Source organism: Castor canadensis, chromosome 4, assembly GCF_047511655.1.
Source record: "Castor canadensis chromosome 4, mCasCan1.hap1v2, whole genome shotgun sequence".
Classification (NCBI taxonomy): domain Eukaryota; kingdom Metazoa; phylum Chordata; class Mammalia; order Rodentia; family Castoridae; genus Castor; species Castor canadensis.
The window spans coordinates 174,641,236-174,713,324 of NC_133389.1; the positions used below are offsets into that span (position 1 = coordinate 174,641,236).

Here is a 72,089-nt window from a genome sequence, read left to right on the forward strand (position 1 = left end):
ACATGGTAGGATCATAAGTTCAAGATCAGCCTGGGCTACATAGTGAGACCCTGTCTCAAAATAAAGATTTTTATAAAGGGGGCTGGTTATATAGTTCAGTGGTAGACCACTTGTCTAGCATGTGCAAGACCCTGGATTTAATCTCTAGTACCATAAAAAGTATGTTAATGAATTCATATAGATAAAATAAATAACAGCACACAATTTGACTATGTTTGAGTGTATTTTTTTATTTATACAGTTTATCAATTTGCACATCTGTATTTAGTGCAGTGTGAAATGAACTGACAATATCCTACTTCTTCCTGGATTTCATTCTTATCAGTTTATTGTTGAAAATCTGTTCTCACATGCATATGTGGACAGAAATAGAAACAACTTTCTTAAGGCTATTTTACTCAGTCTAAAACACTGGATAAAGATAAAGAAGGGACCCTATGGCTTCCATCGTTTCTCCTGCATTTTCTCATTTCCAGTGAGGAAGAAGCTACTATGAATGGTAATATGCCCAATGGAAAGGAAAAGAGTCAGGAGCCCAGAGATCCTTCTTTTTCCTAGAGCTGCTTCCACCCAGGACTGACCCCTGGCAAGTTTAGGGGTGAGCACTTGGCTGCAGATAAGAGAAGTCTGCCTAGGGAAACCTCACCCTGAACAGATACCATGTCACCAACTTCTGTTTGAGTGACAATTATTTTACATCATGTTTGAAAATGTGATGAGAATTTGTTAGCCAGTGTTTCTCCAGAGCACACCAGAGTCACCTGTGTACTTATGGAAACATGAGGTCATTCAGTTCCACTTCAGACCTATGTGGTCAGAGTACCTGAGGGTCTGCAGATTGGTTCTTCCTTAACCACTCCTATGGTCAGATGCCCAGCTTTGTTAAGAACCCTGCTTCACTGGTTCTTACCTCCTGCTACCCATTTCAGTTTTCTGGGGAGCAGTGCCCAGGTGCTACCCAAAGATGCTCAATCTGAATATCTGGTGGGGGAGCCTTGGCATTAGAAGTTCTAAAGGTTTCCCAGATGATTCTAGTGTACAACCAGACTAGAGAATTTTAGGCAAAACTTGCTTTTGTCTATGTAATTTTGCATACCATTCCAGAATCCCAATATTAGGGAATCCTAATTGGCACATGAAGCTCTGGAGCCAATGGTCAGGCACTCTTACTATAAAAATCAGGGACTCCCTTAGGAGCAGAGCCAGGGTAAGCATTGTAATGGTAACTAATGCTTCCCGTCCCTTTCCTGAGTCCCTGGTCCTATCCTAGGGGTATACACCTATTGCCATATCTCTCAAGGATTCAAGGGTGACAGCACTGTCGTTACCCTAATTTTATAGGATAGGGAATGGAGGTTAAAGCTATTAACCTAGATCCATGAGCTGAGTAAGATGTCGCTTGTCTTAGAATTTGCCTCTTAACCAGACTGCTGGGCAGGAGGAAGAAGAGTCTGGGTGGGAAAGGGTTTGGAAGGGGATTGTGAAAGAGGGAAGTTAATGTAGAGGTGTGTAGCATGCTGACAAATAAGGGTGAGTCTGGGAAAAGCCATGCTAAATGCAGAAGCTGAAGGTAAAGAATGTTAGGGATTATCACGAGTGGGAAGGAGAGTTGATGCATGGAATTTGTTTAAGCAAAGGTAAACTTCCCAGAGAAGGGGACAGAAAGTGGTTTTCAGTGTGAGGCAGTGTGAAGTGTTCTTCGGGGTGGATATTTTCTTATTACCATGTGGCTGTATTCCCACCCCCTTCATTTGCAGGGAAGGTATTGTATTAGGCTTACAGTTTCTAGAATGAAGGACACAATGGCCCACACCAACAGAATGAGCCATGCTTTAAAAAAAAAAGAAGGAAAAGCAAATACTTTCAGAGGATGGGGTCACGAGGAAATGTGTGAGGAACAAGTGGGGTTTCTAGGTGATATTGAGGGATATGTCCAGTGGGCTTCTGTTGAAGAATCATTCTGTAAGAGATATTTGACTTGCTGGGTATAGTGCCAAGGACTAAACTGGTGGTAGATAGAGGCAGGAGGACGTAACCTGTTAGGGAAATGATATCTCCAAGTGCTTTGCAAAGTGTATTTTTTATTGTCAAAAAGAACCAATATAGGTGAACAATAACTATAAAGAAGGTCTACCTCTCAAGGTCTTTGTATCTGATATTCTGTGGTTCTGTGATCATTGCTCAAACCTACTCAGTAATTGAACAAGTGTTTATTGGTCTTGTGCTAACCTTAAACAATATTGTGATGGGTACACAGACTTGGCAAGTAGAGCGGACAAAGAAAAAAATCAATGACCTTCCTACACTTTTTCCAGTACCTTGAGATCAGATTATTAGCACTGTGTATCCTGTTTATAATTCTCTCTCTACTTTGTTTATCATTTTCTTGTCCTCTTTCTCTACTTCTAATTACTCTTTTTATTCCTATTTAGCCATTTCTCTTTTAGTTTTCTTTTTTATTTTTTTACTCCTATTCTTCCATTTATTTCCTTTTATGGGTAGAATAAAAATTTTTATTGAATAATATCTCAGTACTATACATGTAGAAATATTACCTAAATATCTGTTCATTGATTCTTTATCCCTGTTTATAATAGAAAAAAGTCAAATGAATAAATTCTGTAAAGTGTTTAAGTATCACATATAACTTTAATCAGACTCATGACATTGAAAATAGGTTCCTTCTTTCCTCTAAACTAATTCTCAAAAGGGGAACTTCCTTCTTCCACATAGGCATGAGAAGTACTGAGAAGTTTAAAGCAGAAAATATCTCATGCATTGTGTATTTTGTTACTGGATAATGAATAGCTTTCTTGTCCTGGCTAGGGTTATCAAGTGACAAACATTTCGTCACAGCAGGACAGCCAACCCTAAGAACTAACTTCACTTCATTGTTTAAAAGCGGTGGTTTCCACTGTGAAAAAGTTGTTTAAATTTTTATTTTTTTCATGCCTGGAGGTAAAAATCATGGGTGACTTTTAAGAACAAGCATTTCAAATAGTTGTGCTTTAATACAAAATTAGAGTACACATAACCACATCTTTCAGAAATTTTAACTTGGAAAGTATTAAAAAAGCAATCATAGGCAAGTATCATGTATTAAATAGCACTTTCTGCTCCAAGAGAGAAATAAACCAAGATAAGAGAGGAAGTAGAGGGCTGCAGATGAACATGATTCCATCCCCGATCCCCAGCAAACTACAGGCAGACCCTCCACTTGGCTCCTTTGTATTGAAGCAGTGCTGTAGTTCAGAAATGTTATTGTTGACCCTGCATTATACAGGAAGACTTTTCTCAGTCAGCTTCATTTCCAAAAGGAATTGGACCCCAGTTGGGGTAAGATTTCCCCTGGCTTCATGCCCTGTTAGATAACATCATAAATTCTTTTCTTATAATTCCTGTAACATCACACAGTTTTTACTCATGTCCTTGTAAAAGATATGACCAGTTGTCTGACTGCCAAATTGATCTGTCAATTGTTAAGGGAGATAGAGAACCAACTTTTCATCATTTGTGCCAGGTGCTGTACTGGGTGGTTTATGCTTATTTTTGTGATAGTTCTTCTAGGTATGGGTAATCATTTTTCACATGGAATCTTGAAGCTCAAAGCTCTGAGAAAGTTAGTTACCAACTTTCTCATAGGACTCAGTCACAGAGTAGGAATTCAAATTATTTTTCTGACCTGAACAATCTATTAGAGCTAAGGATATAGCACAAATCTAGGGTTGAACGTTCTTCTCCCAGTCTTTTGCATGGCTCATAGTAGGTTTGAATGGCAAGGTCACATGGGAAACTGAACTAGAAGAAAACCTGGGAAAGTTGGTTTTCCAACCACCAGCTTGTAGTAAGACCAGGTACAAGGGAGTTTGCATGGACTTGGTGGAGAGCCAACGTCCACTTCTTGCCATAGACCACATTTTTGCCTACTAGACATTTATGCTCATCTTTCTTCCCACACTTAAAATTTCAAACCACAGAAATAGCAATAAAAATATTGTTATGGTTCCAATGAAACTATTCCCCATGCAAATGAGAACACTTTTAACTTCTCCTCCAAAGCAGAGATCCCAAATGTCATCATAGCAGCATTCATCTCTAGTTGCTGATCTTTCCTCCTTTAATCAGTCACTTTCCAAATATCTTAACCTGTGATACTGGTACCCATTGTCTTCTTGTTGGCTTTACCACTTGACAAAGCACAATAATGGGCAATCCCATAGAATTTCTGGGTTTGAAGAATATTCTCCTTTTGACTATATAATATCAGCAAATCCATTTTTCCTTGATAATCTAATCTCCCCAATCAATGTAGTAAGCCCTCTTCCCCTTTTTGCTTGTTTATTCAGGGATACAAGGAACATGAAATGGCCAAAGGGCAGTTATTGGCTATGAGGACATAGCTAAGAATGTTTAATGGTCACATAGTTTTGTTTTTGGTATCTCAGAGTTCCAAACCAGCAGAACCACAGTTGAAAAGAGGATAATCAAACTTTTTTTCATTGAATTATTAGGGTGGAATGTTAAGAGATGCTACACCATTTTCATCCTTTGGATCCCAGAACAGCATGTTCTGACTGTAGGAGAACCCCACAGTTAGCACCCCATATGGTTGCTGGTCAGAGCAAATAACCACATTAGAGTAATACATCCCAATCTAACAAAATGTTGCTTTCCATGAGGCCCTGGAACTAAATGCTTTGTAAGCTAGTAACTTCTAGTTCATGTGATACATGTTAAGTGCAGGAAATCCTTCATTCTTGTGCCTGGAAGTGAATTCCTTTTTAAGAAGCAATATTATTTAGGTACAAAGATGATGTACAGAGGGGATTATGTTTCCATAGGAGCCTGGGAGGAAGAGAAAGAAAGTCCTTATGTAGTAATGTCATTTCCACTGAAGGCAATCCTCTGTCCTCTTAATGGCAAATCATTTTCTTCTGAGCTGTGTCAACTTGGTCCTCCAATATATGGTACAAGATTGGCTTGCATGGTTGGTTGCTGCTAAAGGCAATCTGGACAGCTCACAGTGCAATAGACACTCCAGCTCAGTAACAATAGACACTGTCAGCATTGCTGAGAAGAAATCATCTTTGGACTGTGCCTTACCTTCATCCTTGCTTCTAAATTCAATCTGTTCATGAGTCCATTGAACAAAAAGTGAATTTGGTGAGGAGGAGGCTGACTGACAGGTCCAGATGTTTTTTTTTTTTTCTATTGATTATTGATAATCTCCACAGGGCTGGGGATGTAGCTCAGTATTAGAGCACTTGCTTAGCATGTGTGAGACTATGGGTTCAATCTCTAGCTTTGAGAACTAACCAACCAACCAATAAACAAACAAAAATAAAACAAACAAAAAACTCCCAAAACATTGCCAATAACTAGACTTCAGTGGAGGCCTGTGTTGGGCATTCATATGTGACATAAATGGTCTTACAATCTGGCTCCCTTTAGAGACATCTTTGCAACTTCCTCTTCTCAAGACTTCCTTGTCACGAAATTCCAGTTTTTCATTCTGAGTCCTTTAACATTTGTCCAAACTATAGCAATTGCCCATGTATCAGGTTGTGATGGTTAATTTTGATCTTCAACTTGATTGGATTGAGAAAAACCTAAGAGATTAGAAAAGCACACTTCTATGTGTTTGTAATGACATTTCCAGAGAGGATTAGATCATGAGCACTCTGATTTAATGGATGGATTAATCCCTTGATGGATTCAAAATATGATGGAATTATTGGGAGAGGAGAAAGGTAGGAATGGCACCTAGTTAGAGGCAGTAGGTCAGTGGGAGCTCATCCTGGGGAGTGGGGGTGGCTATACTTTGCCTTGACCTATTCCTGTATTCCTTTATCTGTTTCCTGACCATTTTGATGTGAACTGCTCTGTCTCCTCATGTTCTCCCTGCCATGATGGACTAACACCTTGAATTTGTGAGCCCAAATAAATAATTCTTCCCTTTAAGATATTCTCAGGTATTTTGATCACAACAATGAGAAAAGTAACTAATACACTGTCCATCTTCTCAATTCCAAGCAAAGTGGACTTTGAGATGGGTTGTACCAAGTTCAGTCCCAATCATAGTTTTCCATTCTCCACTGTCCTTCAGCATCACCTCTGGCTTATACTGTAACTTTTCAGCAGTCCATCTCCTAATTGAAGACATGTTTAAATTATGTTTGATATTTTTCCTGCTTTAGTCAATTGGTAGGAGTTCTCCATGAGACCACAGATGTGGGCAGAGGGAAAAATGTTGGTGTAACAATGCACTGAGGGGGTTAAGCTTTATTCATTCAGCTCACTTGAGTTTCCAGATATTCTCTAACCAGGTTCTTTAAATGCTGCTGCCACTTAGCATACTGCTGATTTTGCCTGAATTATGGTTGAAAAGCCAAGCAACACCCAGTTCAAAATAAGCACTTCTGATTGTACTTCTGATCTCCTTTGGTCAGGTGTTTTAGCCCTTACTAGGTTCCTATAGTGAGTCAGGAACTACTTTCCAGAAAAAGGGCTACTAATAATGAAACCCACAAAAAACTGTTAAAAAGGAGGGGGAAGGAAGGAGGGTGTGAATTTGATCAAAGTACATTATATTCATGTTATAAGTATCATGATAAAACCCCTTTGTATAATTAATTTGTGCTAATAAAATTACAAAAAGAAGATCTACTTAAAGAAGAGATGGTTCACTTTGAGCCCTATTGTGTGAGTTCTGATTCTTCCATCAAGGCTTGTCAGAGTCTCTCATAGCATTCTGAGCAGATAGAGACCCTTTGACTTACAAGGGCAAGAGGCTGAGCTGGCTGCATTGCAGCCAGACTCAGGGAAAGCCCTCCTTCTATTTAGCTCCATTCAAGTGAATTGTGTTAGAGGTTTACTCAGTAAATGTGTTGAGCCTGGAAACTCAAAGTGTCTAACATTTTCACCAAGTATTTTGCCTTTTGATTGGATGGAATTGGATGCAGAATGCATCATTAAGCCCAAGAACACTGGTTTCTTAGAAACATCTGTGAGATATCAGCCCTTGAATTTAATGGAATTTATCCTTGAACTACTGGCATCCATGGGTCATACTAGGGCATCTTACTGCTTCTTGCTCATGCCGTCTTAGCAGCATGATATCAACACCTAGAGAACCAGCATGATGCTCTTTGGGCTACTGAGATGATTTGAGTCACTGAATGCAGTGGATTCCTTGTAGTTGTGATGGTCACTAACCCACACATGTCAGAGAGCCACTCCCAGACTCCCATCTTTAAGAGTTTGTTACCTCTAATCACATCTCTTGACAGAGACTCAGTAGAACTCAGTGGTAGTTTGAACTAAAATGGTTACAACAGGGTACCAGAAAATTTTAAATCATTGAAGGGCTCAAAGAATAGTCTCTGATCAGAACTTCCAAGTGGATCTATAAAAGCAGCACTGCAGAACTGGTCAGCCAGGTATGTGGCCAGCTCTGTTGTGACTAGGAACCAGGAAGACAGGATGTCAGCACACAGCTCATGGCTGTGGGACCACAATATGGCTGACATTCTGATAGCCTTCACTCTGCTTTTCATACCCATGAAGCCAGAAACCAGATACAAAGGACTCTAAAACTGCAGCAGAAAAACCACAATGCTTCCACTGAGACTACCAGATATACCATAGAATGTGCCTCACCATATTGCTTTTGCTTCCAGATGGCACAGGAGTCATGTGGGTATCACCTGCTTGATGGGAGTCAGGGCACACATGGAATCTGGGTTGTGAGGACTGTGTAGCCTTTCGCAGGCACTAGATGAGAGCTGAGTGAGCCAACAGGCCAGGTCAGCCAAAGTGCCCACGGAAACATTTAGGAAATAAAATGATCCATAAGCTAATTAAATATAAGGAGAAAAGAAAAGGGAAGTCCAGGAAGTTGCTGAAGAGGACTTGGCTTGGGAAAAGGAACTGTTAAATAGGTAGCACTGGAGACAGAAATGTGAGAGTAATAGTTGAAAGAAAGAGGAGTTGGGGGGAGGGAGGAAAGGGAGAGAGAGAGAGAGAGAGGGAGAGAGGCAGGAGAGGGACAGGGAAAGGAGAGGAGAGATCAGTAAGGTAGGAAGAAAGAAGAAGCCATATCAGAGAATGAGAGAGGAGGAAGAAAAGACTTGGAATCTCACTTTTGACACAGTAGCCAAGATATGCTTAGCTGTATTTTTCCATAATTATCCATAATTATTTTGAGATGCTGAGAAATCCATGGGATTTAAGTCCTGGGAAAAAGGATGGGTAACAGCAGCAGCAACAATAGCAACAGAACCACAACTCTTAAAAAACTTTTATTTCTGGAAATATTTTTGCATATGCTCCCATGAAAAACAAAAAGAAATGAGGGCAAGCTGACTTTTCCTTCTTGGCTTGAAAATACTACTTTTGGACAAAGTTAAAATCTTCATTGACAGCTGCCCATGTTATTAATGGCATTTGTTACACATTTTAGTGAGTCCTTCAGGATCTGTGTGGTGCTGAGTGTGGCACAGACACCTAGAAAAGTAGTATTATAAACAGTTTTTCATTTACAGTGAAAAAGTTACATTCTTCAAAAGAAATATAGAAGAAAATAGAATTTCAGGTTTTCTTAAATCAAAAATCTAGACTAAAAGGCAAGCAAAAATGGCTAACCAAAAAAACTATGAAAAATAAACACAGGAAGGTGAAAGCATAGGCTTTTAAATTCTTTTAGAGCTCAGTTTCTAAGCTGTAAAATGGAGATGATACTTATTTCCTAGAGATTTGTAAGATTAAATCATGTAATAATTTGTATAGTACACTTAATCCAATGTCAGAAATAGAGTAGGACTAAATAAATGTTAATTATCATCATTGTTACTATTACTAGCATATTTTGTGTATCATAAATAGGGCTTTGAATCACACATTTAAATTTTCATAGCTATGTCAACCACACCTCTCACTATATAGTTATATATTCAAAACCTGGATCTATTTTTTGCCTCTCTCATATGTATTAAGTTATGGCTAATAGTAATAGCATACATGCAAGGTAAATGCAGTAGTAAATGACAAGTAAATGTAGGTTGGCAAATTTAAAAAATTTTATTTTTATATATTTTTATTTTTAACTGATAGTAACTGTAAATATTTAGGACATACAGTGTGATATTTCAATACACCTGTGCAATGTAGTTTACCATGTTTGAATATTCTTTCAAAGCAAAGAGAAGGACACTTTCATATTATAATAATTTTAACAAATAAATATAAAATTATAAAAAGAAAAATGCCCGAACAAGAATCTGTCTTTATTCTGTTTTGGTATACCCAGCGAATTACCTTCAAGGATAAGTTTTAGGAAGCTAAAAGGAAGCAGTTTGCTCTGCTCAGTACTTAATACTCTTTGGTCTGAAGTAGGCTATGGTCTTCCAAAGAAAAGTACTACTGCTCATATATAATGTATGGACACTGCTGCCCCCTACTGCTAATGAGCAGAAACATAGCCATCCCTAGATTGCAAAAATCCCTGAAAGAGATTTTTTTTCAGTAGATGGTTAGACATAGTATGCATGTCAGTATGTATTTCTGAGTTTAAAAAGAAAGTTATAGAGGTAGACAATTGAAGTGTGATAATTTTTCAAGAAAAAATGTTCTAAATGTCTAGATATTGGGTATAATGCAGTATTTCTATCATTTACTCTATAGCAGCCCCAGAAGGCAGAAAGTATTATTATCTTCATTTTAAATTGAGGAAACTGATCTTCTAAAAGTGACTCTGTTAGAAAGTGGAAGAATTGGCATTCAAACATCAAACTCCACTGATTCATATTGGTGTCAAGACCATGACACCTCCCTAAAGAGGCACAGACAACGTCAGAAGTTTGATCCTTTGTAGTTATAACCTAATCATGCATTATACCATCTTTCCCTACCATTTCTTCATTGAAAATCAACTTGAAAGTAAATATAGATGGTTCTTGACTTACAGTATCCAATAAACTCATCTGAGTTGAAAATGAAGCCCTGGGAGCCATAGCTTAGCAACACAGGTCACTGTACGGTCAGTTGTTTCTCTGTTGTCATTTCTGTCTGATGGGGAGCTGTGTCTCTCTGCTGCTGCTCAGAGTTCTGAGAGGGTATCATACAGCAATTACCAGCCTGAATAAAAATCAAAACTCAAAATTCAAAGTATCTACTGAGTGTGTATTGCTTCCACACCATCTTGGAGTAAAAAAAAAAAAAAAAAAGAAAACTTGTTAGGTCAAACAATCCTAAGTGGGAAACTGTTATACACTAGAGTGGCGTATAAACCAAATAAGGAAGTGTGTGGGTGTGGAAGGGGAGGCTTCTGTGTGAGCAGTCTTAGTCTAGCAAAGGCCTGTAAGCACTGCAGCTCCCCCTGGGCACTTGTGGGTGGGGAGCTGCTGTGGCCACTAGGCAGTCTGGTCAGCTCACAAGGCACTGCCCTGAAGGATGAGTGGGGTGAAGGCTTGCTCAGCTTGAGTTTCCAGCTGTGGGAATGTCCACTTTTGGACTGGCTGTGGTGGTCCTGGAAACGTGAAGGGACACCCTCTCACTCGAAGGTGACACCTTTTCATAATTTGACCTAAAGCGTGGCCTGTGCTTGCAGGTGCACCGTATAGAGCATTGCAGGATGTATTCAGTATATAATTCACAAGCCTTCTTCTCAGGCAAGGCAGAGGGCACCGGAAAACTGATTTCAATCTTAGCAGTGCTAACACGAGCGGCAGTGGATTTAGAAAAGGACCCATTTAGCTGGGTAGAGGGCAGAAAGAGAGAGACAATTTGTTACAGATTTAGGAAAGCAGGAGAGAACTTTGGAACTTTGGGACCCAATAAGAAAGAAAATTAGCAGCAAGCATCCCTGAAGTGATACTAGGGTCCAAAGAGCCTCACAAAGGGGCTTTCATGCATTGTAAAAATGGATGGAAATTCAAAAGTAATGGTGGCTTGCTGCAAGTTGGAAAGAGCTCCCTAGATTATCATGCTAAACTGGCAACTTTCGGTATTTGAAAGACCATTGGAGCCAAGAGTGGAGCAGCTCTTTAGGCTCCTATGGCTAAGAGGAGATGGCAGGCTGGGGACAGAAGCAGGGCAGTTAGATCTCAGAATACATCTGCATCAAGGTGGAAGGGGGACCAAGCCTCACAAGCCAAGAGAAGAGTTTTAACTGAAAAAAAAAAAAGAGTTTTAACTGTAAATTGGTGCCTAGGACTAAGGCTACCCAAGACTGAGAATCTAAAAGTTTTTTCCATCCATCCATAGTAAATGTCTATTGAATAAGATCCTTCTGGAGTTTAGAATAAGCCCTTCTGGGAAGTTCTCAGTTTGCAGTCTATTTTTGGTGATGGCCCAGATATCAGAAAGATTTCAGGGAGCATAGACCTAGCAGCTGCCTCTGACCATTGTACAAGTGTCCTCTTATGAAACCAGAATCATATTCAATGCTGCACAATCTAAAGGGTGACTTTCAGGAGTTCCTGTAGTTGTCTGGCGAGGATGTTGGTAGATTTGGTAAGATTATTCCAACTCCTGGTTATTTCAAGCAGAACGTGAAAAATGTGGGAGTGCTGGTAAGGACCTTGAGTGGCGGACACAGTGGTGCTCCAGGCAAACGTTGCTCGCACATGATCTGCTCAAAGAGGCAAGTCTTCAATTTACCCTAATCTTCCAGCCTATTGTTTTAGGGTTTCTGGATCCTGATGAGAAAGAAAGGTCAGAGCTTCTTTCTCTGGGGGCTGGGATTCTGTGCCTATGTTGGTATCTGTAATATGTTTGTATAGACTTTTTAGATCCTCTAGTGCCTTGAAAACTTAAATCAGAGAGAGTAGAGTAATTGAGAAAAGAAAGAGGACAGTGTAGTTGAAGATTTGATATGGGCTAATCAGATTAGCTAAACGACAGGATCCAGTCCAACTAGCAGGAAAAGAGCAGGAATCCTGACTACCACAAAAAACAAATGAGAGGGAGAGAGAGAAAGAGAGATGAACCTTTTTGAGAAAGAAAAAATAAAACAATTCTGAATATAGTGGAGTTTTCAATATGCATTGACTAGAATATGGAGTCATGTGAGTATACCTGAAAGTGGCCAGAAGTGGACCTCTACACGGAGACTTGACACAGAATGGCATGGTGGGGACATTCTGGAGTATGTGATGTGAAATCCACATCCACCACACACTGTGGTATGATTGAGCATGTGGACAAGATGATTCTAGCCTGGTAAGGCTTTAAACAGCTGAAGTGGGAGGATTATCAGGTGGGAGGAATGATAAGAATAAAAACCCAGAGCAGGAAGGAGCAAATTGTGGTATGTGAGAGTGGAATGGAATGAGAGAAAATCATTTGTAGTTGAGTAACTAAGGGTTAGAAGGGTAAATGATTTGCTTAAAGGTCATGGGTGAGAAGGCTACAGTTGGAATTTCAGTCTTCCAACTAGCAACCCACTGTTTTATTTATTTATTTATTTATTTAACCTCTGCGTGTTTATTCTCTTGTGAAAAAATGGATACCAGAGAGCACAAAATCATGGCATTACAGAATCTCGAGGGAAAGTTTATCTTATCCTCTTTCTCAGCTAATTTGGTACTGTGTTTTATAACAATCCTGGCAGCTGGTCACACTATCTCAGCTAGAATGGAAGGCAGACTGCAGGAAGTCCATGTATTCCCAAAAGGTGAATTAGCCAGGGAAACACTTCTTCCCAAGAAACATCTGTTCTTGCCAAAGAGACACCTCCACCCTTGGGCAATAAAAAAAAAGCTGAAATGTTATAGGAAACTTGAACAGACACAGGACTCTGAGGCCAGGAAGCAACACTTTATTCTGCTGGCACAGACTCAGTGGACTCGTGTCCAAAGGCTGAGCCCTGAGAACAAAGGAGTCTCGCCTTATATACCCTTGTAAGCAGGCTACAGAGGCAATAAAATTTAAAAAAACAAGGTTCAACCCATATATGGTTACATGCAATTCTACAGGCTACTTCACCCTAGTGCTAAGTGCCCTTCTACCTCTAGTTCTAGGTGACCTTCTTTATGTTTGGATTCTTTAGGTTTTATCTCCCTGCTATACCATCCCTTCCCTCCTGCTACTTTATCAGGCCTGTCTATTCCTCTTATGGTTCTTCTCCCTGCTACAATAAAACCTGATTTCTAACCTGACTCAGGGGACCACCAGTTTCCAGGTTTTTGGGTTTCCTACCTTTCCCTATTCTCATGTATGTGTTCTTCCCTTAGTGTGTGACCCATGTCCAATAATATTACTGCATTTGTTTTAGGTCTAAAGTCTGCATATGAGGGAGAACATATGATTTTTGGCCTTCTGAGTCTGTCTAACTTCGCTTAAGATGTTGTTCTCCTGTTCCATCCATTTACTTGTGAATGACAAGATTTCATCCTTCTTCATGGCTGAGTAAAATTCTATTGTGTATAAATACCATATTTTCTTAATCCATTCATCAGTAGTGGGGCATCTTGGCTGTTTCCATAACTTGGCTATTGTGAATAGCGCTGCAATAAACATGGGTGTACAGGTGCCTATGGAGTAACCTAAGTCGCATTCCTTTGGGTATATCCCCAGGAGTGGGATTGCTGGATCATATGGCAGATCTATGTTTAGTTTTTTAAGAAGCCTCCATATTGTTTTCCAGAGTGGTTGCACTAGCTTGCATTCCTACCAGCAGTGTATGAGGGTTTCTTTTTCCCCATATCCTCACCAACATTTGTTATTGGTGGTGTTTTTGATGGTAGCTATTCTAACAAGGGTGAGGTGGAATCTTAGTATGTTTTTGATTTGTATTTCTTTTATGGCCAGAGATGGTGAGCATTTTTTCATGTATTTTTTGGCCATTTGGATTTCTTCCTTTGAAAAAGTTCTGTTTAATTCAGTTGCCCATTTCTTTATTGGTTCATTGATTTTGGGAGAGTTTAGTTTTTTAAGTTACCTATATATTCTAGTTATCAGTCCTTTGTCTAGCTAGCAAATATTTTCTCCCACTCTGTGGGTGGTCTCTTCAGTTTAGAGAGCATTTCTTTTGTTGTGCAGAAGCTTTTTAACTTCATGCAGTCCCATTTGTCCATCCTTTCCCAGAGACCTTCATATCACTCTCTCTGCCTGCATTCCTTGACCTCTCTCAGTGCATTGGGACATCTGAAGCACAACTATGCAGGGAATTCCAGTTTCTTTGCACATAGTTTTTGAGTCTCATTCATATTGGAGGATGTGAGGATATGGTTCCTGACAATCAGAGAAGACTGTCCAGAATATAGTACACAAAATGCCTGAGTGTGGGAAGCAGGGCCCAATTTCACTCACTCAGTTCTGGCTAAGCCAGTGTAACCTATTAAACTAATTCTGTGGTTTTCAAATTTTGTCTTTCCTTATAATCACCAGGAAATCATGCTGAAAGATGGATTGTTGGACCTCATCACTAGAAGTTCTGATTCAGCAGGTCTGAGGTAGGCAGGAGGCAAGAGTGCACATTTTGTACAAGTTCCCAGGTGATTCTGTTGCTGCTGTTTCAGGGGCCACACTTTGAGACTTCACTCCACTAGACTGGATTGGTTTGGGGAAGTAAAATTAATCCTACTAATTATTTAGTTTCTGGTTGTTCAAGGATGATCCCAGTGAGAATATCTTAGTTAAAGCTGCTTTACCATAGACTGGGTGGCTCATAAACAACAGAAATCTATTTCTCATGGTTCAGGAGTCTGGAAACCCAAGATCAGGGTGCCACCATGGTCAGGTTTGGTGAGGGCCCTCTTCTGGCAATGAGACTGCCCATGTGTCATTGCACCCTCACATGGCAGAAAGTGGGCTGGAGAGCACTCTGGTTTCCCTTTTATAAAAGTCCTGCCCTTGTGACTCAATAATCTCCTGAAGACCCCATTTTCTTTACTCTTACTTTTGGGGTAAGAATTTTAATATATGAAGTTTGACAGCAGGTACAGACATTCAGTCTGTTGCAGGAGAGAAACCCATGGTCAAAAATTTTATCTGTATGTAGAAATCCCTATGAATGTCAATTGTTAATCTTGTGAGTCAAGGTCAAAACTATATGGATGCCATTATTTGATTAAAAGTGTTGTAAAGGAGCCTTGTGAGGATCCATATCAAGGTCAGCCAAATGCTGGGATGAATACTACCACCTGGGCAATGTAGGAGTTTTGTATCTGTGGATTTCTATACATCATCCATAAGTAATGGCTCTGAACTGGAGGTGATTTAGAGTGGAACAATCCATTACTCAGGTTGACAGAATTGTGCAGCAGATTCTGGCAGTGAGTAAGTGATAAGACAACGAAGCACAGCTTTAAACCTAAATCTATGCCAACACCAAGAGAGATTTCTTTCACTCAAGAACATCTCTTGCTCTTCTTTTGATCATTTCATTTGTACTAACTCTATTGTCTTTCAGGAAAGGGGGATAGGAAAGCTTAAATTGAAACTTTGATAAGGATTCTGTGTTTTCAAATTAGGACCTTAGGAACCTTATTTGTATAGGTACTTGGAAGAAACTATTAGGGCTTTGGAAACTGAATGGAGGTCAGTATGTTTGGACATCCCTGACAAATCATTCTCAAGCAAAGACTAAGGCAAGGCCTGTTGATCTCTGGTGGGCATTGGCAGTGGGAAGAATGGTCCTCACCTCCAAGGATCTGTGCTCCAGAACTAATAAAGATGGTGTTGTGATTTGCATCTGAAATGTCCTCCCAAACTCTCATGTGTTGAAGACTTGGGCCCCAGTGTAGTATTGTTTAGAAGTGAGACCTTTTGGAGATGATTAGATCATGAAGGTTTCAATCTCAATGGTTTAATCCATTGATGGATCCATAGGTTAATGGACTATTGGGAACTGGTAGAAACTTTAGGAAAAGGGGCCTAGTTGGGGAAGTGGTCACTGGGTACATGCCCTTTAAGAGTTTGATTTTCCCTGCATGCCCTCTTTCTGGCTGCCATAAAAGAGCAGTCTTCTCCACCTCACACTCCCATCACTATGATGTTTTGTCTCACCATAGGCCCCAACTGAAACTTCTGAAACCATGAACCAAAACAAACCTTTCATCCTTTAAGTTCTTGCAGGTATTTGTCACAGTGATGGAAAGCTGACTAACACAGGAAGAAGACTCTGGATACAAGGGCCACCCTTCAGGAAGCTCTCTAACCATTTATGTGGGGAAACTTATCATGAACTCCTTGAACCATGAAAGCAGATGTCAAAAGTAGAGCTGGGATTCACTTTAAGCAGCAAAAGGATAACCTTTGTTCAGTAAACTATGGAAAATTCTCTACCGTAATAGGAAGCAAAGAGTCAACTACATAGGACAGGAACCCTGGAACCAGAGGGGATGAACAGTAGACAACAATGAGGGAGTCTTTTGTCCCATAGCAAGAGGAGGATGGGGTTGAGGTTAGAAGTGAAGAAAAGAGTAAAACTGAGGCTTTCATTAAAAAAAAAAACAAACAAAGCCAAATACTTCTGTATTTCTGTCTATATCCTGGAATATTCAGAAGCCTGCAGGAAACAATTTTTATTTTCTAGTAAGTTCAAACTTAATGAGAAGTTGCAAGAATCACACATGGAACTCTCCAAAAGGAATGTGTGACCTAAATTCAACATTTTGCTCTTTGGATTTATCATTTCTTATTGATCTATCTATTGAAATACACACACATATGTATGCCTATATATAATTTAAAAAACCTTCAGAGAGTTGATTATAGATATCATGCCCCCTTCATCTCAAATTGGTGTGCCTTTCCTAATAACAGTGAAATTCTCTTGTATAATCACAGTATAGTGATCAAAATCAAGAAACTTCACATTGATATAGTATTACTATCTACAACCACAATCCCTATTCAGATTTCATTCATTGTCCCAATTAATTCCTTCATAAGTAATTTTTTCCCAGGTCCAGGATACAAGATCATACATTTAGTTATTCTGTGTATTTAATTTTAATCTAGAATAGTTCTTTAGTCTTTTTCTTGACTTTGAAAGTTATTTTGTAAAATTTCTTCAATTTGGTTTACTCTGGAATTCCTCATGGTTAGAGCCAAGTAATTCATTTTGGACAGGACTTTTGAGAATTGCTGTGACCTCTTCAGTGTATTTTAAAAGCAGGCATAGGATGTCAATTTGTCCCAATATTGGAGATGTTAGCTTTGATCACATGGCTTAGATGACATCCACCAGATTTCTGCACTGTAAGTTGTTTTTCCAAAACCACGTTTTTAAATGATGCAAACCTAAATAACGTGGGTGAAAAAAACTGTGCCAAAGATTACCTCATATCTATAAAACTAACTCTTTTTCCCTCCTCACTAACAGGAGAAATTTGAACCTGGGGGAAGTCTTTGATTCCATGTGTCCCTGTTTCCCCGGTGTGGGAGGCTTATAGCTGGTGGGGTATGATTTTCACGTGCTGAACGCTTCTGTTAGGTTTAATGGCATCGCTTAGTAACGAAGGCTTTCTGGCTCAATGACCTTTCCTTGCCGAGCACAAGCGGAAAGACTCAGTTGAGCGCTACCCTGCCTTGAAAATCTCAGATAGTTTCTATTGTTTTCTCCCCATTTTTTTTTGTAGCAAAGAAAAGGAAAGGTTCAGTTTTGGCAGGCAACAGTATAGTAATTTACTAGCTTTTTAAAAAATTGCATATATTTTTGCCTGCTCTTTATTGAAAATTATATGAAATTTTCATTGATCACTGTAACAAGATGTTTCTTTGAAATAACAACTTAAAAATAAACGTAAAATAAGTGATTCAATTTAGAGAACTTTTAAGAACTTTAAAAACTCTTACTATCCCCGGGAGAAACCGTGAACTCCTTCCTGCCTGCAGAGCGGGCTGAAAGCGCACAGCCAGGGCAAACCGTGGAACGCACAGAAACGCCTGCGCATGCGCGTCCCGACCCGTGGCTGTTTGGCCGTTTCCATGGCTACGAAGCCCATTGGCGTGGGATGTGAGAGTGAGAAAATGAAGCTCAAGAGCCTCTTGCTCCGATATTACCCGCCAGGTACCGGTCCCCACACGTAGGCCCCGGACCCCCAAACTGGGAGGGTCTGGGTTGGAGGAGGGTACAGCGACCCCCGGGTGGGGGGCGTCAGGGTCCCAAGTGAGTGGCACAGGTGGGACCTGAAGCCGGGCTTTCCAACCTGAGCCCACACTCGTTCAGATGCTGGACTCTGCTCCTCAAAACCTGTTAAGTGACTCTTTGGAAGTTTTCAAACTTTTAAATGTAATGCTTCCTGGTCACTCAGGAGTGAGGGCGATGGGGCCTCAGAGGCAATGATTGGTGATGGGTATTGGTTTCTGGAAGGGAAGACAACAGAAGGACCTTATTATTTTTTATTTTAAACGCGCCAAGTTTAAAATGATCAAGTCATGGTGTGTGGAGTTTGAACAAACAAACAAAGCTTATTATGTTAGTGACTATATTCCATCCTGTGCATATCAATAAAACAATATATTTGAGAGTTTACTACTTGTAGACTCTGTGCGTCTTGCCATGTGATTTTAAAGAGGGTCATAGCCTTTAATACCAGTGAATTAAGTGATTATGAAATAAATCCACAAAATGCTATTGGTTTGGAGTAGGATATACTTTTCTGGTCCTCTTATTCTATAGGTGAGGACAGGGTCACTTCCAGAGAGTAAGTGAGTCTTACCAGTTACCCAGCTTTTTAAAGACAAAACAGGAGTAGAATGCTTGGCTTCTGACTCAGAGCTCATATTGAAAAAGAAGAAGAATATAAAGTGTACAAAATTTGTCACAGAGCAAAAGATGACCAAAATATACTTGCCCAATATGAAAAGTTTGGATGAAGAAATGGCATGAAGATAGGAAAGAAGAGTAAGGCCACATTGGACCAGTTTGATCTAAGATGGCGTTATGAGGGCAGGGCTTGTCTCACTTTCCCCAGAAATGCGCCAAAAGTTTAGCTAACATCTCTACAGAAATGTCTAATATTCACAGATATTTCATTGCTGTCACAGACTATATCTTGTCAGTAGATGACATCACTACCCATCCAGTTTTTCTGTCAAAAACCTGGTGGTCATCCTTTATTTCTCTCTCTCATAACCCCTCACTGCCCTGTCTGCACTCTCTTGTCCATTCTATCACCAGATTCTGTTCTCTCTACTTCCAAAATATACTGTGACTCTTTAGATTGACCTTTTCCCATTGTACAGTTTTCTTTATTCAGCATCTCTTCTAGCTACCAATTTAGTTCAGTGCTTCACTCCAGCAGCCATCACCACTTGCTGGGCTACTTCCATGGCTGGTCAACTGGATGCTTGGTTGTTATCCTCTTCCCCTACAGTCTGTCTCCCACTAACAGACGGTGGAATCTGGGGGTCTCCTGTTGTGCTTAGAATAAAATCTGCCATCTGTAAGATTTGGCTCAGCCTGCTCTGTGGACTTCTCGAACCTCACTCTTCTACACTCTGTTCTTTCAAGATTTAAATGAGGGCTTTTCACTCATTGTTGTTGTTCTGGACTCAGTTTTCTTTGTAGTATGGAATGCTGGTCTCTTTTCCTCATTTAGTTTTAATTAATGCCACTGACCTGGAGAAACCCTTCTTTACCATCTATTCAACGTAACCCTCACTGATTTTATCCTATACAATTTTGGTTGTTTATTAAATTTATCATTATATGAGTATTATTTATTATTTTAAAATGTTTATCTCTTTTTTTTTTATTTTTGGTGGTACTAGGGTTTGAACTCAGGACCCCGCACCTGCTAGGCAGACACTCTAGAAATGTTCATCTTTTTCTCATGGAATATAAACCTTACAGGAATTAAGACTTTGCCTATTTTGTTCTTTTAGCTCTTAGAAAAGATCCAGGGTCATAGGGACCCCTCAATGCTTGTTAAGAGAATGCATGAAAGTGGATTATGAACAAGGTCCATCCAAGCATGGAAATTATTGTGAATAAATATTTAAAATGTCAAGGGATGCTGTTCTGCCTCTGAAAGACTGATTCTAGATGGCAACTTTCTCTAATACAAAATTAACATTTGTAGAAAAGATACTTCCTGTTCCAATTCCAATTGAAATAAGAAGAAAAGGATATAATAGGAAGGGAAGAATATAGGAAATTTCAATTTAAGATTAATAGCCTGCTCTCTTTAAGTGCTTATAATTTCCCTTTGGCAATGCTAGCTCATAAGCCAGTGCTGGTCCCTGTAAATAAATGACTGTCCTGCCTTCATCCTATTGTTGCAGAGTATAGGTTAGGAATGGGGGCTCTGAGATCAGAAAAACTGATTCTCACTATATACAATTTTTCCCTTGAACAGCTTGTTTTGATCTGTCAAGCTGTCAGCCAGATGGTGAAAGTAGTACTCCTTTACGGTTCTGCTGGCCCCTTCCACCTGCTAACCCATTTGTCTCTTTCCCTTCAGAGTAAATCTCCTTGAAAGAATGCATCCCCCTGTATCTCTCCTCTTTTCTGTCTTAAGCTCATTCCTATCATCTTTTCACTCTTACTGTGCCCTGGGAACTGCCCTTTTCAAGGTCCCCTGTGACCTTCCTGTTGCTGTCCACTGGCTATGTCTCACACCTCGCATTTCTTGTTTGACAGAAGCATTCAACCCATCTGACCACTCTGCCCTTCTTTGACATGTAGGGCACCTACTCTGTTTTCACTCTGGCTCACTTTAGCTCTTTCTTGGGCCATCTTATTGGTTCCTTTTTTTCTTTCTAATCTTTCAAGGTTGGAATGAGCCAGATCTTGGATGTTGGACTTCTGTTTTCTATCTGCATTGATTTTTCTGGGCAATCTCATTTGTTCTCAAGGCTGAAAAAAACATCTTAAATAGTCCAGAGTACTAACTGTCTCCCTCACATGGCAGACATGCGGACACTCCTACGGTCTCCCTCATCCCAGTTAACTGCCGCCTCCACTGCACTTCTGTTGCAAAAATTTGGACATATCTTTGTGTCTACTCTTTCATAATTACACACCCGGTAATGACAATCCTATCAGTTTTTTTCAAATATATATATATATAAAATATTATTTATTATTTTAAATATATATTTCAAGTATATATTTATATATCACATAGTGTCTCCCTGATTTGACTACTCCAAATATTTTTTATTGCTAAAGCTTCTACCTTTGCCCCACTGCAATCTGTTCTCAGAACAGCAGTGATCTTGAAGACCATACAGGACCTGTTCCTTTTTGCCTACTTTGCTTAGTGTGACTTGGACCAGCCAGGCATGTTTCCAGTAGGGTCCCTATAGATGCTATCTCTTGTCTGGATAACATTCCCCTAGACATTTGCATAACTAATGCTCTCCACAGGTTATACCTCTTTCCTCAGATGTGAATAAAGTAGAGTCTTAGATGATCTCCCTTTCTAAAGTTCTACTTTCTCAAGATATTTCACAACCCTCTTCACTTTTCATGATTATCTTAATCTGACACACCACAATTTTTTACTCATTTTTCTTGTTTAGTCTTTCGCACTAGACTAACAGCTCTTCGAGGGCAGAGACTGCCTATCTTGTTTGTTTTGTATGTCCAGCATCTACAGCAGAGGTTGGGATATGAAATAGGCAATCATTCATTTGTTGAATAAATGAATTTGATAAGATGACCTGTGTAGAGTGCCTAGAACTCCTGAACTGTGAGTAGGTCAGGTAAGGGGTCTTTTCTACTCCAGCTCTAAAAATCAGTGGTTCTACCAGTAGTATTAGATGCAAATGAGGCTTTAGGTTCAGGTTTGCAATGACTACCTTATAATGAGATCACATTACTTAGCATGCTTAGATATTTAATTTCTAAATTCCAGTCATTGGTGTGCCATATTAGATGCAAATTTCCAAGATACTGCTGAATAGTAGGTGGGTGTTTCAATATCATTTCTTACCCCTGAGTCATGCCCAGGCCCCTTTATCACTTCTGCATATACAGCAAGTTCGTTTGCCTTCTAGTTCTCCATTTTCAGTCCTCCCACTTTCTTTTGAATGACTTACAATTGTGGAACATTCTGCTTTTAGTATCCCCTGAATTTACCCTCTCTCTACCTAAATTCCTGGTGACTAAATGTTCAGCTAAGTGAACATGGATCATTCTTTTCTATTTTGATTGCATTTGTTAATCCATAAACTCTTGACTTTGTGAAGAGTAGATGCTGCTATGTGCTCTTCAACTGACTCAGTTACGACAACCTTTGTCTTTTTTTGTATGCAATCCTAGTTCTTTGCCTAGGAGAAGGAGTTAAATAAACAATAATTAAATGGTTAATACGAATTCTTTAAAGTTTTTTGTTGGGCTGGTAAAGAATACTAATCTCTTTTAAAGCATAGCTTTAATATATTGTAAAATTTTGAAGGTAGGGTTCTTACCAAAGTGTTTTGAGGATTATATTTATTGACCAGGAGAGATCAAGAACATTAAGATGTCATAGAGAACAGTCACGGAGGAAAGACGTGTGCATTTGTTAACATCTTTGTTTCCTGTTTATATTCTTCACACAGATGACACTGCCTTCTGCTCCTGTCAGAGCTCAGAAACTATGGGAAGGACGAACAACTGCCTTGACATTTGGTCACAGTTGAAGCAGTCAAATGTACATATTTCAGAGTTTGCACTTTATTTTCTAGATCCATTTGTTCCACACTACCTCCAATTTTTAGTAGCCAGACCAACTGTTTTGAACATTATTCATTTTGCTAGAAATAAGATAGTAGTTACTAGAGAAAGCAGACTTTTGTTAATTTGATTGCTAATTTTTTATTCATTTCCTCAGGATATTAACTTATGCTGTTTGGGCTGTCAATGCTAATTTGTTTTCTTCTCTTTCTGTCTGTTGATACTGAGAATTGAATTTAGCTTGCTAGGCAGGTGCTATACCACTTGAGCCGACACTCCAGCCCTCTTGTGTTGGTTATTTTTGACATAGGGTCTTGCTTTATGTCTGGGTTGGCCTGGACTGTGATCCTCCTATTTGTGCTTCCCTGAGTAGCTGGAGATGAATGACAGGCATAAGCTACCACACCCAGCCATTGATTGAGATGGGGGTCTTGAATTGCAGTCCTCCCAGTCTCCACTAATCACGGTCTGGGATTATAGGCTTGAGCCACTGTGCCTGGCCAAGGGACAATGCCTTGAACGTATGACTTTATACCTTTCAAAGTATTGCATCGTATTTGATCAGGTAACCTGTGAAGGTTTTGATCCTTTAAAGTTTATATTCTAATAATGTTGACCCCTGTCATTTTCCTTCTTTTTTCTCCATTTTCTTACACTCTGTTTTTAATCAAAGGGAATATTTGCTATGACAAAATCTTGCAAAACATAAAGGAATATCTAAAAGCACTCTCTTAGGTGTGATAGCGCTTTGCGGGGGAAATAAACACATAACCTGCCCATCTTCTGTCATGAGAACAGCTGTTTCTTCTAGTTTGCTAATGTTGAGTACTAGCAGTCTTTGTAATTTTGGATAATATGATGGATAAATTTTTTTCTTATCAACGAAGTTGAGTCTTTTATTTTGGTGTATTTATTGATCATTGTCTGCTTTTGTTGCAAATGGACCATTCATGCCTTTTGTTCATTTTTCTTTTTTTTAAATTGGGTTTGTAGTTTTTCACCTGAAGTTCTCTAAGCTTTGTGTGTATAGTTGAAATGTCTTTGCTGATCATTTGTCTTTAACTTTGTGGTATCTTTGACTGTATAGAAACTTAAAATTTATTAGAGAAAAATGTGTCATTTGTAAAAGTTTTAGTTGTTGAGTTTCACATCATGCTTAAAACACAATTACAGGCAGTAAAATGTAAATGTGCTCAATTACTCAAACTATTTTATATTTTATTTTTAATATTCACTGGAATACGTTTTTGTACATTGTGTATGGTAGAAATCTATTTGATCAATTAAAAAAAAATCCAACCAACTATATAATTACTTATTCAACATTCCATTCTTTTTCCATGCTACCTTCACCCTGTTTTAAAATTAAACTTACCTAAATTATTCTTTTATATTGGACCAATTTGACATCAGCACCATATTTATTATTTTATAGTTTATTATGTTAACTGGTAGAGTAAAATTTCAAGTTCTGAAAAATAACTACATTAATTGTGTAGATGAATTTTATATCTCTATAGTCTTGAATTTTCCCATTCTGCAGTACATCTTCCCATTCATCACAATTTTGTTTTACATTCAGAAGTTCAGGAGGTCTCATGCATTTCTTATGAATTTTATATTTAGGTATTCGCTGGTTTCTTTCGCAGTTGTAAATGTGATCTTTCCATTAATTATATCTCTGTTTGTTAATATATTTATTTCTACTTAGAGACAATCATGGCTTTTTGTATTCTATTGTTCTTGTAAGTAATCAATTATTTCTAGAACACATGGCATATTACAGGTTTTTAAAAAATTTTTAGATGTTGTAATATCCATGTTTTGCTGAAAAGCTCAATTGGCACAAGCTATCTTTTCTGCTCTAAGGAAATCAAAATTTTTGATGGTAGACTCTTCACAGAACCTTTCCTTTTTTCTTTCTAAGTTTGTTTCACACTAGCGAAATAGAGTTTGACTTCAGGTCTTAAATATAAACGACTTCTGTATGTGTGTGGGAAGGAAGTGCAAAACAAACCTATACCAGACTAATGTCTTTGCTCCAGTTGTTTGGTGCTGTGCTGTGGTGTTCTGGGCAGTTTCCTGAGTCATAAAAAACATTTTGAATGATTATCCTGTTCTAAATAGCAAACTTCATTACACAACAGCTGCCTGGGTTACCCGTGTAGTTTTTGCCAAATCAGTGCAGTTAGACCGTGTTGACATGAATTCCTTCTAAGACTGTAGCTGTGCAACTGAGTGGGTGGAGAGGTGTGACACTGAGAAAGGGACTCTGTCTCCTCCCGAGTTGAAGGACTGAAGGGGGAAGATCCGGAACTTGTTTGAGGTGAAGGAAAGTCATGCACGTGTCTAAAACTCCAAAAAGGTCTAGACTGGGGAGTTATAAGTAGTAGTTTGTGTATCAATGGAAATTAAAGCCACGGACATGGATAAATATGAATAGGGAAAGAATGTAAAGTGAGAAGAAAAGAATCATTGGAACTGAACCATAAAGAGTACCAGTATTTACCATAAAGGGAAATGAAAATTAACATAAAATAAATGTTAACATAAAAATAAATGAAAATTCACATGGTCATTGGAGAAAAAGAAAGGAGAGTTCATAACAGCCTGGAGAGGATGTATGTGAGGAAGGTTGTTGGTCACAGTCTCGATTATTTTTGAAAGGCCCTGTAGTATGAAGACAGGGAATGCAATTGAATTAAGCAACTTGAGGACATACACCCAGTCATGTGCTAGTAGTCCATGGATTTTGAAAGGACTGTTGGCATAGTTGGAAAAATCCTGAAGATAATGAGGGGCTGGCACTATCTAGGGAGAAATGGAAGCCAGAGATGGAAAGGTATAATTTTCATCTGTTTGACAGTGTTACTTACACATGACCCTGGCCAAATCATGTGCCTGCTGTGCATTCATCATCAGGATTTGTTTGGAGGAAATAAAAGGAAGCACATTATACGTTCCTCCCGGATCAGGAAGAGATGGCATACATTTAATTTAAGTGATGCGGTGACCGTGTAGGATACGTCACAGGCAGGATCTGATTAATAATATGGCAATAAACACTGGCCATTTAGACTTTTTATATGCCAAGTATTTTATATGTATCCTATTTAGTTTCATTTTTCAACAGTGGGTATTATGCACAGAAGAGAAAACTAAGCTGCAAAGAGATTACTTTGTTAGTATCATGACAATGGTACAGGTTTGAACTGAAACTCAAACTTGGATCTCTCTGATACCAAGTACATGCCTTTTCAACTCTGCTACATTCTAGTTCAACGATTCAGTGCTTTTGGAAAGTAAATACAGGGATTTGATAGTATTTGCTATCGTCCTTTGATCTGGAATGTAGCTGGAATAGTACCTGTCATATCAAATATGGTCTACAGCGATGATTCTCAAGTGTGGAGGATCCATGAGGCCTTTGAACATTTTCAGTGATGCCTCAAGGGAAAATCTATACTCATAATAACAATAAGGTGTTATTTGAGTTTTTTGCTGTATTGACATTTACTGTATTGCACTGCTGGTGCAAAAGCAGTAAGAGGTGACAGTGCTTGGGCTCTATTATAAGTCAAGGCAGCCACACAAGATTCTGAGTGTTAGCATTTGCCACATTTGCGCAAGAGGAAAAGAAAAAACGATTCACTTAAGAATTTCCTAGATGAAGCTGCAGAGTTTATGAGTGCAGTGAAATGTTGGTATGTGAGTGTGTCCTGTGAGTATAATGGACTTCAAATGGGAAGCACTTGCCATGTATATACCATAGCTATCCCGAGGAAAATGCCTGTGATTTTTTTTTTCATAGAAGACCGTTTTTACTTGAAAGCCAGTTAGTTAGATAGTTGTTAGCTTTTTTTGTTTTTTGTTTTTTGTCTGTACTAGGGTTTGAACTCAGGGTCTCACACTTGCTAGGCAGCCGCTCTACCATTTGAGTCACTCCACCACCCCTTGAAAGAAAGATAAATAGGGTTTTTTGGATTCAGATATTTGGAAGAGATTTTCTTGAAAATGAACATAGTGAGCCTGAAAGTTTCCAGTAAAACTGTCAGCATTTTTGCCAGTGATAAAAATTGAGCTTCCAAGTAAAAAGTAGAATTCCAGAAAACCTGTATCCCCATCAAGAGCTTGACAGTTTGCCAGCAGTAAAAGAAGTTTCCAGATGATAGAGATTGGGAGTGTTAATAACAAACGAGATTGTTTGATGTTGTATGATGAAATAAATCATACGCATACTCAGTGAGACAATTCTTCAATCAAGCCTTGATAAAAGATCCATGGAAAGATTATGACAGACTGATTTTAATGCAGTGGAGGAGTTCAGTGATGTGGTTTTAGATTCTACATTGCAACCAATTTGCAGAAACTACCTTTTGTTGGGTTCAGTGTAGCACAAAAGAAGAACCATATTCTGAAAAGGCTGTTAACAAATTCCTTCATTTTCCTTCTATATGTCTGTGTATAACCAGCGTTTTTCCTTCGATTTCATCCAAGACAACATATGGCAGCCTGAATGCTGAATCAGAAATGAAAATGCAGCTGGCCTTAACTAAGCCAGATATTAAAGATATTTGCAAAAATGGAATACACTGCTACTGTTTTGTTTTGTTTGTTTGTTTTAGAAGACATGGCTATTTTTATAAAATATGCTATTTTTGTTAACATACTATGCTATTTAATAAATGTTAATAATATCTAGTAAATATTTTAAAGTCTCAATTTTAACATGGAAAATATTGAAAATAAAATTTCTTTTGGTATACTCAATAACTTTTAAAAGCATAAGGTGGTCTTGAGACCAACACTTGAGTTTAGAGGTAGTGGTACAACATCCATAGAGGGAATATGATAAGGCAGCAGAGGAGCTCTGTTCACTTTTCTCGCTCAGGGATTTCCCAGTGGTTTTCCCCAGTGTTTTCTCTCAGGTGTTTAGATTGCATGAATTCTGTTCTTAGTCATTAGCTAGGTTATTAATAATGTTTAAGCCATCTCTATTCTATTATTGAGTCTTCTTAGCAAGTTTTTAAAATGTAAGTTATTGTACTTTTTAGTTTTATAATTCCTATTGGATTAATATAAAAAGCTCCATTTAGTTCCTGAGATTTTTCCATTGGTTTTAGGTGAATTTGTGATTCTTGAAGCATTTGTGTGATATCTCATTTAAATTCCTTATCAGATAATCCCAAAATCTTGTTCATCTCAGTATTGCTGTTTGTTGATAGTCTTTTCCTTGTTTTAGTATGATGGAAGATTTTAAAATTGTGTTCTGGATATTTTGGTTATCATGTTAGCAGACTCTTGGTGCTCTCTAAAATATTATTTTAGATTGAGCATGAGGTTCTGGTCTATTCTCGTGGGCTTCAGTTTCAAGGACAGTTAAGTTTTCTGAGTCCTTGCAACTTTGTTCTGCTTTGCCTTGTTTCTCTGGTGCTCCTATAGCTCCTGCTTAATTCTGGCTGGTACTATCTGTGGGAAGCAGAAGGTACTTTCCTGCTGTCCCTGATGACCTTTAGGGTCACCCCTGGACTGGTGGTGCTGTGGCTGAAAAGCAAGGAGACACAGGCTTTGCTGACACTGCTTTGTGTCTGGTTGTAAAGTGGGACCTGGGACATCCTGAGCTTCACTGCTTCTCTTGCAAGTGGGTGGGATGGTCCCCCAATGATCCAGTTGTGGAGGAGACTGAGAGGTCCTAGAATTTTGCCAGTGTTGCTACAGGTAGATCAGATCACAATGGGGATCCCAGTGTGGAGCAGGGACTGAGAAACTCTGGAGTTTTGCTGTGGCCATTGCTGCCCAGTGTGTGCAGTGAGGCTTGGACAGCCCAGAGCTTCACTGGGGAACCAGTTGTCTGTGAGGGCCTTAGGCTTTAGGGCTCCTTTCAAGTCCCTGGCTTTCCTCTTCCTGGTCTTTTTGTCATAGGGAGCAAGCTTTCTTTCTTCTTCCTTTTGTTTTGAACTCAGTCAGTGCCTTTTGGTGATTCCTGGCTCCACGTCCCTTGGTGCCCCCAGTTTGGGGGCATTTGGAGATAAAAGACAAACCTGGGAACTCACCATGTTGTCATTCCTCAAGCCAAGCCTCTAACCATTGCATCTTCTTCTAGCCAACTGCCAATTACATCTTATCATAGTCTGTTGAATATTTCAAGATTATTTATAGGAAAAGACCACGACCTACATAGCCTTGGTTCAGAATCAGATATCCCTGCAAAGTTTTCAATGTTGAAAAATTAAAAATCTGAAAAAAAGGTGAACAAAGTCAAAATGTATTAAATTTTGTCATTGTTAAGTGTTCAATATTATGTTTATTTATAGGAATTATGCTGGAATATGAAAAAAGTGGAGAATTAAAGACCAAATCCATAGATTTGCTTGAGCTCAGTCCTAGGTAAGTTTTCTGCATAATATAGCATTATTTAGAGTCAAAAATTTTTACTGGAGGCTGGGTGTTGTGGTACCTCTGTAATTCCAGCACATGGGAGGCTGGGGCAGGAAGATGGTGAGTTTGAGGCTAGAACACATGTTTCAAATTTTTTTAAACTGAAAAACCCTGATATTGGGTGCTGTGTGGATGAGTTGCATATACAGACAGTACACTGTTTTAAAAGTTGTTCTTCTGTGGTACATTACTTCCTATTTGTTTGAGGGTTGTACACGGGGGCCTTGCTGAGTGAGGAGGTAGAAGTGAAAAAAGGGTCGGTCTGCCCTTCTATTCTAAGAAGGCCTATTTTAAAAAATTAAGATTTTGGTCTGCTATAGCATTAGAAAAGTTGTTAAGTCAGAGTTACCGCATACCTCCCAGAAATTTTCCCCTACTGTGAACAATGTAGATTACCCTGGTATATTTGTAAATATAATATATCAATACCAACGCATTACTATTAGCTACAGTCCTTATTCTACCCAGGCTACCCCAGGTTTCTCTCTAATTCCCCCTTTTGCTGCCTTGCAAAAGATCCTTGCCTGAATCTAGGATTCTGTCGGCTGCAGCCATTTCTCACGTCTTTCTTGTTTTTGATGACCTTCACATTTTTGAGGAGTACTGGATGTTAACTTTTTAAAATATTATTAGGCCTGTTGTTTTCTCAGTACATGAGTATTTCATTGGGCTGATTGCATATGTTCTTCCTCATTACTTGTCATGGGAGACTTCCTGTCTCTCTGAAGCTTGATATGAGCCTGGAGAAAATCTCCTGCCAGGCCAGAATACCCAGATTCACTCCCTTTACGAAATCTCATGCAAATCTCCACTTCAAAGGTAGTGGTTATACCTGTGTGAGTCTGAACCCAGATAAGGTGAAGATATTCTCAATGGGGGAAATAAAAAAATACTGTGTTTTAGAGCTGTGTCCTGAGACTGCCAGCTAAGGGATTGCCCACACAATATGGGCTGCCACATAGTTTTAAAATGAGCCCCACAAACCCCAAAGCATTACAGGTGGTGAGAGGTAGCTCTCTTAATCCTGGGACTGCCACCTCTTGGAAGGTTGGGCTTTTAAGGGGGACACTTAGCCTAAGGTCAAGGCATGACTCAGAGGAAGTTGCTCTAGAGAGGGTCCAAGTATTAGTCTAGGTACCTGGGACAGAGCGCGTACCCAAAGAATGAGCAGTAACAGAGACAGTGTCACTGAATTTCATTCACAAAATCTTTGTTTAATCTATTTTCAGGGAAGAGGAGATGTAAGATCAAACATAATTTGCTAATTTTGTGAATGGGATATGCTACTGATCTGTGTGGCTATGCTAGGAAGCAGAAAGTTTGTTAGACATTCTTTTGGTTGGTGATTATGTATTTTCACCTTCAATATGCGAAGGTCAAGATCAGATTCTAAAGAACCTATAAAAAGATTCTAATGATAATTAATTCTAATGATTCTAATTTCTAATGGACAATGGGCTCATTGTCCATTTAGAAATAAATTATACAAAAAAGGGCCTTATTCTAGTGGTTCAGGTAGACTTCTATATGAGAGAGTAACTTCCAGATAGGGATTCAGGAAAAGCACAGAGTTTATATTTAAAAAGAAAAACCATAGCTGCTTAGGTCATTTCAGAATGGTTTGTGGGGTTGTGAGTCCAGGAGCTCCCAGTGTTTTGCCATTCTTCATAGGATGCTATAGTCACTCAACAGTGCTCTGCTTTCCTGAGATGTGAGACATAGCCGCCCATAATCATGAATTCATTCATAATAACTTATAATGGTAATTAGGGAATGTGAGTAAACATCTGGATCTTATTTGTCATTCTGCCCAATGATCTGGAAGTATTGTACTTATAAAAATACTTGCATTTTATAGATGACATAATGGAGTTACTGTATAAGAACATAGCAGTTTAAGCCTAATATAAACATCATATACAGCAATAACTTCCCTCTTTTGTAGTTTGCACGAGATTCATAAAAGACTGTATTTCTGTTACTATTTAAACAAAGGGATTGAATTTAGTCTGTGCGGTGAGCAAGAGTTCACATGCGTTCTTTTATTCTTCTGGATTTTGTTGTGCACCACTTAAAACATTTTGTATGTTTCTTCTTATCTGTGTATGCAGTATGTTCTTGAATAATGTTCATTTGTCAGGAGAACTGTGAGAAATAAACTATGTGTATACTGTCTTTATATTTTTTTAAAAAAAGAACATAGCAGTTTAAATACTGCAGAGTATGCAGACTAAGTATTGATTAATTTGAATCTTGCTAGGAAAACTGTTTTGATTCATACTGGTTGCTGAAAACCTTTCCAAGATACATTATTATCCTTTTAAATCTTATAGAAGTATAACTCTTGTGATAACTGAGTATTTCAGAGTCTATTCACGTAATGGGTATAAATGGTCTCTGATTAATTTCTGTTCAAAACATTCGCTCCTATTCTAATGCGATATATTTTTTGAGACTGGGATCATATCGTTTACACTCCAGGGGCCTGTGCTGTCATAGGTATTCAATTAATGCCAAGCGAATGAACAGACTCCCAGCTCAGTGCCTGGTACAAAACTGGATCTCAGGGAATCTTTATATAAGAAGAGAGGATGGGGTCATATTTTGGGGAAGCAGATGCTGAAACAGACGTCAGTGAGCAAAAGGTTTTTTGTTCAGTTAAATCTGACAGATGAGCACATGCAGCAGGATTGAGTTGGGGCAGCCCCATCTGTCCGTCGTGATGCAAGACTGGACAACAGAGGGTCTGCCAGCCACAGGGGAAGGCCCCAAGTAAACCACGCAGCTGGAGGGGTCCCTCAAGAGGGCAGAAGTAGCCAGGCTCTTGCAGTGCCCCCTTGTTCAGCCATGGACTGGGGATCACCCAAGAGGCTCTTGTGCTGAAGTGAGCCCTGAGGAGTTGCAGCTGGGGCTGGTCAGCCAGCTGGACTTCCTTGCAGCTGGTCTTCAGCTCTTTTTGAAGGGAGATCCACACTGCATTTTTAAAACATGTTCATGACATGACTTGAAAAATAAGTTTATTTTGGATGTTTTGTGCTATAAAAACCTTAATACATTTTTTGGACTAGCAAAATGTACTTGAGTGTCTATGGATTATTCAAATACTGGGGAAATCTTGAATCTGCACATTTTTTCAGGAAAATATCATGGTTCATAAGAAATGATAATTATTATTATAATTCTTTAAGTGTTTGTTTATGGTTGGGCATTTCATGTTTCCCTAAAAATATTTCAAGCCTAACGTTTCTGAACATCAGTTTCCTTACCTCTAAAATAGTTATGCTGGGCGCCAGTGGCTCATGCCTGTAATTCTAGCAACTCAGGAGCAAAGATCAGGAGGATCATGGTTTGAAGACAGCCTGGGCAGACTTTTGAGACCTTATCTTGAAAAAAAAAAAAAAACTTGTGGTAAGAGCATTTCATGGGCAGGTTGTTACAGGACTGAATAAAACATATGTAAAGAGGAAGTGTATTCAATATGCATCCAATTAAAAGAAACCAGAAGCTGAAGAGTCCATCGGGCTCAGGACTAGTGTGTCCTCAGGGGTCATCTGCTTTGTGCTATCACACAATACCTGAGGTTGGGTGATTTACAAAGGACAGAAACTTATAGCTCACATTTCTGGAAGCTGGACAGTCCAAATTCAAGGTGCTGGTGGGCTTGGGTGTCTCATGAGGGCCTTCTGCTTTCCATGATGGTTCTTTTTACTCAGTTGTGTGATAATTTTTCCCCCAGAAATTTCTTGGAAAAGAGGGTGATATTTTAAACCTTTTAAAAATCTTTATAAACAATGTAATTCTGCATGTAATGAACATATGTGCAATGTCTCACATGAAAAACATCTTTTGGGGTGAACCTTCAGTACTGATGTCGGGGCGTTAGTGGAAGAGATCCAGAAAGCAGAGCCTCTAATCACAGCCTCGCGAACAGAGCAAGTGAAGCTTCTAGTGGAGAGACTGCAGGAGAAGCTTGGCCAGCACAGCAACCACACCTTCTACCTGTTCAAGGTAAGGCATGTTTCAAAAGCACTAGGTAGAGGAGTTTTGGGGAATAATCAATGTTTTATTGATTTTTATTTCCCTGAAGGTAGTGTTCTCTTTCCTTAAAAATATTTTTTCAAGAAAAATGTTTGTCTATGGTTTATTTCATGTCATATATACTTGCTAAGACTAAGTTTCATTAACTATTTGTCAAATGAATGAGTGAAATTAACAGGAGTGTAGAATAGGTGCATTGTGGGAGGTACTTGTGTGTGTGGGGTGAGTGGATGAAGGTGAGGCCATATGGTTGATGGGCTTCATATACATATATGAAATAGAACAATGAATCCTCTTCACTTGCTTTAAGTGGTACAGGGAGGAGGTTGGGGGGATGGTGGGGGCAATCTAACCAATGTACAATGTAAGCCTATTCAGAATGATCACAATGAATCCCCCTGTATAACAAATACACCCTAATGAAAATGAACAAAAAAGATTTGCAGTAGGTTTACCTCCCTTTTATTAATGAAAATATAAGCCAGTTTTAAGTTATTTAATTATTAAAATTATTTTCTAGTCAGAATAATTTTAAGAAGTTGTGTTTCATTGCATGTCAACATGTGTTCTGCTTTTATGTGAAATAAACTATACTTCAGTAAATTATTCAAATGATAAATCATTTTAATGTGATATAAATTATGCTTATTTTTCTTTGTAGTTTTTGGTGGCTATAAAAGTGCAATAAATGTAGGCCTTTGCTTCTTATGAATAACTTTTTTCTTTTTTCCAAGGCTGGCCTTGAACTCACAATCTTCCTCCCTCAGCTTCCCAAGTGTAACTAGTCATGTGCTACCACCCTGACACTGACACAGCTTTTTTCTTTCTTTTTTTATTGGCACTGGAATTTGAACTCTGGGCCTCACATTTGCTAGGCAGGCACTCTACCACTTGAGTCACTCGCCAGTCCTAGTTTTTTCTTTATTATTAAAGAAAAAATTGAAAATTATTTTTTAATTCATTTAAAAATAGGTTGGCATTCCACTGGTTTATTTTTAATGTTTTGGATATAATAACAAATATTCTTATTATTTATATTCTCATCTATTCTATCTGACATAAAATATCCAGGTGCTCTTTGGTAGTTATCCCATTGGATATCCCTTGTCATATCTTTTGTTCCAGTAGGTGGCACTGTTTAACTTCAAGTGTGAGCTCTGTGACTACAGTGACCTGGTAATTTACCATTGAAAGGAAGGGTTTTTGACAGTGAAAGGGGATGCTATTAATAGCTACGCTCCAGCAGCAGACATAACTGAGACTGCTGCAGTCTAGCAATATGAACAATGTTCAGTTTTGAATGTTCGTTAAGCATCCACGACATACAGATTGAAAGATAAATGAGATATATCTTGACTGGAAGGGAGTTTTAGGGTTCAAAAAACAATAAGACATTATAAAATATGTATTTGAAACATATTTAATGTGTTTCCTGTATGCCATGTTCATACCTATATACAATGTTCATACATATACACAAAACTAAATGCAATATGTAAGAGAAAATGTTCCAAGTCAACGAGTGCTATTTGGTATCTTACTTAATAGCCACAATTTATCTTAAAGGTAAATTGGTATTGACACAAAACTAATCATGTTTTATAATTACCTGCAACTACCAAATGTTTAGTTTGCTTTAATAATAGAAGGTGCATTTTTCCTCATTTGTTCATGTATTAGTTATTGCCCACTTATTACATATAATTAAGACAACATTGAACGTCTTTATTTGTTTGAAGTTAAAATCAATGAATTAAATTTAACTTGGTATGACTCCAAAATAAAAGGCGATTTCTTTCATCAAAGGTTCTCAGAGCACATATATTGCCGTTGACTAATGTTGCCCTTAACAAATCAGGCTCATGGTAAGTTTTTTTTTCCTTAGTTTTAGCAGCTAAGAGATAAAAATTTCTGAATGTTTACCAAATATTGTAGTTAGTTATATATCTGACATGTTCATTTCTCTGGTTTCTGTATCCTACTTGATATTGAGGAGAAATTTAAGCTCTGTCTCCAAACTAGCCTTAATTTCTATAATATTTGTGTCATTTGGGGTGGGAGAGACCCTAGGATTTCAGGAAGCATTATAACTGTGACTAACTTAACTCAGAAAAACAGCTGACTTGGGGGCAACCATCGTATTCTCCCTGGCAATGGGGGCAGGTTGTGCCGGTGGTGATCACTCAGTTCAGAGCAGGCATTTTCTTCTAGCTAGAGTTTTGGGTATGACTTGTAGAATCTTCAAGCCTATGTTGAGAGCATGTGCTTGATCAGCTTGTAATCTGAGGTGCGAGACAGGAAACAGAGGCAGAAGGCTGGAGGGAGGAAAGAGAGGGATCCAAGGTGGTGCCACATTTTTATGGTCTGAACAACTGGGGGAATAATGCAGTTTATAGACATGTGTGTAGATTTCTAAAATGCTACTGACTGATTATATACACTTTATTATATATGACTATGTACTGTAGGAATGTAACCTTTATAAGCAAAATTATCCTTCATTTTATTTGGCAATGTCTTGTTTTGGTTTGAGATAAGATCTTTCTAAGTCAAAGGAGTTAGATATTACCCTCAGTTTATTCTTTATACTTGTTTTTCATTGTTAAAAGAAAAAAAGACCAAATAAAGGAGTTATTATCTCATAGGCAAAAAATGAAGTCTTTCTTAACTCCCTGCCATCTTCACTCTGTGATGTGCTCACATTCCTTCTGCTAGCTTTATCACAGGAAGCTATGACCGGACATGCAAGCTGTGGGACACCACGTCCGGAGAGGAGCTGTACACCCTGGAGGGTCACAAGAACGTGGTTTATGCCATAGCCTTCAACAATCCTTACGGGTTTGTTCATTCATTCACTTACGCCTTCCTTCATTCTTGCATTCATCCCTCCATCTATCAGGATGACAACAGGAGGAAGACAAGATTAAAATCTACTCACTGTCTTCTATGTGTTTAAAAAGTGTTTTCAACACCTCCTTCAATGCTTACTGCCTTTGGGACAGGCATTATTCTCATAAAGAATACGAAGTTGAAGTACACTTCTCAGGATCACACAGGGGTGGGAGGATTGGCAAATGAATTGTATACTTGGGTAAACATTTCAAACACATGCCTCTTTTTTTTTTTAATGATTGCTGACTTTTCCCTTTAGTGAAGCTAGTTCAATAATTCTGGTTCATTTTTTATAGTTTTGTGATAATTAGAACAAAACAATTAGTGGCTTAAAGGTTAAGAGGAGAGATCACTGTGATTCCTCCTGGTCCAAGTGTCTTTACAGGACATGAGATTAGATCTTAAGCCTGAAGGTGGAGGGGAGGAGAGGACTCCTGGGTGAGGGGTTTTAAGATGGGGATTCATCAGCCAGGGTCTCTAGTGGACATTTCCTGTGGAGAAACAGAAGGAGGTGAGGTCAGAGCATTCTGGAGTGCAGACTCTGTTCTGTAGGACTGAGTTACTATCAAAGGTTTGTGAACAAAAGAGTGGAGTGATGAGTATGCTATTTAGAAGCATTGCTCTGGCAGAGAGAAGGGGTCAGAGGGTTTGACAGTGGAAAGAAGCAGGAGGCAAAGACTGAGTAAGGAGGGAGGGACAATCATCCAGTTAGAAGACAATGGAAACTCTTGGGCAGAGGGGAGAGAGAGACTTTGTAAAGACTCGATGCACTTAGAGTAGAATTTTTGTACTATAATTTAGAAATTGATGTCTAGGCTTTGAATGCCATCATATCTTTTGGGAATGTAATGCTTCAAAGCACATTAATTGTGATGGCACAATCAACCTTAATTGGCACATTAAAATGATTAAATATTATAAGTGAATTCAAGAAAATTTAACTTTGATGTATGCATTTCTACATTATAGAGAATGACAATTTTTATTATAACTTATTATACCAACTTGAGTAAGTAAAAAATGTCATTGAAATTACCAATGACACTGTCTTACTGCTGGTGTAGTTCCTACTTTAATTGCAATGCAATTTTCTATAATATAATACCAAATTTTTTAGTAGTGTGCTTAACAGACGTGATCTTTTTTGGGCATCTCTTTCAGAACAAAGTATTTTTGGGAGGGAAAGGTGAGCAATATATTCAGGCCCTTTTGCTGGATTCTACCAAGTGCCCCAGATGAAAATCCCCATGTCCAGTTGTTTACGTTGTTAATTCCTGTTTGCTTTAGTTATGTTTTTTAAAGCAGGGTTTTCATTGTACCTTGTATTGTTTGGGTTTCAGCAAAGTGAGTTTATGATAGCCACCAAAGATAAGATAGAGTGAGAGAGAGAGAGAGAGAGAGAGAGAGAGAGAGAGAGAGACTCCCATCAGTTTAGTGTTTATGTATTAAGTCAGCAGTAAGTTTTTTGTTTGTTTGTTTGTATTTACTTATTTATTCAGAGACAGGTTCTCTCTGTATAGTCCAGTATGGCCTTCAACTCATGCTTCTCTTGCTTCAGCACAACTGTGTATGGCTACGAGTAAGTTTTGATTCAATAAAGCAATTCTAAAAAACATTGCTATTAGCAATGTCTTTTACAATATGGTGTCATAAAGATACAGAGAACAGTTTGTGATAGAAAAGACATTGGTCAAAAAATAACAGCAACTTGAAACTGATATTTAAGGGGCAGGAGAGATAGAAAAATGGACCCAGGTGACTTTACAAGGCCTTGAATTTATCTTAAGCAGAGATTAAAAGATAGCAGTGTTGAATGGAGAATGCCAGGAAGCCTTGGATTCAATGCCAAATGAGTGCCAAAGGCTCACTCCCGGTGGCCAGTGAGCCTTGAGTGTCAGGAAGATGCAGGGGCTTATTGGTGTTTTCCAGGACGAGCTGCCCTAGACATTGGCGTAAAGAACCTTGCTCTCCTTTAGTCTGAGATGCCACAGAAACACTATGTGAGCAGCCTGGAGCCAGAGGGCAAAAGCCAGACATCAGTGTCAGTGTGGGCAAATAAGAATTATTCAGTTGTCTTGGACATTTATAATTTGCTTTAGGATATATAATTTGGGTCTTAAAGCCACTTACACTTTTGAGCAATGAAGTTAACTCCATAATGGTAACCCAGGGCTTGGGATGTAGCCTAGTGGTCTAAATGGCAAAACCCTTGCTTCACATGTGTGAGGCCCCAGGTTTAAGCCCCAGCACTGGAAAAACAAAAAACAAAAACATTGCTGATTTTTTTTTTAATTTTTATTGTTTTATCATTCATATGTGCATACAAGGCTTAGGTCATTTCTCCCCCCTGCCCCCACCCCCTCCCTTACCACCCACTCCGCCCCCTCCCTCTCCCCCCCACCCCCTCGATACCCAGCAGAAACTATTTTGGCCTTATCTCTAATTTTGTTGAAGAGAGAGTATAAGCAAAAAAAAAAAAAAAAAATGGAAAGAAAGAAGTCAGGTATGGTGGTGTACATCTGTAATCTCAACACTTGGGAGGCTGAGGCAGGAGGATCATGAGTTTGAAGCCAACCTGGGCTACATAGCAAGACTCTGTCCAAATCAAACCAAACCAAACCAAGTCAAACCAAACCAAGTCAAACCAAGTCAAACCAAATCAAGTCAAACCAAGTCAAACCAAATCAAGTCAAACCAAGTCAAACCAAATCAAGTCAAACCAAGTCAAACCAGATCAAACCAAACCAAACTGAACAAAACAAAACAAAACAAAACAAAAGATAACCCAACTGGAGGAACATTTGGATGACATGCAATAAAGGATAAATTGGGTCAAGAGTAAAATAAAAGATTTTAGTGCCGAGATCAAAAGTTAACCAGGCTAATCTACTTCAACCCTTTGGGTAGGGCCAGTTGCTTGCCCCAGAATCAACATGGGGAGCCTCTTGTTTGAAAATGACTTGTGTTTTTTTAATCAATCTGCTTTGTAAATCTTCTTGTAATAGAAATAATATTGGTATTATTTTCTTAAGGAGTCACCCAGGGTCAAACTTCTCAAAACCTTATTAGCAGTATGGGTTAATTTGATTATTCTCCTTTCATCTGTCTCCTTTTATATTTGTTACTTTTCTTGTGCATACCGATTAACAGAATTGTTCTGTGTTCATGCAGGTAATACACATATTGCTGATACTCATGTTAGTATCTTTCTGAACTAAATCCTTTGCCATATTCATTCTGTTAATTAAAAAATTGTAATCCTAAATATACTTAGACTTTCAATGTAAAGTCTTTAAAATTTACACATAAGAATTGCTGCCATTCAAAAATTAAACCTTTACTTTGTTATTTATTGAAATAAATACAGGATTGCATATTGTTTTGAAAGTGAAGTAAATTTCTAAGTAGATACCGTGTATTAATACCTCTTGTCTTAGTTCAATGTGTCATATAATGTGACTGAATTTGTTTCAAAATTCATGCTTTTAAAAATTGCAGTGACAAAATTGCCACTGGGTCCTTTGACAAGACTTGTAAATTATGGAGTGCAGAGACAGGAAAATGTTACTATACCTTCAGGGGCCACACAGCAGAAATAGTGAGTATACACAATATTGTAAAAGTATAGTTTATGTTGCTGTTTTCTTCTTAGGATTCTATTATGAAAATAGAGTTTTATTTTCTAACCCTATGTTTTTGGTTTGTCTAGATTATATATGTGGTAGTGATATAAAGTGACTTAAATTTTAATAATTTGCAGATATTGTTAAAGAATAATATTTTGCATTGACTAAGGAGACATGTGTTTTGTGATAGATATTTAATACCCAACCTTACTTTTTATTTTTCATTTACTGGTGTTTAAAGAACTGATTTGATGAGACCTGATAAAATTATTAAAGTTATTAAAAATAACTTTTTGCATCATGTAAACTATTTAGGCTTAATATTTTCTGGATATCATTAGAACTTCAATTTGTATAAATAGTCTGATACTCTAAATAGCTCTCACTACTGGGAGGCCCTTGCCCTCAGCCAGTTCTGTGTTTCATCTTAGAATAATTAGTGATATAATTGGCGCCCTATGGAACAGTAATGCCTATTAAAAATAAGCAGTCTGCTTATTTTAGGAGCAATCTGTATTATATTCACCCTTCAAATTCATGATATATTTATCCAACAATAATGCATGCTGGATCCAGGGAACTTTGCAGATACTGGGGAATGCAGTGCCCCCACGTGTCACTTCCTAGCCACAAGGTGCTGTCCTAAGCTTTTGGTGTGTGTTAGCTTAGTTTTGCCTCTTAACGAGTAAATATTGTAAGTAATTCCCCATTTTGGGTCATAATTGAGGACATTGTGGCATAGAGAATAATTTCCCCAAGGTCAAAGAAAGACATAATCCTTGTCTTTAGAGAGTAACTATGTCACCACACTCCCTTGGAATTTTGAAAACTTTTTCTCTTATACAGTTTCTAGGAAGACAGTCATATTTTTTTATAGCCAGCAACGCCCATCCAGCAAATGTTTACTAAATATTAACTGTGTGTGAAGTCATGGCCTACAAGCTTGGAGTACCTACTAGAATTGGACATAGGTCTTTTCCTCCAGAGATTTTGAGGTTTAGTAGAGGGAGAAGAGGCATCAATGAATAGGCACAAAGATGGGTTGTAAGTGGGCTAATAATGGGCAGGGAGTTCAGTGAGGGCTTAAGAAGGGGGAGCTGTTGAGGTGTTCAGGGAAGGAGTTGGGCAGGAAAGGTATTTAGAGACTTACAGAGAGGTGACTTATTCTAGGCAGAGGGGAAAGCACTGGCCAATGCCCAGAGGTGTGCACCTGTGGTGTGTGCTTGAGAACTTAGGTGGCTCTGTGTGATCAGAGCAGAACTTCCTGTCCTTCCCCTAGGATGGCATGCACATAATATTCAATACAGATGTGCAATACCCTGGGGTGAGCTGCCTGCTACACACAATCCCCTGTGATGGGCAAGGATCCCTGGTGCGGCACAGCTGCCTGGATGCTAAGGATGTCAATGCTTTAGTGCACCTACAACCCAATCAACGCCAGATCACAAGGTGAGAGGACACGAAGTGGAAGTGGCAGGCTAAGACCACACTGTAGATTTATGAAGGGTCATAGGGCCTCCATACATCTGGGCTTTATCTTGTATGTAATTCCATGTCATTGAAATTTTTCAGCTGGCAAGTGCTCAGCTTGCCTCTGTCAGAGTATTTTTGTGGCAGAATGAAGGAGAAATGAGAGGTAGGTGAGATCAGAGGTTCTGACCAGTTGGGGGTACTTGCATTTGTCCAAATGGTAAATGATGAAGACTTGTCATAGGCAGATGAGAAGGTTGTGAGAGATTTGAAGGGAGTAGAGGCAGTAGGACTTGGTTACCAAGTAGATCAAAGGCATGAGAGAAAAGGGGGATCCAGGATGATTCTCGGCTTTGGGGCTTAGTTGACTGGCAGCGCTGTTAACCAGTTTTGTACCTAAGCGAGGAGGAGCAGTTTGTATCCATATGACTCTTGAGTCTTAGACAGATTGGTAAAAGCATCCCATGTGACATCCAGACATGCATCTATTTGGCAGTTGGCTCTTTGGGCCTGGAACTGAACAGTGAGGTCTGCAGAGGACGCATGGATGTGAGCTGCAGGCATCTAGGAAGCAGTAGAAACCACTGAGCAACTGAAATTTCCCAAAGGAAACGTAGTACCTGAGGAGAAGACTAGCAGAAATCTGGTGTGCATTAGACTTTTTGTTGCTGTCACAAAATACATGACAAACCACTTAAAAGGAGGAAATTTTTATTTTAGCATATAATTTCAGTCTATATTGGCTGAAGGGCATGGTGGAACACAGCTGTTTGACTCATGGCAGCCAGAAGCAGAGAGGGAGGAAGGCACAGGGGGACCAGTTAAAACTTTCAAAGGCAAATGCCTTTGGCCTACTTCTTCCAGCGAGGCTCAACCACCTAAAGTTTTCATTATCTCCCAAAATCATGCCACCATCTGGGGACCAAGCATTCAACATGCAAACCTGTGGGGGACATTTTATGTTTAAACCATAACACCTGGGAAGATGGGAAAGAGAAACTTTTAATTTGTAGAACCACCCTCCATCATCAATGAGCAAGCAAGCAAACAAACAAAAAATAAGAAGGAAGCAGAGAAAAGCAAAGAATTTTCACAGCTGTGGAAAATGTGAGAACAAAGGAGTTAACAGACCTTAGGGAAGTTAAGTGATGACTGACTTTGTATATTGGGTATTCAGCCAGAGTGATTTCAGTAGAGTTGAAGAGTGAGTAGAACATCAACTTAAATATTAATAACAGAAGACAGGACTGTAAAATAGGTACAGTGTGTGTGTGTGTGTGTGTGTGTGTGTGTGTGTGTGTGTGTAGAAGGGGGAGGGTGAATGAAGGAGATTAAGGTGAGTGAATATGGTTGATATACTTAATGGCATGGTTCATATACTTAAATGAAATAGAACAAAGAAACCTCTTGCAGTTGCTTTAAGTGGGGAGGGAAGGGGGCGTTGAAGGGAAGAGACGATGGGGGGTGATGTAACTAATGTACAATATAAGTCTAGTTGGAAATGTCACTATGAATTTCCCTTGTATAATAAATTTATCCTAATATAATAAAAAAAGAGTAAGTAGAAAATGATCATAAATGATGGTAAACTATTTTTTCCAGGTTTATAATTTGGTTTGAAAGGGGGAAAAGGTAACCAAAAGGCAATATACAGAGTCAAAGGAAGATAAAGTAAGATTTGTTTATATGAGGGAAAAACTAAGGCATATGTACAGGCCACTGGGAAGGATCTAGTCTAGGGGAAGGAGAGTTGGTGTGTACATCTCCGTTAAGAGTTTAGGGATAGAAGTTTCAGAAGGAGCATAGGGACACTGCATCTGAGACTGAAGAGAAGTGAAGTAAGGGCTCGGTGAACAAGTTCCTATCTGAGAGGTGAGTTTTCTCAGGGAAGTAGTAGGAGGTCAGGTATCTGTTGAGAAGAGTGAGGGTGTGAGTACAGGGTAAGAGTGGGGAATGTATTGAGCCAGAGGCATGTTAAATAAAGTAGGGTATAGAGCTGAGGGCTCAGCTGAGGCAGAAGGCACAAATGAGCAATGCTAGTTGCCCATGCAGTTTTCTTAAGCACTTTGGTTGAGATGAGACAGGGGGTGTGAATGATTGATAAATTCCTGACTTGATAAAAGTTAAAGTTAGGAGTTTATGTGGAAGGTGAATTTGAAAGATAGGAACTAACAGTGTTGAGGATACTGGTGGAAGTGATGTTTCTGTGGTCAGCTGTGTAAGTTTGAAAGGCCGGGGTCTCAATAAAATGGAACATATGCTGGGGGAGGAAGGAATAACAAATATGAGAGTAAATTGAGTGTATTGGGAAATTGTAATCAGTGGTGGGTGAGTTAGTGATGAATCTTCTAGAGAAGATTCAGGTGTAGCTATAGGAGCAATTATTGGAGATGAGACCAAGCTCATGGGTTTGGGGTACAGGATAGATTGCCTACAGGAAGGTTACCTAGGATATGGGATTGACATTGTGAGCCAGCAGTCACAGTTGGTTAGTGAGGGATGTGTTCAGAAGGAATATGATGACAGTAACAGGGAGGATGAGAGCTCTACAGCATGATACTTAAGATGGGTTGGGTTTTTGTTCTGGTTCTTCCATGGTCTGGAAGTGGCAATAGGAGGCTGTGCCTGAGCAGGTGACACAAGAGAGAACAGGGCCTTTTTACTTAAGGAGGAGACAGCTTCAGGATTCCACCTGAAGACGTCAGGTTTCTCATATTTGATATTTTGTTGTGTTCTTTGATAAAAAATCAAACTGAATCTGCTAAAGTAATTGCAAGATATTCTATGCATAATTAACAGTTTGAACACCATTTTTCTAAAGTTTCTTCCATTTCATGTAATTTAGGTGTGTTTATCATTTAACCCTCAAAGCACAGTGGTGGCTACTGGAAGTATGGATACAACGGCCAAATTGTGGGACATTCAGAATGGAGAGGAAGTGTTCACTCTAACAGTATGCTAATATATTAATAAGCCTACCATTTGTCTTCATCTTTATTTTTATTTTTGTTACAAAATAAACACTAAGTTAGAAGATGCTTTTGAACTACTGATTTTCAAATGTAGTTGAAGGGAGTTACAGTTCGTTTGCTGATTATCCTATCCCAAGAGGCACAGGTGGAGGTGCTAGGGAAGCCAGGTGAGCTTTTATTTGATGAACTTTGTTCTGTAAAACACACAGACTATAGTTTAGAACACATCCTTGTCTATCTAGCTAAAAGGAGAATGGGTGAGTCTACCTGTTTGGATGAGGCAGAACTGGAGAGGTGTGCCAGGGGATTCTTTACAGGGACTGTTGTCTACCCTCTCCCTGTCCTCTCCTGTCATTCTTAGAACCCTCCTATGTTATGGAGTCAGAATGACAGGAGTAAGTGACCAGAGGCAAAAAGGCCACAGGGTGAGTGCTGATGGTGCTGCTCTTGTCTGTCACCACATGTCTAGCACCTCCCTGTTCCCTGCCACCTTCCACCTCATCCCACTCCACCTGAGGTGGCCACAACAAAAAATAGGCCGATTGTGTGTTGTAATCAGGGGACAGATAGTTTTCTTTGCCTTTCAAAATTATAAATGAATTAAAGAAAACAGGATTCTTTCCCTAAGAAAGTTTTTAAAAACAGACTAAAATAAGGAGAAAAATCACCATTTTAAAGTAATACCAAGGGCTTTCCTTTTTTATACCCAAGTACCTAGCATTGTTAAGATAAGTACACTTCTTTCTGATCTTGATTTCACAAGGCACTGCTTCCTTGCTACCTCTTGTTTCAGGATGCTATGGAGGAAAAAGTTCTATATTAGTTAGTGCTTACAGTTTCAATGAAAGTTTCCTTCTACTGACTCTGCCTAAGGGCATTTGGCAAATGAATCCTGCTCTGCACACCTGTCCGCTGTCAGGGAGCACACGTTATGTGTGTTCAGAATTCCAATATTCAGCTCCACTTCACCTTTCCATTTGGAATCAATCAGAAAATCAATTTAGAAATGGACTTTTCTGATTCTTTTGTCATTTAAAAATGTACTGGGCATCACAAGTTCGAGGCCAAGTCTAGGCTAGATAGCAAGATCCTGTCTCAAAAAAATCAAACAAACCAAAATAATGATATATAAATATTAAAACTATAATTATATTATTTACTAAAATAGGAAAATGATAGCTGCACTCTACGTCAGATCCTCTTTCCAGAGTCACAGAGTTGATTGCAGAGGAGGGCTTTTCCCCATTGTCTCGTCAGCACTAGACTAACCAGGGGAAAGTCAGGACAGAGGTGGCATTCATTAATCTACTTCATGTCAGATCACCTTAAGTTGTTCCTCTTTTGAAGTTATTTAATTCATTCCATACGCTGTTTTCTTTTGTTGACCATTAATAATTAATCCATGAAGACACAGAGCTTTTTAGTGTTTCCAAGAAATGTGAGAGGAGCCCTCTAATTTCCCAAAATATGTCTTCCTTTTAAAAAAAAAAAAAACCCAGTCTTCCTAAAAATCTTTATTGCATCAAAATGAACTTGCTTTTGGCATGTAAGGCAATGAGTTTTAGTAATCATACTCTGCAATCATCACCTAAATCTAGTTTTAGAACATTTTTTTTCACCCTACAAAGAGAACTGTGCTCACTTGTAGACAGCTATGTATTTCCTTTCTTTGTATATAGCTTTTCCTTTTGTAGATTTTCCCTTTGAATATGCTGTTGCATACTTGCAGGGATTGTTTTATTTATAGGTGTACCTGACAGTCTCTGCTTTTTTTCTAGGGTCATTTGGCAGAAATCATTTCCTTGTCATTTGATACCTCGGGAAACAGAATCATCACAGGGTCCTTTGATCACACAGTTGCAGTGTGGGATGCTGGTACTGGGAGGTAATATTTTATTCTTAAGAATTTTTAAACCTTTGTAAGGAGGTTAGGAAGACCTTATGTTATTTGTTTAATCTTGTATCTATTAATTGTGCTTTAGGTTCCATAGGAATAGCACACACTGAAAACATAAACTAATTTATTCTTTCTGGTATTTCTGATCCACAAAATAAGTGCTTTCTCAGAATTTTGTGCAAGTAATGTGAAACAGAAATATAAAAGAATACAAAGAATGATAGCAGTAGCTTCCTGGTTATATAGCTATTATTCATTCCATGTATTATGTAATCAAATTTCCATGACTTGTTATTATGGTAGGTATGAATATCATGAATAAATAAAACTCAGCTAATTCCCCAAATTTAATTTTAGTTCAAGAACTTCAATTTCCTTCCTAATGATTTTTGGTCCTAGTTGCTAAGAAGTTAACTAAATTAGCATACTTATGTTGGAAAACTCCACTCTTGGATTTGTCTGCATTTTGGTAGAAATGCTCATTTCAGGGGTACCAACCAAGATGTGCTTAAAAAAAAGCAAGAGAGAAGGAAGGGCTTCTAAGTCATTTGATGTCTAGTTTCTGGTATAAGAACACTCCTAGAGTTTCAGACTGCCTTTGTTATTTGTTACCCAATACTTTATGAAATGTTGCCATAAGCAATGTCCTAAGTAATTAAAAAATTATTTTAACTATACATATGTATGGGGTACAGTGTGGCAATTTGATGTATGTACACAGTATGTAATGATTGAAGCAAGGTAGTTAGCATTTCCATCTCCTTAAACATTGTTTCCAAATCTTCTGCACATTTATAGTAACATAGAATAATTGTACATATTTTTGTAGGGGACAGTGTGATAGTTCAATAAATGTATGTAATGTGTAACAATCAAATTAGAAAAATGGATGGAATTGGAGGATGTTATGTTAAGAGACGTAAGTCAGACACAGGAATGTTATCTTTGGTTATTTAAAATTTAATTACATTTTGTTGAAATTAATAGCCTCCTTTTGGGTTATAGTGGAAGCATTTTTGTTTCATCATCAAAGACATTATTTTGTCAAACCCAAAATTTCACACACACAGATGGACTTGATTTTTTTATTTATGTGCATGTACTATTGTAAGATATCTTTCACCAGTTTTAATTATCTCCATCTTGTAGGAAGGTATATACCTTAATTGGCCACCGTGCTGAGATCAGCAGTGCCTTGTTCAATTGGGATTGTTCTCTAATCTTGACAGGATCCATGGACAAGACCTGCATGGTAAGCTCAAGAAGTAGCTTTGCTTTATACTGTGTCTATATTCTTTATACTCTGTCAGATATTCATTGTAACACTGACAAATTTCAAAGATGGTATACAATTAATGTATTAATTTATAAATAATAGTTGCTAATGTTTTATTTAAACAAGTTTGAAGGAATTATGAGGTGCTAAAACAATTTTAATTGCTTCAAATGTATTAAAGATCTTATTTGAAAAGTCACATTATTTTTGTTTAATGTCCACTGTTCATTTATTAAACATTAGGCTGGTGGAATGGCTCAAGTGGTAGAGCACCTGCCCAGTGGTGTGAGACCCTCAATTCAAACCCCAGTATCATCAAAAAAGTGACTTCATTTATTAAACTTTGATTGGCATGTTCTTTAAGGAGCCTCAAATGCGTATCTACCTGCCTCTAAGTTTTTACGCTTTCAGAAACAAATTATTAAGGGTTTATACTCTGGAATTATCCTTTGATTATATGTCAAATGTATTATGATCTTATAATGTGCTTTCATTTTCTGGCATTGTAATTTGGGAACATTTGATGTCTTCTTATAAAAAGAGGACCCTTCCTCTCCAATCATTAAAGCATACACTTTGAAATTATTTTCTCAATCTGGCCTCACTTGGGTCTTCTCTGACCAGTGATGGTTGGCTGTGGTGGTCTGTGGTCATAAATCAAGATAAAATTAATTGAACAGTGAGGCATATACATAGTTTTGCCACCATTATTTAACTGCCACAAGCATGTCATGAAGACTTCTGGTCACCTTCACACTTTAGACAGAAAACTGGCTGTTTTTTTAAAATTATAGTTGTGGGACGCTACAAATGGAAAATGTGTGGCAACCTTGATGGGCCATGATGATGAAATACTAGACAGCTGCTTTGATTATACAGGAAAGCTTATTGCAACTGCTTCAGCTGATGGTGAGTAATCTGTTTATATTCGTAATTTATGGAGGGGTTTCTGCTTTGCTTGATAAACATGCATGATTCTACACAATGACTCATCTCCCTGAGGACCTGCTACGATGGAAACTGTGTGTTTTGTCTCCTTGATGAGCACATATGTCACTACAGTTTGGCCATGTCATATTCTTGATAACCACATGTGCTATTATACATTGTCTGTGTCACCTCCTTGATAACCACATGTATCCATGCAGGTCTTTGTCACTTCCATAGTAACTACATGCAATGCTATGTTCTGGGTCATCTCCCTGGTGATCATATATGATGCTGTACTATTTCTCCCTCATCAAATTGAGCGCCGTTGATGGCATTATAGCAAATCATCACTATCTCTTCATAACTAATGTGCTGCTCCACTATGTCTGCCAAATCTTTGTGATAAACATACATGATGCTATGCAATGCATTGTCATTGATTTCCATTTATGATTCTATAAATGTGCCATTTTATTTATAACCACGTATATGGTTCTGTACAAGGAGTGCGTCAATTCTATGAAGACCACGTGTAATACTACACTTGTCTGTCTCTGCCTGTTGACCATAAGTGACATGATCTTTTGTGTCTCTTTACCCAGTGATCATGTGCTATTCTGCATCATGTCCTTGAGAGTGATGTTATTATGCTGCACTGTATTTTCATCTCCTTTAAAGCCATGTTTGATGCTAGGACATATCTGTATCATATCTTTGATAGCTGCTTATGACTACGTTGTCTATGCATTTCTTTGATGACAGCACATCATACTATGCTATGCTTACACTACCTCCTGATTGCCAAATATGTATGCACTATTGCCTTGGGGATCAGGTAGATACAACACTGTCTACATTGTCTTGTGATAGCCTTGCTGTTACCTCTCTCTCTTAAAACTTGCTTTGGTCCCCTTTTCCCTTTAAAATCTTTTTCTTTTGAATTCCTGACCCTCAGGCTCACCCTTTCTTCTGCCTTAGAACATGTGGTCTCTTCTAATAAGGCTAAGGACAGAAAGGAACAACTCTCAGCAGTCAGACTAACTTGCATTTTTAAAGGATTAACTATGGCTGTCACCATAGGCAGGAAGACAGAATCATCATTGGCTCATACGCCAATGGATAGGTATTTAGGTAATTAAGGCTTGTGTTCCCAAGTTCTGCATTTCAGACGAATTGACACATATCCCCACTCCTCTCAAAAAAGGAACAGCAAGAGTTTACTGTGCATCTACAAGAAAATGCATCACTAAATTGGAAGGCCATGAAGGCGAAATTTCAAAGGTGAGTTGCTTGCTCACTTAAAACAGTTTGTTTATTTTCAAAAAAATAAACAGCATTCTTAGTACAAATAGGGTAATGGGGCTAAGAATTAATTCTTTAATATTTTAAAATTTGCCTCTTAAAATACCTGACATATTTATTAATATGAAATAGGCAGAAAAATAATGTTCCTCACATCAAGTGGATTGATCCAGAAGAGGACACAGTTGAAGCCAGGTTTAATAAATTGAACAATTTATTACTGTATATATTGAGTCCAGAGTGGTGTCATTTATTATTGCCAGGGCTGATAGCTACACATGGGTGAGAAGTCCCATCAGGGCAATTAATTTATGTCATGTCTGAATTCGATTACTATTTATTGATTAATTGATTTTTGAGACAGGCTCTTTATATGTAGCTAAGGCTGACCTTGAACTCACTATCCTACCTTAGATCCCAAGTACCGAGATTACGGATGTACACCACTGTGTCTAGCTTGATCATTATTTTAAGTTCCACATGTATTGGAATCAACTCATAAAACCTCTTGCGAAATTTTGTACCACTAAAAGTATTCCATGTTTGTTGATTAATATCTTTTCTAGATATGTCCCTTTATGGCAGTGGACTTTTCTTCTGAGCTTTGGGTACTAAAGAGTTAAAAATGAATTGGACTAGATGAACTTCACCTGTACATAATTGATTTAATAGGAAATTTAAAATGTCAATTAATTTTCCTTTCAAGATATTTGCGACCACTTTCATTCAACTGAAGCTGAAATTATCTAGTGTTCATACATAAAATGCAGTATTTCTAAAGAATAAAAAAAAAGGTGTATTGAGACCAAGGTACGGAAGTATTTTAGATTGTATCATTTTTCTAAACATCTGTTTCCTAAAACTTTATTTATAACTGTGTCCACTCTCTAATTCACCATAATAAATGATTTCTAAACCATTTTAAAAAGTATAAAACAATGTTCTCTTCAACTACCAACAAAGACTTAGTTAGCTGATTTAGTATTTAGTTATCAAATATTAGATACAGCAATTTAAAGAGCTTATGAAGTATCTTTTCTGGTTCTAGTAATCATGCAAATTTATATATTGCAAAAAAAAACCATGCTGTGTATCAAGTATCAAATATTGTACAAATTAGATGCATTTGAAAAATGTTTCCTGGAAATAGTACACACTTCAAATATGGAGCTATCCATTTAGAAACTCCAAAGCAGTATCTTAAGATTTCATATGAACTCTTCCCAAAAGCTTATTCACAGAGCAGAGATACCCAGTCAGTGATTTGAGGTTTACATATGTTGCCAGAACATGGCAGAGTATGCTGGGACTTGGGGTTGCTCATTTCCAGGTTCAGCCCAAATCCTTGGTTTCTGTCCTGAGATCATGCCTTTCTCTTCCTTATTAAATAATCATCCTGATGGTTTTAGGTCTTGGAAGACTTTGGCTAAACCCAGAACTTCCCCAGACTGTACTTTTGCCCCTTCTGCCTCTGTACCTGCTGCTGGTGGCCATTGCCCTCTGGCTGGTCAGTGCTGGTCTCCATGGCAATGCAGCCCACTACCCTGTTCATAAGCTGAGAGACAAGGGGGAAGTGGGAAGGGTTGGAAAGTGGAGCATGAAAGGCAGGAGGACAAGGGAGTCTGGGCCATGTTGCTGAGTCTGGTTGGTGGCTGTTGACATTTCTCCTCAACAAGTACACATCCGTTTTTATAAATGTGTGAATATGAAAAGCTCTATATTGGATTACATCCATTCTAAGTGAATGTATTGCTTATGGAATTGTCTAGTAATGACATTTCTATGGGATCAAAAGCTAACATATTTATTTGTTCAGAAAATACTTTTTGTGAGCTTCCACTGTGCTAAGTGCATTATGTGGGTGCTGGTGACCCAGTGATGCATCTTGACACATGAGGCATGGCCTTGCCTTCCTCAAGCCTTTACTCATACAGGAAGAGGCCCAAATCATTGTCCTCTGAGGATAGAGAGGGATAAAGCATGACTCCCAGTGAAATGCAGGGCCATGTCATGCTGACGGGCACCGAGATGCCAATGTACAATGCCTGGCACATGGAAGGCACTCAAACATATTTATGGAAAGTGCTGGACTTTGGGTAGCAATGAATGAGAAAACCCTTTCTTGTAGAACTGTGCCTTAACTTGTTCCATGGCACAGATTGAAGGACAATGTGTATGCTTTCTGTTACAGAACCACATTTCAGAGATTATACTGAGGTTTGCATTTGAAGGAGCCTGCTTTGACTTTTCTTTTTTTTTAATTTTTATTTTATTCATATGTGCATACAATGTTTGGGTAATTTCCCCTTCCCCCCCCTTACCTACCCCATCCCTTCCCTCTCTCCCCCCACCCCCTCGCTACACAGCAGAAACTATTTTGCCCTTATCTCTAATTTTGTTGAAGAGCGAGTATAAGCAATAATAGGAAGGACCAAGGGTTTTTGCTGGTTGAGATAAGGATAGCTATACAGGGAGTTGACTCGTATTGATTTCCTGTGCGTGTGTGTTACCTTCTAGGTTAATTCTTCTTGAACTAACCTTTTCTCTAGTTCCTGGTCCCCTTCTCCTATTGGCTTCAGTTGCTTTAAGGTATCTGCTTTAGTTTCTCTGCGTTAAGGAAAACAAATGATAGCTAATTTTTTAGGTGTCTTACCTATCCTCACCCCTCCTTTGTGTGCTCTCACTTTATCATGTGATCAAAGTCTAGTCCCCTTGTTGTGTTTCCCTTGATCTAACGTCTGCATATGAGGGAGAGCATATGAATTTTGGTCTTTTTGGCCAGGCTAACCTCACTCAGAATGATGTTCTCCAATTCCATTTACCAGCGAATGATAACATTTCGTTCTTCTTCATGGCTGCATAAAATTCCATTGTGTATAAATACCACATTTTCTTGATCCATTTGTCAGTAGTGGGGCATCTTGGCTGTTTCCATAACTTGGCTATTGTGAATAGTGCTGCAATAAACATGGGTGTGCAGGTGCCTCTGGAGTAACCTGTGTCACAGTCTTTTGGGTATATCCCCAAGAGTGTTATTGCTGGATCATATGGTAGATCAATGTTCAGCTTTTTAAGTAGCCTCCAAATTGAGTTTTTATCCACAGCAAAGCCCTATCTCTTTATTTGAGTATAGAAGGGTGCAATAAGTCCTTGAAAAGAAGCTAGACTGGAATACTCAAGTTATAAGGTGTTCTGTGTGAAGGCTAGGTAGTTAAATTTTTCCAACTAGATTTCAATTTTTATGTATTAGTCCCTACAATATTTTTTCTTATTATGAAGAAATTTTTGTGTCACAATAAATTCCAGACTAGAGAGGTGACAGGTGGTTAGCTATGTCCATTTTCTATTGATGAAAATCTACTGGGAACCATTAGATAAACTTGTGATCATTTTCTTTCTCTTTTGCAGATTTCTTTCAACCCCCAAGGGAACCGTCTTCTGACTGGCAGCTCTGACAAGACAGCTAGGATCTGGGATGCTCAGACTGGGCAGTGCCTCCAGGTTCTCGAGGGGCACACTGATGAAATCTTTTCATGTGCTTTCAACTATAAAGGCAACATAGTCATTACAGGTATGGGAGAAATACATGCTATAGACTTGGTTTTTCTTTTAAATTGGCTGTTAAGTTCCCATGCTGGATACTGAAAGTAGTTCACCCCCATCCCTTGCCCTTTTTTCCAGCCTCCCTGGCTCATTTAGCATGTCATTTCAATACCACTGTTTAATTTTTTTGAGACAGGATCTTGATATGTATCCTAGGCTGATAATGAACTCATGATCTCCTGCATCTGCCTCTCTAATACTGGGATTACAGGTGTGGCCCCCACACCCAATTCCCACTATTGAGTTTCATCAGGACCCACAGAAGTGAGCTCTGCTACTGACTGTAATGCTTCATGAATTTTGAATTTTAACCGCTCTAGATAAGCTAGCAATTTGGGAGCCTGCCTTGCTGGATACCACATTTCCTCAATCATCCATTGATCAATGAATTACTACTACTCATTTGATATCAGTAAATGTTAGAAACCCAAACAAGTCAGCACCACAGGTACCCCACAGTCGATTTCAGATCCTGGTAGAGATTTGTTGTTTGGGCTAGTTGCTTTCCCTCAGATGTTCCCTGCTAAAATGTTAATGTGTAGGAAAACAACATGTATTAACCAGTAACAATTTATTGTGACTTAATAATATTAGCAACAGTTTATAAAAACTGACTTTCGAGTAGGAAAGGAGAGAAATGACAAGGGTATGGTGCAATGCTATTGCTGTGCCCTGGGGGAGGCATTGGTAGGGAGTGGGTGCTATGCTTGTATGGGGTAGAGATGCCCAGGTGGGCACAGAACACTAGACTTGCCTAGTTCTCAGTGATTTTCATCATGTTGAATAAATTTAAAAACTGCTGGACTCATCTAAGAAGTTAAACGTTCCAAAACCAAGCATAGTTTTATATGTTAGCTAATTTCTAGTCATACAACTTCAGGGGTGCTGAGAATTACCTCCCGTATCCCCTTATCCCTTAAAAACCCCCCCATTTCTACTTAATTATGGGCAAGTACTAAAATTACAGGTCACTTTCTTTGGGCTTAAGATTTTCCCCGTTAGGTAAAAATGACAGTATTCCTAAAACACTGTCCCATGAGGCACATGCTTTATTGGGCACACAGTACCAACTCCTTTCCCATGATGAGGAAAGTCATGGCAGGTGGCAGAACTCTTACAGAGAGCCACTCTCGGTGAAGAAGGCAGGCTGGGCCAGCTTGGGACAGACTCAGCCTCTCCTTACCCATGCTTCATGTGGGGTCAGCACTGCCATATGTCTTCCTCAGCCAGTCATTCACAGCAGACCATGGGGAGTACAGAAGAGGGGTATTAATTGTCTGTGCCTTGTTTAAGTTTTAATGCTTAAGTTCCTAAGCTATTTTAAGATATCATTGATTTATTTCATTGTATCCCAAAGCACCAAAATGCCAAGTACTGGCCCATTGGACAGTAGACCTTACTAAACAGGTTACACCTCTGCCCTGCCACCAGCAGAGCAGTTACTTTCAATTGATCTGTCCTGTTTTTGGGCAGATCCTGGTGTAATTAATTGCATGCATTTTTAGGGGTTATGTGAGGTGGTTTAGAATCATGAATTGGCAGAAAAGTGACTGGTATCATCTTTGCATTTTTAAAATGTGAGGTGTCTTTTTGTGGGCTGTGCAGTTTTAGCAAACTTGCCCAACTCTTACAGGCTTAACTTTTCTATACTGACATTATATACCTGATCCCTGGAGGACAGAGGAAAGCAGAACCCACTGTTGATGAGAAAAACTTATGGACATTTTGAAATGTTCCCAGGCGGACTGTCTTGCTTCTTCCTAAACCTATCGCCCAAACCTGGAAATACTCCAATTCATTGTTTTTCTGCTTAGTAGTGACATTCAGAGGGGCTGGCTGAAGCTGTTTTCATCCTCTCCAATTCTGAGATGCTATGAATTTTGCTGGAATGAGTAGACTGCAGTTCCTGGATTTATGGCGTTTTATCATGGAAAAAAAAATCCTACTTCATAAATGCCTGAGCTGTTCAGGAACTCTGAGGTTCCTGCTGAGGATTCAGCTTATTTAGTACCTTGCTAGGTAGCAGTGACATAGAAATTGTCCACTTATAGAAAGGGTGAAGGGAAGAAGATAAAGAAAAAAATCATTGTGCTCTTTTTTTTATTAGGTAGCAAGGATAATACCTGCAGGATATGGTGTTGACTGAGGAGTCTGCTGGTGAGCAAGCTTCATGGTTCACCACGATGGGGGACTTGAGTCTCCCAGGGAACAAGCATGCTATTGTGATATTTCATATATTTTCCCATTTTCTACAAGTCAACAATTGAGCACTCTTTCCTTAGCTTCACATATATGACCATTAAAACTGATGAAGTGACATCATTTCTGGAAATTTTTGTTGAGGATGATGGGAAAGAACATAATGGTCACCGAATTCCACTAGTTGTTTCATTCGTTTTTATGTTTTCATAGCATCATGATGCCGACACATGAAACCAGAGTGGTTTAACTCTAAAATTCTACTTTGAAGATTTTTGTTATAATTTCTGTTGAATAAAGTTTTGGAGAAAATTCCTTGTGAATTGTATGTCTGTTATGTATTTGGAGGGTGATATAAATAAAATAAAATGGTTCTTAGTTACTAGTAAATATGTTTTGGTTTGAGGGTAGGCTGAAAAACATGTAGGCAGGTTTATCTCTAAGGAAAAGTTAAACAGAATACACATTCAGATCACAAAATTAAAAATCTGAAGCAAAACAGTTCAAGTATGAGAAAAAACAATCAAATATCAACCTGAGTATTGCTGGAATATTAAAAAATATTTTTAGTGATCCATCACCTTACATAGTTACCTCCTCCTGCCAATATGGAGAGACACTTAAGAGCGATTAGTAAATTTCTTTTTTCCTTCCCCTCTTCCTCCCTTCTTCCTCCCTCCCTTCCTTCCTTCCTTCCTTCCTCCCTCCCTCCCTCCCTTCCTTTCTTTCTTTTTCTTTCTTCTTCTTCTTCCTCTTTTTCATTACACATGGTCTTGCTTCATAGCCTAGGCTGGCCTCAAATTCAAGAGTCTCCTGCCTTATCCTCCTGAGTGCTGGGATTACTGGCATGTACCACCATGCCCGGCTTCTTGGTACATTTCTAATATACATTATTATTATTAGCTGTAGTCACCATGCTGTATATTACAGCTCCAGAACTTATTTGTCTTATACTTGCATTTTTTTTTGTAGTACTGGAGGTTGAATTGAGGGCCTTATGCTTGCTAGGCAGGGACTCTACTATTTGAGCCATTCCTTCAACCCTTTTTTGCCTTGGTTATTTTTGAGATAGGCTCTTGCATTATGCCCTGGCTGGCCTAGTCTGTGATCCTCCTGATTGTGCTTCCCCATGTAGCTAAGATGACAGGTGTGCACCACTGTCAGTGTATTATTTTCTTTTCTGTGTAGACGCTTTTTAACTTGATGTAGTCCCTGTTGTTTATGTTTGCTTTTGCTGTGTTTTTGGGGTCATATCCAGAAAGTCATCACCTTGAAGTTTTTCCCTATAGTTATTCTAGGAGTTTGATGGTTTCAGATCTTAATGTTTATATTTTTAGTGCATTTTGAGTTGCTTTTTGTGTATGGCATATGGTATTTGTGCTTTTCAGTGTCCTATCACAATTAGCAAATATTTGAGATAATCAACTTATAAAGAGAAAGGTTTACTTTTGCCCATGCTTTTTGCAGTTTCAGTCCATGATTGGTTGGGTTCATTGGCTTGTGGGTCTGTGGCAAGGCAGCAAGCACACCATGGCAGGAGCACATGATAAAGCAAAGCCACCTCATGGCCGGGACTTGAGGGAAAGAGGGGAAGAGACTAAAGCCCCACAATCTCCTTTGAGGTCATGCCCCTAATTACCTAAAACCTTTCACTCAGTCCTACCTCTTAAAGCTTCCACCATCTCCCAACAGCAGCAAGCTGGAGAGCAAGCCTTTAACACACAGGCCTTTTGGGGATGTTCCAGATCCAAGCTGTAGTAGTCAGGATCCAACTTTACTTTTGCATGTAGATATTCAGTCTTTTAAATTCCATTTATTGAAGAAACTATTCTTCACCAATTGTGACTACTTCTTTTAAAACTCTGAAGAACTAGATACGACTCTTACCTCTCTGTTTGATGGCTTCAGGGAAGGTGACTATACTATACTGTTGCATCATTCAAAAGGGTTGGCCAATGTATTGTAGTAGAGATCCTATCCTAGAGACCAATTAAGAGAAATGATTGACAAATGGGACTATGTGAAATTAAAAAGCTTGTGCACAACAAAAGAAATGGTCTTTATATTGAAGAGGCCACCCACAGAATGGGAGAAAATCTTTGCAAACTTTATATCAGACAAGGGACTGATAACCAGAATATACAGGGAGCTTAAAAAACTAAACTACCCCCAAAGTCAAGGACCCAATGAAGAAATGGGCAAAGAACTGAACAGAACTTTTTCAAAGGAAGAAGTCCAAATGGCTAAAAAATACATGAAAAAATGCTCACCATCCCTGGCCATAAAGGAAATGCAAATTAAAACCACACTAAGATTCCACCTCACTCCTGTTAGATACCATCAAGAACACAACAAATGTTGGTGAGGATGCGGAGAAAAAGGAACCCTCATACACTGCTGCTAGGAATGTAAGCTAGTACAACCATTATGGAAAACAATATGGAGGCTTCTTAAAGAACTAAACATAGATCTGCCATATGATCCAGCAATACCACTCCTAGGGATATACCTGAAGAAATGTGACTCAGGTTATTCCAGAGGCACCTGCACACCCATGTTTATTGCAGCACTATTCACAATAGCCAAGCTATGGAAACAACCAAGCTGCCCTACTACCAATGAATGGATTAAGAAAATGTGATATTTAAACTCAATGGAATTTTATTCAGCCACAAACAAGAATGAAAGTTTGTCATTCTCAGGCAAATGGATGGAACTGGAGAGCATCATCTTAAGCAAAGTTAGGCTCAGAAAGCCAAAAATTGCATGTACTCCCTCATATGTAGACTGTAGACCTAAAACAAATGCAATAATATTTTTGGACATAGGTCACACACAAAGGACCACACATGGGAGGGATAGGGAAAGGGAAGGAAACCAAAAACTTGAATGTGGTTGATATGCTCATTGTATAAGAGCAAATATAGTAATCTTAAACTGGCCAAAGCCACTATGGAAAGGGGACTAGGAAATAATGAAGAGGTCACAGATGAACCAATCTGGGTTGTAATACACAAGTGCGTGGAAGCAACACTAGGAATCTCTCTGTATACCTATCTCTATCTCAAGCTAGCAAAAATGTCATACTTACTATATTTTATATATTTTTCTTCTACAAAATTGGAGAACAAGAGGGAGGAAGAGTTTCTGCCTGAAGGCGGGGGAGGGAGGTGACCCAAATAATGTAAGTAAATGTAAAAAACGATAAAATAATAATGATAATAAAAGATGTAGTAAGGCTTTGTCCAAAAAGTAGCTTATTCTGTAGTTTGTATGTACTAAGGAAGTATTTCTTGGGAGAATAATCTATTAAGATTTCAGATATCAAAATATACTTAAAATTAAATGTTTAAATACTCCAGATCATAAGAAAAGTGATAATATACCATTGTATATTCATTTGAAGTAAAAGCCTGTGTCTGATTTTAGTGAAGTGTGTGGATTAGGAGTCAGAGTGCCTCGATATATATTCTGCTGTCTACATAATATCCCTGTATAGCTTCTGAGATCAAATGAGATTGGGTGTATTCAGCTACTCTTGTTTCTCAAACAACTAAAAATAGAACTACCATATAATCTGGCCATACTGCTCTGGAGTACATACTCCAAGGAACCAAAGTCAGCATGCAATAGAGATACCTGCACACCCATGTTTGTTGTGGCACTATTCACACTAGCCAAGTTATGGAACCAGTTTAGGTGACCATCAACAGATGAATTGATAATAAGGGTAATGTGATATATATAGATATAGATATAGATATATAGATATATGTACACCAGAGTTTTATTCAGCCCTAGAAAGGATGAAATTACGTCATTTGAAGGGAAATGGATGACACTGGGACATCATGTTAATAAGCAAATTAGCCTGACTTACAAACAAAATGTCACATGTTTTCTCTTATATGCAGAATCAAGATTTGAAAAAGATAAGAAAGAAGAAGGGGGACTATTTGGGAAGATGAAGTGGATCAGACCAGCAGGAGAGAATGGGGGATAACAGGGAAGAATGGTGGAGTGAATATCATCATAGTACATTATATACATGTATGAAAATGTCATAATGAAAACCATTATGTTGTATAATTTATATATGCTACCTTTTAAAACGGAGGAAAAAAATCCATGGTTAAACCCAAGTCAGTCCAAGAGGTGACGATCCAGGGGCACGATGATTTAAGGACCCGGGATTTCCTGGCCATTCCTTTGGCATCCTTAGCATATTGCCTTTCTTAGGTAGCTTTTAATCTCATTAATCCCAACAGAGAACTACAGCCATCCCCCAATTTCAGTGGGGGACTGGTTCTAGGTCCCCAGTAGATACCAAAAGCCATAGATATGGAGGGATGGCTATTTTTACCACATTCCTGTTCCTCCCATTTTTCTTTACCACCTTAACAGTGCTATTTCTGCTAACAGTGAAATCATCACTCACTTTCTTCCTTCCTTTGTTTTTTTCTGTCACACTTTCCTTAATTAAAAAGAAGTTGTATTTATCCAGGCCTTTTGCCATTTTGATCTGTCATCTATGATCTTATTGTCAGTCTTGTACCAGAAGCTGAATCTGAAACAATTTCTAATTAGATGCCCTAGTTTGTTTATGCTCCCTCATATTATGTCTTTCTAAAATAAACAGCAAAAATCCAACATTTTGATAGCTGATAATTTATAAGACTTTGGCATAAACCAGTTTATTTAATAAGGGGATGAAGTTGGAATTATGAGTCCCATTTTAGACTTGATAACACATGCTTAGAAGTTGGTATTGTTTGGAGATTTTACCACTCTTTAGCATTCTCCTCCACTTGCTCCTTTCTTTCCCTTTGGAACACGCTGGATTTTATAAGAAATTCCTGGGATGGTTATTGACTTAGAGTATGGAGAGACATGATGATGTTTTGGGAGGAATGCCCTGAATTATACATCTGGCCAAAACCACCAGTCTCTTCCTTGTCCTGAATATCCTCTTTTGTTTGGAGGTTCAAGTTGTATTATATAGAAGCTTTAAGATGGGTTTATTTTAATTTGCTGATTTGCAAGAGATGAGAAAAATTGCATAGAAGCTATAAATTCAATGAAGGTGAAGATTGCTATTTGTTTTGCCTTTGGGGGGAGTATTGGATGCATTGCTATGAACAAAGCTGCCTTTGCTATTTTTTCTTGGTACTATGGAATATAAATAAAGTAGTTGCTACAACATGTCAGATGTCCATCTATTTTACTGAACAAGGAATAATATCCAACTCCCACCAGCAAAAATTGGAAGATGTTGTTGCTTTTTCAAAGTGCATAGACTTGTACATTTTTATTTCTTCTCTTGTCTCAGCAGGTGGCAGTGTTTGTCTTTGGCAGATAAGTTCTTGCATTTCTTACAGTTACAAGTGACGAGTATAAAGAGTAAACTTTTTATTCTTTGTCCTTTACAGATAAGGGTTATATGGGGATATATACTCAATATACTCAATGCTCATAATGTAGTGTAGTTTAAAGCTTAGGACATCTTGGCAGATCTGGGGCAAATGACAAATTTCATTAGTCCTGATGCACTTAGAGACATTTTCCAATTTGTGAAGGCACAGACCAGTAAGGTGAGTGAGAGATAGCTATATTTTTCTTTATAGGTTGCCCTGTTGAGAACCAAGTTATAATCATTTACCTTCTAACACAGTCTATCAAGGAATCCTGCACTCAGGATTTATGTCTTTTAATACTAGCATTCGATCAGAGTGAACATAGGTTACTCTTGTGTTTTAATAAAATAGTTTAAATGGATTGAGAGACTACACATTGTACTTTAAGTTTATAGTTATGTGAAATTAAAGTTTAAATGGTCAAACTGGTTTGCGTTTGCTTGTCAAAGATAAAAGTAAGTCTGAGACCAAATTAAGAAAGGCTGCTTGCACATAAACTCATGGCAAAGGAAGCCACCTGATGTCACTTTTATTTCAGCAGAAGACCACAGGCTCAAACAAAAGTCAGTTTTATAGGGTAAAAAAGAAATACCAATGGTCTTTCGGTGACAAGTGGTCTTTAAAACAGGAGCTTTGGAAGCAGGCAGCCTGTCTAATTGGTCTTCAGATGCAGGAAGCAGACTTCAGTCCACGCAAGGGGGAAAGTGGCCAGTTCGAGGATTTCAAAAGAGGAAGGATTGTTCAGTGTTATGACAGTAGGAGGGTTTTTGTGTTGGACCAATTGGAGTAAGAGGAGGTTAATGGTTACCTCTTTTTTCCAAAAAATCTTCATTATGGTTCTTGTTTGGGCAAGGGTTGATTAGCATGACAGCTAGTTACTCATGAGTGATAATTTTTGATGATCAAAAATATAGACTCTGGAATCAGAATGCCCATTTTAATATACTGCTGCACTACTTTTTGGCTGTGGGGCCTTGAGAATTCAAACAATCCATGACTCGGTTTTCCTATCTATAAAATGGAACTAATTATAGTACGGGAAGAATTTCTGAGGATTAAATAAATTAATAGATACACGAAGAGGCTGATATACACTAAGAACTCAGTTAATAGACGCTGGTATGATTGGTGGACACTGCTTCAGTAAGTAACATTTAAGACCACTAGGTTAAATCATATGAATTAAGTTAAATCATATGAATAAGATATGTGTACTCTAGGCAGATCTCCTCATTTGTGTATTACTGTTTGGACAATTCCTGCAATATACATAAAATATTCAAATTTACTTTTTCCTAGTAAACAAAAAAGAAACTCAGTGAATATTTTGAGTGCTTACCTCTTGTGAATTCTTATGTGTTTAGGGATATGAATAAAATTTTGGTTTAGCTTAAAAACATGTGTTGGTGATGACTGAGTCAGTCCGGGATTTCAGTCCCTTTTCCTTTTGCAAAGGCTTGAACTTCTAAGTGAGTTAGGGAGCCTCTTCTAGTTTGCGCTGCAATGGAAATCATTGCAGCTGAGGAGAGAGATGTAAATATCACTAAATGAGAGCAATTCCAAAATTTGCGAAACCCTCCTCTCAGTAATTGAGATGATATTTTTATTAGAAAATTAGTATTTAAAAAACATTTTAAAGGTAGTTCTGGTGTGCTTATTAAAATTTCAGTGGTTCACACATATTGGATGGATTGACAAATGCTCCAGTTTGAGTAATATTTGCTGAGAGCCAGTCAAAAAATCCAGTCCTCCTTCAAGAGTAAATGGTTAAAGATGATATTTTTATAGGCACTTCCAGTGTGTTGAGCATCAGTATTTTGGGGTTTGCTTCATGCCAAATGTTTGAAGATTCTCTGAGAAGGAACCCTGCATGAGGTGGCTCCTGGTTTCGTATTTTATTTTCATCTACAGTGTGCTGTTTGCTTGTATTTCTAGGACACACTTGTTTGTCTTGATTATGGAAATAGCAATTCCAGGGGAACATCTTAATTTCTGCTTAATTCAAATATGCTTTTTTTTTACCTGAATATTCCTGGACTGGAGGTTCATGGTAGGCATTTTTTCCCCAGGCAAGTAGAGACTTGTTTTCTAGATGTGCCTGAGGCAAAAAGACCTGTGTGATTTTTTTCCAGGCCAGAAACTCTCCATCAGAAAGTAGGTTAACAGTGTTGGTGCTCTTGGGTTGTTACCGTGAATAAGCAATTAGGTTTAAATCATATGAATTCGCCAATTTTGACAAATTTTGATCTACAAAATTAATTTTGCAAGGTTCAACCTAAAATATTATGGTTTCTGTGCAGGTGAAAGATTTCTTGCTCAGACTTGTCTTTTAGCAGATCTGTAAGAGTGGCCCACTCATTACCACAGCCTGATGCAGAAGACAGGTGGCAGAACTCAAACAAAGACCAAAGATAGCACGATATACCTGATGATAGAGAGAAAACTCGCCTAACCTGGTGCGCAGGAAAGAACATAGACTTTGGGATGAGACAGTATTAAACACATCATTGTATTCTTTCTGAGTAAGGCATTTCAGCTTTCTGAGTTTGTATCCTCATCTATAAAATGGAAATATAATAATATAATGAAATGAGGTATTATACTTGAAGATGTACTGTTTAATATCTAGTGTATAGGTGATGGCCAACAAGGGTGTTCAACCTTCCCTTTCTCCATGGAAAATGTACATTTCAAGGTTGGAACCAGTGCTGACTTGTGTTTTGGGAAAGATGACTGTGCACAAACTTCCCGCCTTTGTCAAAGGGCACCAAGGTAGCTCCTTTGTTTGCCCCAAAGGCACTTTGCCAATGCTGCAGCATGGAGCCTTCCCTCCTCAAATGTGCTTCTATGAGTCACTCAGAATTTTCTGCTTCCTTGGGCAAAGCAGGTGGTCTATATTTAGAATAGCATCAGCTGCTTTCTCATGCATTTCGGCTAATGTTTACAAGCACTAATCAAGCCTTTTCGTTTAGTATTGGATCTGTGTAAAAATTTTGTCTCAGTCTTTTAAATGTCTATAGCATCTCCCTCTTAGATTTGATTTGAAGGAAGAGGAGATAGATGAGTGTGAAATAGAGCTTTTTTCTTTAAATCTTTTCATATGTATCTGAAAGCAAGTATCGTTAGAGGGAAATCTTAGTTGCTACAAATATGTGCCATAGTGTACATGGATAATTTATTTTTGAATAATGTATTTGTGAAGGTAAACAGATTTAATGTTCAAATTTGACTGGTTTAATGAGGTTAAGACGTCATGTCAGGTGTTCATGTAGACTGCTATCCAAATAAGTTCAAGTTTCCTATTCTTAAATTCCAAGCCATTTGATTCAAATCTACATTTCCTGCCTAATATTTCCTGCTCCCCAGTATTGCAGGGGTTATGGGTCAAATTGTGTCCCTCCTGCAATTAACATGTTGAAGTCCTAACCCTCAGTACCTCAAAATGTAATCATATTGTAAGATAGGGTTTTGAAAGGTTAAAATATCTCTAATCCAAGATGACTGTTGTTTTCACAAGAAGAGAAAGAGACACTATGCATTTGTGTGCAGATAGAACGAACACATGAGACAGACTAAGAAAGAAGTCCATCTATAAGCCAATGAGAGAGAACTCAGAGGAAACCACAGGTATGGCCACTTTGATCTAGGACTTTCCTTCTCCAGAGCTGTTAAGAAAACAAGTTTAATATGACAGCCCCAATACAGGTAAATACAGCACAAAATTACTCATGGGGTCTTAAAATAGGCCACACTTTTCTTTCTATGTGATTTACTTTTACCGACTTATTCTAAAATTCCTTTTCATGTATCTACAACTGGGTAATTCTACTACCCCGTGCTTTACAATTTACCCCCGATAGAGCTTTTTTCTTTAAATCTTTTCTTTGAGTTTGCCTTAACCACTTCTACACCTCTGAACCTAAAAATATAGTCTTCACAAATTCTATTCTTCCAATCCTATTAATCATAGATGTAGACTCAGGTTTCCAGAAGATAGTCTAGAGATGGAAAAGATGAAGAAATCATGAGTGATCAGAGGTAGATGTGGTTTGTTTTTAGAATGAAAGAAGCTTACACCTGATTTTGAAGTGAGAAGAAGGTCCTGGTGGGGAAAGAAATGTTGAAGAATTAGAAGAAAATAGGTATTTGTTGAAACTAGGTGCTAAGGGTAACAGAAGAGGTAATCAAAGAACAGAGAGGATGGCATTAAAAGGTGAAAAAACTCATGTTCTGAGACTAATAGAGGAGAGGATACGGGAAAAGAATGGCTTCACTAGGTTTATAGTTTGTTATTTCTAAGATTTTAAAGACCTCTCCATTGATTATGCTGGACCTATGATTTAGGTGGCTTTTTAATCTTGTTCAGTCTTAATGTCTCCATGTCTACAATGGGTAAAAATCTTTGCTGCTATCAAAGGATTAAATCTGTAAAGTACTTAGTAAAGAATTAACAAAAGCTATAATAGCAATAGTTCTTATTACTGTTGTCAATGCCTTCCAGACAAAGATTACTAGGCACATGCCTGGAGTTGAACAAACCAGGTTGATTGTGCCATGGAGAGAGAATGCCCTTCCATGGGGTGTCTCGTAGAGAATGTTAGATGGGATTTATTATAGGATTTGGACTTGTGTTAGGTTATTTCAGGGAAAGCTTGGGGACTTTGCTCTCTGATCTGGGTTGAATGCTGTCAGGAAGTGAGGGTAATTCTATGATTGGGTATCTTCATAATTTTATACATAGGGAAAGCAAGGTTAAAGTTTTGACTGGTAAAAGGAACAGCTGTCACTCATATTAGCCAGGGGAGGGAATGTTTAGTCATTTTTGTCTTGGATATTGTTCTTTCTCTATTCAGACATGACTGTAGAGTGGACTTTTTTTTTTAAATCTTGAGTCATCACAGTACAGAGTAACCTTGTTAGTGTTGATGTTCTATGATGATTTTTATGTACAACTGGAGAACACCATGGCTGCCTTGCTCTAATTATCAGGCCAATACCAATGAGACCTGGCTGCTTAATGCCTGATGATCCTGGTTTCTATGGAGCCATCTGAGAGTGTGGTACTTAAGGACTGATGTGGACATTGACAGGTTTTTTTTTTTTTTTCCTGTGTAGTAACAGATGAGAATCACAAAGTGCTGATGGGCAATTGAAGGTCCAGCCAGGTTTGGAGACTACAGATTTATTGAAGCCATTGACATTATGACTGTGACTCTTCCCCATGGTGCTTGCTATGTAAATCCCTCTGTCTGGGGTTTACAGAGGACAAAAAGCCAGGAATTCAGACTGCCTGTAAGCATAGCTTTGTTAGTTCCCCATGAAGAATGGGAAATAAAGGCAAAAGATGAAGGGAACTAATCACTAAGAGAAGCAAAGGTTAAGCCTTTTACAGGACTTTCTGATTAGAAAAAGCCCAGAGCATTAGAGTTAAGGAGACGGGGAGAAAATTGAGTCTGCACTGTAGGATGTGGCCAAGCAAGTAAAATCTGAATTCTGCACGAGCTACTTCACATTCATCAGTCTACCTCTCCTAAGACAGGGTGCAGGCGGTAAGGCAAGTACTTCTCCCTCTGACTATGGTGACCCTTTACTTTTCTTCTTCTGACAGATGACATTCTCGCACATTCCAGTTTTAGAATCTGTTCTACCTCAAGTGCCTTTGGCACTGCCTCTGTGTTGACACCTGGCTATGAAGCAGCTTTGCTGTTTCCCCTGTGTTTCACAGAGATTTTAATGATGGAGCAATTTTAATTTTCCCCCCTTTCCCTAAGGATCTGGCACAAGTTCATGGAGAAGAGATGAGGTCAGAGAAAAACCTGCCAAACATACATCCACAGTGTCTACAAAAGTCTGCCTCTTTCATCAGAGACTCATTGTTTCTGGAATAAGCCTCAGCGCCCTTAGAAGGTGCCTTAAGAACCTCAGTAACACCCAGAAAGACCTGCAACCTTCAGGAGAGCCATCAACTCCTTTCAAGCTGGTCCCACCACAATGTGGCATACTAAAGTACTCAATAGTTAATAATTGATTAATTGGTTAAATACATTGATGAAACGATGTAATCTTTAGAATTGATTTTCAATAGGTATTTAATAGAGGCTCCTTAAAGGAAGGTATCCATGGTAATGAGTAAGGAGCTGAACACACAGAACCTGTTTCCTTGCATCTTACTTTAAGCAGAAGAGCTTCATTATGAAGAGCTTATTTTTCCTGATTATGGCCTCTAAGTGAAATGCATTGAAGAAAAGTTCTTGAATCTTAATAAATACCTGTTTTGTCTATCTATCTATCTATCTATCTATCTTTCATAGAGCTATAGAGTAGAAAAACTACTACTGGGTGAATGAAAAAAGTTCTGCACTCAGTTGCACAAAATCTGATCAATTTTTTCTTCCCTAATCACCATCCTTCAATCCCAGCTCCTATTTCAGTTCTCCCCTGATCCATGGCAAGATGTGCTTTGCTCCTTATGCTGAATTTTAATAACATTTATTGTGCCTAATTGTCCATCCTTTATATTACAAGATTTATCTGTCCAAGCAGATGATCCATCCATCCATCCACCCATCCACCCATCCATCCAGTTGGCATGTATTCATTATGTGCTTGCTATAAATCAAACATATTTCTAGGTACTGAGATTCATGATGAATATGACAGGTATCCTTGCTTCACAGGTTACAACTTAATGGAATTAAAATTTTATCAGTTAAGGCTAAATAAAATCAGACTACCTTGAGAACCTATATTCAAATAAATTTGAAAATCTAAAAGAAATGGACAGATTTCTAGATACATATGATCATCCAAAACTGAACCAAGAGGAAATTAATCACCTGAATAGACCTATAACACAAAATGAAATTGAAGCAGCAATCAAGAGTCTCCCCAAAAAGAAAAGTCCAGGACCTGATGGATTCTCTGCTGAATTCTATCAGACCTTTAAAGAAGAACTGATACCAACCCTCCTTAAACTGTTCCACGAAATAGAAAGGGAAGGAAAACTGCCAAACACATTTTATGAAGCCAGTATTACACTTATCCCAAAACCAGGCAAAGACACCTCCAAAAAGGAGAACTATAGGCCAATCTCCTTAATGAACATTGATGCAAAAATCCTCAACAAAATAATGGCAAACCGAATTCAGCAACACATCAAAAAGATTATTCACCACGACCAAGTAAGCTTCATCCCAGGGATGCAGGGGTGATTCAACATACAAAAATCAATAAACGTAATAAACCACATTAACAGAAGCAAAGACAAAAACCACTTGATCATCTCAATAGATGCAGAAAAAGCCTTTGATAAGATCCAACATCATTTCATGATAAAAGCTCTAAGAAAACTAGGAATAGAAGGAAAGTTCCTCAACATTATAAAAGCAATATATGACAAACCTACAGCCAGCATTATACTTAATGGAGAAAAACTGAAACCATTCCCTCTAAAATCAGGAACCAGACAAGGATGCCCACTATCTCCACTCCTATTCAACATAGTACTGGAATTCCTAGCCAGAGCAATTAGGCAAGAAGAAGGAATAAAAGGAATACAAATAGGTAAAGAAACTGTCAAAATATCCCTATTTGCAGACGACATGATCCTATACCTTAAAGACCCAAAAAACTCTACTCAGAAGCTTCTAGACATCATCAATAGCTATAGCAAGGTAGCAGGATATAAAATCAACATAGAAAAATCATTAGCATTTCTATACACTAACAATGAGCAAACGGAAAAAGAATGTATGAAAACAATTCCATTTACAATAGCCTCAAACAAAATCAAATACCTAGGTGTAAACCTAACAAAAGATGTGAAAGACCTCTACAAGGAAAACTATACACTTCTGAAGAAAGAGATTGAGGAAGACTATAGAAAGTGGAGAGATCTCCCATGCTCATGGATTGGTAGAATCAACATAGTAAAAAGGTCGATACTCCCCAAAGTAATCTACATGTTTAATGCAATTCCCATCAAAATTCCAATGACATTCATTAAAGAGATTGAAAAATCTACTATTAAATTTATATGGAAACACAAGAGGCCACGAATAGCTAAGGCAATACTCAGTCAAAAGAACAATGCAGGAGGTATCACAATACCTGACTTCAAACTATATTACAAAGCAATAACAATAAAAACAGCATGGTACTGGCACAAAAACAGACATGAAGACCAGTGGAAAAGAATAGAGGACCCAGATGTGAAGCCACACAACTATAAGCAACTTATCTTTGACAAAGGAGCTAAAAATATACGATGGAGAAATAGCAGCCTCTTCAACAAAAACTGCTGGGAAAACTGGTTAGCAGTCTGCAAAAAACTGAAACTAGATCCATGTATATCACCCTATACCAAGATTAACTCAAAATGGATCAAGGATCTTAATATCAGACCCCAAACTCTTAAGTTGATACAAGAAAGAGTAGGAAATACTCTGGAGTTAGTAGGTATAGGTAAGAACTTTCTCAATGAAACCCCAGCCTCACAGCAGCTAAGAGATAGCATAGATAAATGGGACCTCATAAAACTAAAAAGCTTGTGTTCATCAAAAGAAATGGTCTCTTAAACTGAAGAGAACACCCACAGAGTGGGAGAAAATATTTGCCAACTATACATCAGACAAAGGACTGATAACCAGAATATACAGGGAACTTAAAAACTAAATTCTCCCAAAACTAATGAACCAATAAAGAAATGGGCAAGTGAACTAAACAGAACTTTCTCAAAAGAAGAAATTCAAATGGCCAGAAAACATATGAAAAAATGCTCACCATCTCTAGCAATAAAGGAAATGCAAATTAAAACCACTCTAAGATTCCACCTCACCCCTGTTAGAATAGCCATCATCAGCAACACCACCAACAACAGGTGTTGGCGAGGATGCGGGGAAAAAGGAACCCTCTTACACTGTTGGTGGGAATGTAAACTAGTACAACCACTCTGGAAAAAAATTTGGAGGCTACTTAAAAAGCTGGACATCGATCTACCATTTGATCCAGCAATACCACTCTTGGGGATATACCCAAAAGACTGTTACTCCAGAGGCACCTGCACATCCATGTTTATTGCTGCACTATTCACAATAGCCAAGTTATGGAAACAGCCAAGATGCCCCACCACTGACGAATGGATTAAGAAAATGTGGTATCTATACACAATGGAATTCTATGCAGCCATGAAGAAGAATGAAATGTTATCATTCGCTGGTAAATGGATGGAATTGGAGAACATCATTCTGAGTGAGGTTAGCCTGGCTCAAAAAACCAAAAATTGTATGTTCTCCCTCATATGTGGACATTAGATCAAGGGCAAACACAACAAGGGGATTGGACTATGAGCACATGATAAAAGCGAGAGCACACAAGGGAGGGGTGAGGATAGGTAAGACACCTAAAAAACTAGCTAGCATTTGTTGCCCTTAACGCAGAGCAACTAAAGCAGATACCTTAAAGCAACTGAGGCCAATAGGAAAAGGGGACCAGGAACTAGAGAAAAGGTTAGATCAAAAAGAATTAACCTAGAAGGTAACACCCACGCACAGGAAATCAATGTGAGTCAATGCCCTGTATAGCTATCCTTATCTCAACCAGCAAAAACCCTTGTTCCTTCCTATTATTGCTTATACTCTCTCTACAACAAAATTAGAAATAAGGGCAAAATAGTTTCTGCTGGGTATTGAGGTGGGGGGAGAGGGAGGGGGCGGAGTGGGTGGTAAGGGAGGGGGTGGGGGCAGGGGGGAGAAATGAACCAAGCCTTGTATGCACATATGAATAATAAAAGAAAAATGAAAAAAAAAGGCTAAATAAAAAAGAGAGGATACAAATAAATGTATTGCAAAGAATTGGCTTACATGATTGTGATACTGAAATCCTTAGGGCAGACCATTGGGATGAGAAGGCATAAACTCAGTAGCTAAATGAGCTTCCACATGTGGAATTCCTCATTCATCTGAAAGGACCTATTCTGTTTTTCATGGTCTTTCAACTGAATGGATTGGAGCCATTCAGAGAATGTAGAATAATCTCCCTTAAAGTCAGCTGATATGGATTTCTTGGAAATACTGGGGTTTGAACTCAGGGCTTTGAGCTTGGTAGGCAGGTGCTCTGCTACTTGAGTCAGACACCAAGCCCTATGATTATGGATTTCAATGATCTCTACAAAATATCTTCACAGCAACATGTTAGCTTGAATAACTGTGAGCTGTAGCCTAACAGGTTGACATACAAAACTGATCATCACAGGGAGGGACATTAAAGACCATTAGAATCTGTAAGGGAATAGGGCCCTGGTGTTGGTATTTCAAAAATATTCTCCATGGGATTCCAATAAAAAGCAAGGCTGGAGAACTAGTGCTCTAAATGGATTTGGATTTTTCAGTTCTGTTTTATATATGTTTTGATATTAAAATCATCTTTTCATCCTGTCTAGAAGTAAATGCCTATATAAATTAGAAATGACCATTTTAGTTAAAACATGGGTGTTATTAAAGTCACTGAAATACTTTAAGTCATCTGCCTGGACTATAAGCCCATGGAAAACTGGGACCCTATATTATTTTGTTATTCCTGAATAAGGATAGATAAGGTTGTGTTGCACCAAAAAGCCAAAACCCTTTGATTTTCAGGAGGTTAATAAAGAAATCTCTCCTTTAAGCAAAGGAGTCCAGGTGACTCTTGAGTGAGAGCTGCTGTCCCCTGTGGAAAACCCATGTGCTGCTGCATGTCCACATGTGGTCCCATGGTTCCTGAGACAAGAGAGAGAGGCTAGAGAGCTGGGAACTGATGGCAGACACATGTTACTTCCTTTTACCTTGTCATCTGGTCACATTACAAAAGAAAAATAAATGAGTACATGGGAGCTGGAGTAGCAACACATGGTGCGTTTGATGTTAGATCTCTGGACAATTAGTCCAATAACTGTCACATAGTAAAGACCTACTATGTATTTGGAAAATCCACATTACTTTTCTTTTAGACACTGTGCGTGATCATTTGTGTGTGTGTGTGTGTGTGTGTAGTGAGTCTAATTCTTCTCTCCAAACTGGTACTGCTTCTTAGCACATTAGCTCTGCAGGTATACAGTACTGCAGTTTTGCAATTCTTGGGAGTGTAAAAGCAGAGCTGGGATACCCATGTTTATAACATGAGAAGTGGGATGATCCCAACCACGATGAGTGTGTCAGTAAAGAGAAGCTCCATTGACATCAGACTCTCTTATTCACCTTTACCTCTTCATTCATTTATACTCAACAAAAATGCAGTTAGACCTTCCATAATGTTTGAATAACTGAGGACTATGTTCTAGCCAACTAGACATGTAAAACTGGCCAGTGGGAGAAATATTAAACAACTCATTCAAAAATATTATAAACTTCAGAGAGAAGACAAATATTTCTATTTTTGACATT

The 72,089-nt window shown here is 38.4% G+C and overlaps 1 protein-coding gene across 1 annotated transcript; it reads left to right on the forward strand.

The window, feature by feature from the left end:
* The first annotated feature begins 17,835 nt into the window (after nucleotides 1-17,835).
* On the forward strand, nucleotides 17,836-55,489 carry Daw1 (dynein assembly factor with WD repeats 1). Its single transcript, XM_074069561.1, has 13 exons — nucleotides 17,836-18,016; nucleotides 28,930-29,002; nucleotides 32,917-33,061; nucleotides 34,898-34,956; nucleotides 35,807-35,929; nucleotides 39,482-39,581; nucleotides 43,925-44,032; nucleotides 45,830-45,936; nucleotides 47,098-47,200; nucleotides 48,019-48,133; nucleotides 49,359-49,435; nucleotides 52,865-53,027; nucleotides 55,167-55,489. The coding sequence occupies exons 1-13, from the start codon at nucleotides 17,899-17,901 to the stop codon at nucleotides 55,199-55,201; spliced, it is 1,326 nt and encodes a 441-aa protein (XP_073925662.1). The 5' UTR covers nucleotides 17,836-17,898; the 3' UTR covers nucleotides 55,202-55,489.
* Nucleotides 55,490-72,089: the final 16,600 nt, after the last annotated feature.

What these genes read in the sequence shown, in the direction of transcription:
- Daw1 (XM_074069561.1), top strand. Translation starts at nt 17,899, where the DNA reads ATGCGCGTCCCGACCCGTGGCTGTTTGGCCGTTTCCATGGCTACGAAG. An exon ending in TTGCTTGAGCTCAGTCCTAG is followed by an intron (nt 29,003 to 32,916) that starts GTAAGTTTTCTG and finishes GTGAACCTTCAG; the next exon opens with TACTGATGTCGGGGCGTTAG. An exon ending in ATGAAGGCGAAATTTCAAAG is followed by an intron (nt 49,436 to 52,864) that starts GTGAGTTGCTTG and finishes TCTCTTTTGCAG; the next exon opens with ATTTCTTTCAACCCCCAAGG.